Source organism: Zingiber officinale, chromosome 9B (assembly GCF_018446385.1).
Source record: "Zingiber officinale cultivar Zhangliang chromosome 9B, Zo_v1.1, whole genome shotgun sequence".
NCBI lineage: Eukaryota > Viridiplantae > Streptophyta > Magnoliopsida > Zingiberales > Zingiberaceae > Zingiber > Zingiber officinale.
In genome coordinates this window covers 120604341-120673995 of record NC_056003.1, presented here as the reverse complement: position 1 = coordinate 120673995, position 69655 = coordinate 120604341, and the positions used below count along the sequence as shown (strand labels likewise).

General features: G+C 37.0%; 4 protein-coding genes across 7 annotated transcripts in view; 2 read left to right on the top strand and 2 right to left on the bottom strand.

Moving 5' to 3' along the window:
- The window catches only part of LOC122025303 (RING-H2 finger protein ATL74-like), a 10321-nt gene extending 1537 nt beyond the window's left edge, over positions 1–8784 (top strand). The window contains exons 3-4 of one of the 2 annotated variants that reach the window (XR_006123660.1): positions 7639–8398; positions 8614–8784. Coding sequence is in view for 1 of the 2 variants with exons in the window: in XM_042584084.1 (XP_042440018.1) it covers positions 7639–7960 (322 nt within the window). In the remaining variant the exon portion in view is untranslated. Of the gene's footprint in view, positions 1–7638; positions 8399–8613 lie in introns of those variants that run through there. The other variant, XM_042584084.1, reaches the window with a different exon arrangement.
- A 4765-nt stretch (positions 8785–13549) lies between these two features.
- LOC122023353 lies at positions 13550–14597 on the bottom strand. The gene has a single exon (XM_042581404.1). It carries the CDS (start codon positions 14595–14597, stop codon positions 13611–13613), a length of 987 nt encoding a protein of 328 aa, XP_042437338.1. The 3' UTR covers positions 13550–13610.
- A 22889-nt stretch (positions 14598–37486) lies between these two features.
- Positions 37487–38546, top strand: LOC122022288 (uncharacterized protein At4g22758-like). Its single transcript, XM_042580246.1, has 2 exons — positions 37487–38096; positions 38192–38546. Exons 1-2 carry the CDS (start codon positions 37664–37666, stop codon positions 38392–38394), a joined length of 636 nt encoding a protein of 211 aa, XP_042436180.1. The 5' UTR covers positions 37487–37663; the 3' UTR covers positions 38395–38546.
- Positions 38547–49742: 11196 nt separating this feature from the next.
- Positions 49743–56513, bottom strand: LOC122022573 (AT-hook motif nuclear-localized protein 7-like). Of its 3 annotated transcripts, none has more exons than XM_042580603.1 (6): positions 55972–56155; positions 55400–55891; positions 55254–55318; positions 55041–55172; positions 53993–54154; positions 49743–50354 (listed from the first exon to the last, which is right to left on the bottom strand). In XM_042580603.1, exons 1-6 carry the CDS (start codon positions 55997–55999, stop codon positions 50049–50051), a joined length of 1185 nt encoding a protein of 394 aa, XP_042436537.1. In that variant the 5' UTR covers positions 56000–56155; the 3' UTR covers positions 49743–50048. The 3 variants fall into 3 exon arrangements, with proteins under 3 accessions (XP_042436537.1, XP_042436538.1, XP_042436536.1); XM_042580602.1 differs by having other exon boundaries at positions 49744–50354; positions 55254–55321; positions 55972–56153; XM_042580604.1 differs by lacking the exon at positions 55972–56155 and adding an exon at positions 56162–56513 and having other exon boundaries at positions 55254–55891.
- Positions 56514–69655: the final 13142 nt, after the last annotated feature.

Here is a 69655-nt window from a genome sequence, read left to right as displayed (position 1 = left end):
CAAATAGTGCTTATCTTCTGTTGTCGTTCTCATTTTTATGTTCCTATAATTTTTCAGTGAAAGTGATTTTGTCTTTCTGTATGTTATGTCACAGTGTTTTTTCCTTTTTCCCACTAGTTACTTGACCATTAATGAATTAGGATATGTTGAACTCCAATCTCTTTGAAAGCATGAATTGGTTCTTATGCATTATGTCTGATATTGTATGTAAAATATTTCCTCCTATAAATCTTTTCGCTTTTAGTTATAGGTCTTGCATTAAATCTGTATTATCAGTTATGTTATTTACTTTTGTTTTATTATCAAATAATTTAATACCCATATCTATATTTCAATTTTAATATTTGACTTAGTTATGCCTCTTATTTTATGTTCCTTTAATATTTCTTCTGCATTGTTGATTTCAGTATTTGTGCTTACTAGATTTTTTATTTCATAATTAGAAGATACACGTATTTACATATGAATTAATTTGTGCTCCCATCTATTTTGTCCATGTGCCGTCATCTAAAAAATACCTCTGAAGCTTTTGAAAAAACCCTCCATTTGCCCCTTCCTATTTGAAAATTAGTGAGAAATGCGGATGAAGGAATATTGAATTCTAGTTATCATGCGACTGTGAAATCTATTAGGTTTTCAAGGCAATTAAGATACAACCATACACAGGAATCCTTTCAAGAACATGTGGCTACCATTGAAGAATTTTCATTATTGTTATGTGATATTGCACTTGTGACTAGTTTCTAAGAATGTGAATATTCTCTAGCAAAGAAAACTTTTTTGATCCACAATCATCAAAGTCAGTGTTGTAAATGGTGGTAGGCGAGGCGGTCAGTGACTGCTTAAGCAATTGATTTTTTTATTATATATATATAATAGAATAGAATAATTTTAGTAGGCTTAAATATATCAATTAAAAATAAAAAAATTTAATCTAAATTATTTTTTTAAAAAATAAATAAAATATTTTTTAAATATATATAAAAATTAAATTAATAGGATAATTTTATTAGGTTTTAATTAAGTGTATTTAAATTATCCCAATGATAATTAGGAGTTGATTAAAATTATTAATATATTAAACCCTAAGTTAAAAAAGAAAAACCTAACTTTCTTTCTGTTTTGGCTTTGGATGTGTTGCACGATTGGACGTGTTGCTGGGCTCGGGTGACGTGTCTCCGGGCCCGGGCGACGCGGCTGAGCCCGTCGTCGAGCTAGGGCGCGCTGCAGGGTTTGATGTCGTGTTCGGTCGACGTGACCGGGCCGTCGTTGGGCTCATGTGGGGGGGTCTGGATTGGTCGTCGGGCCCATGCAACGCTTTCGTACTCATCGTGGTGCGTCGATCCCTCATTTGTGCAGTGCTGATCTGGGTGAAACGACGAGATTTCTAACCTAATGACGACAGCAATAGCAATAGCCTAGGTTGACTTTTGTCCGCCTAAAATACCGCCAATCCAAGCGGTGCGGTTGATGTCCCCCTCCCGCCTAGGCGGCCGCTTTGACTTCCATTTAGAACACTGATCAAAGTTAATATTTTTCTCATCTTTCTATGTAGTAACTATGAGGTCAATAACTACCCACACGTTTAATTTTATTTAGATATGTCTGTAGCGGCCTATCTTGCATGGATACGGGTATCATATTAGACACGACACGGATACGACGATATGAAATTTTTTGAAAATATAAGATATGATATGGCTAGGAGACGATGATTATTACAATATATAAAAATATTATATATATATATATAGTATTAAAAAAATTAAAAATCCTATAATATAAAATCATATTATATCAATCATAAATATCCATTACAAACAAAAAGTAAACATAACAAAATATAAAATACCAAATCCATCTTAAACAAGTAAAAAAATCAAACATTCATATCTGTCTCATCACCAACATTGTCGTCATCAGTAAATAAGACTGGCTCTAATTCAGGTTCATCAAGAGACAAATTGACAATTTCAAGGATAATAGCACCCTCCATTTCTATGGAATCAAATCCTTCTGCTCCAACATCTCACATCTTACCTTCTCCTTCACTATAACGTGGACTCTTCCTAGATAAAAGATGAAGATTACAGTGAACATACACCAAATCTTCATCTCTTTGTGGTGTTATCTTGTTCCTCTTCAATGAGTGTGAAATTGTAGGTGCTTTAATTTCTCTCACAACAAGGAGATGGTTGTCCTAGTTGCTTTAAAGCTAAACTTTGAAGAGTTGGTGCAGAAGCACATGGATAACCTACCACTTAGTTGGAGACATCAAACCTCGATCACACATTACATCATTATCAGAAAAATCATCAATCACCTTTGAAAAAGAGCCAAACTCTTCATTGACACTTCTTCGTTCGGATGAATTGGAGTAATATCGTTCAATGCACTTTTTCCTTTCCCTTGAAATTTCGTTGTCCCTATGAGAAGGAAGACGATTGGGAGATTCTTGGAGCCACTCATAGCTATAATATCCATATAAAAAGATTGATAGTTTAACATCATTCACGAACTAATATTTCTAATTTGCTAAAACTTGGAAAGTTAATTTTTTTTAGCTTTATCTTGGATTCAAAGAATGTGTCAAACAATGTAGAGGTGTATTGCTTTTATTCCATCGCTTCACTAGAATATTATGAACAACCTCATAAAACTTTGAATCTCCACTATGAGATTCCTTTGAGATAGCAACTCTCATTTTTTGTATCATTTCATCCCACCACTCATAGACTAAATGAAGACAAGGTTGATCTTTGCTTTCCTTAGCATCTCATAAATCAGACTTATGAAAGCAAGTATATAATCAATCTTTTCCCAAAATTGATCATTCAATATCTTGTACTTCATTACTCTGACCTTCACTATATCATCCTCCTTGTACAGATCTCATCTTTCACCAAGCATCATGTTTTCAAGACATTTCTTGATTTGTCTAAACCTTTTAAGTATAATGATCGTGAAAGCAAATTGAGTATCCGCAAGTAATAGCATCTTCAAGTTTGAGTTATGTTGAACATCGATAATCTCATATTGTGATTCATGATAAAATTCTTGATCATTGAAGCATCATTTGCTACTTCTGCTATCCACTTGCATTCATCAAAGGCTTCTTTGTTTTATCGAGAGTTAGTCGGTGCACAAATATTCTTCAAAGTAAGATTCAATGTGTGCACAGCACAAGGAGTCTAAAATATTAGTGGGTACTTTGCCTCAACGAGTAACCCAACACTTTGCAAATAGGTGCGTTATCGGTGATCACTTGGACAACATTAAGATGTCCCACTTTATTTATGACATTAATGAGCAACTTAGAGATGAAAATTTTATACTTGTACTTGCCTTCACAATTTATCGCCTTCAAAAATATAGGACCACTTTCACACACGACCATGATATTAATTAACTGTCTTCTTTGCACATCCGACCACCCATCACTACAAATACTAACCCCTTTTGTTTCCAAGTAGCTTTTGTTGGCTCCAACATCTTTCAATATGAGCTTTTTCTTTTTGAAGAAGTGAAGTTCTCAATAAATTGTATCCAGGTGGAAGATAACCTGGAATCGTTCATTGAGCACAAACATAATGAGGATTCTTAGCAATATTGAATGATAATCCTCCGATGTAAAACAACCTTGCTATTTCAAAGTGGAGCTCATCTCTAACATTCAAGTTAAATGCTTTTTCAAGAGAGCCAAGTGGTCCTTTTCTTTTCTTTGTTGGAGTTGGATCATCATTTTGCAAAGGACCACTAAATGAGGATTTTGAAGCCATGTTTGATGATACAGATGACGAAGGCAACGGAACTTCTTTCAGTTTAGAATTCTTCTTTCTCAATTCCGCATCATCCACAAGCTGTTGCATACGCTTCATTTGATCCATTGTAATAGCGGTACAACCAACAATTCTAGCACCTTTTTGTTTTAACAAGTGTGCTTTCACCCTCGAATATGATCCTTCGTACACTTTAGTACATATATTGCATGACCAAGTAACATTTCCTCCTCCAATTGCCTTTTCCACCTTGGTCACAAATTCTACAAAGGAGAATAATCATCATCCTCCTATCCACTCTCATTTTGAAAACTTTCCATCACACATAGGTTACAAATAACATAAACATATTGATCAATTGACTTTCCATCATCCTCCTGTACAATTTTTTTTTTTTTGCAAAAGAAATTAAAGAAGTGTTATTTCATTGCAAAATTGGCTGAACATTTTAAATTTTCAGCTAAAAAACAACAATTAAGAAGACACAATTCCCAAAAGTAAAAACAAATTCTGAGCAGCGATTTCAGAAGAAAAAATAGAAAAGTAAACTTGCTAGAAACTGGAGGGTGGCGGCGAGTAGCAGCGAGTGGTGTTGTGATGATCGATGATGAAAGAACAAGAGTAGGAAATAATCAGGAGCAAGAAATATCAAAGGACTAATTTATTTTAATTTATTTATTAATTAGTCCTCATAAATTTAATTTTTCAATTTAACTCTTGCAATTTTTAATTTTTTGCAATTGAGCCAAAACGTATCTAGAAACGTGTCCCAGCCCTGTTCTAGCCATATCCGACTGGTCAAACTTTTAAAAAGTTAATGATGCAGCTTTTGCCTTATCCGACACACGTATTTGCGTGGTGTGTCGTGTTCGTGGTCAACACTTCAATTTTTTTATTTTTTTTAGTGTCCATGCTACATTGGTTGGGGCAATGGATATTTGGTCAAGGTCGAGCAAGCTCGAATTGAGTTTTGATGTTTGATGGTTGAGCAGATGTCAAGTAGTCTACGGTTGACTAGACACTTGATAGTGGAGAAGTCCAAGTGACACAGTCGACTAGACACGGGACAGTTGGAAGTCTAACAAGACTTGGCAAGAGAGAATTCCAAGTGAATCACTGTTGATAGGACACTTGGTAGTTAGAAGTCCAATACGAAGTTGCAAGAGAGAATTTCAAGTGGGTCACAATTGACTAAACACTTATAATTGATGTCCAACTGGCGTTGGCGTGGAGGTCATAGCAAGTTAAGGGTGATTTGATTCTGGGCAATGGGTGAAGTCTAGAGATGATGATTCTTTAGGCAAGGGAAGTGTTGAGGTCAACTCGATACTAGATAAGAATGAGATCCTAATAAGTCGAGGTTGACTTATACTGGGCATACGAGGTAGTCCTGGAGATCCCTTGGCATAAGAGAATTTAGTGTGAATAGTGTATTAAGCATGTGAATTTTTTAGCATTGTGAACAGTACAGTCGACTGCATGAACAATATTAGTCAATTGCACTATTAATTGACTACATGAACGCTATCAGTCGATTCAATGATAGTGTTTTCAGCCTGAAAAATCAAACAGAAAGATTTTGAGTCGACTAGACAATAAAATCATCATAGAAAGATTTCGAGTCGATTATTGTAGTCGATTGCTCTACTCAAAATGTTCAGAAGCCGACTTGCGAAGTCGATTCTATATGGCACAGTTGACTGATGGACTACAAATAGTTGATTGATGGTCATTTCGGAAAGTAATAAATGAGGATTTTGAAGATGTGGGCTTGCCATTTCCCATGATATCAGCCATATCAAGCACAACAGCCGACTCATGATGGGCAAACAATTGACTACTGATGTTGAAGATGTTGGCTTCTCATCTCAGATATAGAGAGGCTTTTGGAGATTCGTTCAAGGTGATAGTGAGCTCGAGCCAGCTCGTTTAATATTTGAACCGATGTCGAGCTCACTTAATACTGGCTCGAGGGCTTGTCGAGCCCTATCAAGCTAGGCTATATATAATATATTATTTTTATTTATTTGTGTAAATACTGAACAATTTAGTACCATTAAGTAATTAATGGTAAGTATTAGGTAAAATCTTAAAATTTGAAAGTTTATTTTCAAAAGAATCAAATAGTTATTATTGTTTGATATACAATATAAAAAATTACTGCAAAATTACTTCTATTTTGGTTTTGGCTTGAGCTTGAGCTCGAAAGCTTGAGTTTAATTTGACTAGATGGTTGAGCTGAACTCGAGCTCAAATTCGCAAGCAAGCTCAATCGAGTTCGAGCCGAGCTTTATTTTTTTCAAGCTCGAGCTCGAGCTCGAGCTGATCCCAGCTCGAGTTTGGCTCTATTACATCCCTGTTACCATCAACTACAATTTTTGTCAATTGACAATTTGTTCTCTTCAGATATTCCTGTTAACTAGTAAAATAGTCAAAAGACATAATCGGCTAAGCATATATGCAGATCAATGCTCTAAATCAAACAATTTTGTTGGTTCCCCAAAACCTAGAATTAAATATTCATGTTGAACTATATAATTTCTGATATATATCATTTTAGAGCTGTTTTCTGGAATTTGAAGCTATATTCAGCATACGAGTCTTTTTCTTCATCGATAGTTAATTTAGGTGCAGCTTTTTTCCCTCAATCAGTCCATCTATCTAAGTTTCATTCTAATCTCAAGTATTCCCCCTTTCCCTAAAGTTCTACATCACAATTCCTGTAACTCTTCTTAAATAAATGTTCCATTGCAATAGAATAAGCCAGAAAAGAAAGTTGTATTTCCAAATGTCAATAATTCCATATACTGGTAATAGTTAATCATCATCATCATGTCTATCAAGCAGGTATATCCCAACTATTTCAGGCCAGGCCGGCTAAATCCCAAACTGTGGATCTCCCAACTATTTTAGGTGGGCTATATGCCGTGGGTGTCTTAATTATTTTAGATCAGTTACACGAATCTTACTTATCCCTAGCTCGTCGATGCCCCATTAATTTTAGGTCATCCATATGAATGTTATACCAAGCCATAGATGCCCCAACTATTTAAGGTTGGTTACATGAATCTTATCCCAAGCTGTATATGTCTCAACCATAGGTCACTTGTATGAATCTTATCCTCCATTGAATCTTATTCCTTTAAATGATTGAATTATTATTTTTTTGTCTCTATTTACCCCTTATATTTAAAATTATTAAATTATTTTATGGCATTAACTAATTCCTTTTGGTCTCTTTCTACCATTTTCCCTTGCACTAGTAATATTTAGAAGATTAAATTATTTATTTATTTATTGCATTAACTAATGTTTTTGGGTCTCTACCTAACTCTTATTCCTTCAACTTTAATCAATTTAATTTTTTTAATTGCTGAGTCTGTTAGATGTCTTTGAATATGTTCATACCATATACTTTTTCTTAATTCACACTTGGACATTAGTATTTTTTTTTTTTAAATTATCCTTTTTGGTAACTCTTCACATCATTTTAAACATTTTTATCTTTGTTATATTATTTTTTTTACTTGTTTATTTTTAACTACTCAAAGCTATTATTCACAAAGTATGAAGGAGACATAACAACCTTACAAAATTTTCCACTCGCGCACTCTGACCACAATGCACCATCAAACAGGTAGTTGAAAAAGACAGTGTTTATTCTCCACCGATTTGGTACACACACCCACACTTAGGCCTTTCCTTTTCAATGAACATTTGGTTAATTTTGTTCCCCTTTGTCGCCTTTTGAAATTTTACCTTTATGTTTGTTCAAATGGAATGAGCATATTTTTTTTTGGTGCTAGGGATGAGCATCTTTGGAATCCTTAACTCATTTTTTTTTTCTCGCTTTGGGTAGGTGTACAGTGTGTCTTGCAGAATACCAAGAGAAGGATGTCTTGCGCATTCTACCTTTTTGCGGGCACACTTTCCATGTCATTTGCATAGATATATGGCTGAAACAACATTCAACATGCCCTGTCTGTAGAATTTCCTTGCGAGATTCTCCCGATAGAAAGCGCTCCATGCAGCCTCTCTACTGTCCTCCCGCCAGGCCCTTTTCTCCGTCTGAAACTCTTGGTTCAGATCCGTGCCAGTCCCAGTTCTCAGAGTCCGTTTTTTCTGTAAGAGTCGGAGAAACCCAGAGAACTGTATCTCATCAAGGCGACCAGTTTGTGTAATTATCACGCAGTCAGGCGAGAAATCCTTCTTGAACTTGAAGTTAACTGTTCCACGCCAAGAGAAGAAAATCTGAAGATCCGACCAAATTCTTTGGCTCGCAAATGTTAGGAAACCTGCATGCTTGTGATTGATTTCCATGCATTTAAATAGCATTCAAAATTTCAGAAGCTAACAGCAAAGCTTCTGTTGCTCAAATTCTTCTTTTCATTTGTTCGACGCATGTAAAATAATAGTGAATTTTGGGTAGCTTGATATCTAGTCAGGAATCTGTCCTCCTTGAATCTATCTGGGTGTTTTTAGAATACAGTTTAAGTTGGTCAAGTGAACAACCCTATTGAACCTCAGATGCTTGAAGATAAACAGATTAAACTATGGAGATGTGTTCTCTGGCAAAACCAAGAGTGATCAGATGAGCTAAGTTTCTCCTATCCCTGCAGGTACTGACAATTCCTGAACCTTCATATCCATTATCATCATCCTTACTATTTTTTGATAATTCGAGTATTCAATTATATCCATTATCATTATTGTTTCAAGTGTAAGTTGGTAAATAAGAGCATAACTTGCTCCTCGCAGAATCTTGTATGTTTTGCTTGTTTAATTTTAGAAACAAGAAGGTTGACTTGACATAACTTTGTTTTTGTTGAGCAAGTAAAAAAGTCAAGATGGTGATCTAGTCAACTGCTCACAACAAACACAGATGGATTGGGCATGGGAAGTAGGTTAGTAGTAGTTGCAAATCTCTGTCATCGATGATTGAGCATGAATGAATTGGTCAATATTTCTGTGATTTTTAATTAATAACCTGGTCAATGGATGCTGAGAAGGCTGTTAAAAGCATCCGACAAATATAATTGTTAGTATATATTTTAAAACTTGTACAGGGAACAAATGCAGGGCAGCCCACACAACGATAAAACTCTTTTTTGGATGAGCCCCAACGTTCATTTTCTAATTTATCTTGGAAACTGATAGAAAATTTTTATAGGACTAAATTGATCATTGATTGATGCAGTTGGCTCAGTTAAGGGTGTTATTGTTCATATGTATGGGGTTAATTTTTAGTGGGTATTGAATGTCATGTTGGTTGTTTCAATCATTTTTTGTTGGATGAATTTCATAATTTACTTTCTTTTTTAGACAATGATGGATTATGTTGGAGGGACGGTTGAGAGGACGATTTTATTTTTTACTATCAATATGATATCTTTTCTCAGACTCTGCATTGACAAGAATTTTATGAGGTGGACTGTTCTTTTAGGATGTATTTGATTGGGGGTTATCTTTGATAATCTTGGTTATCCATATAAGGTTATAAATGAAAATCCTGTTTCGTTTAAGTAATTGATGATTCTCGAGTAATGTTCTATGCTTGACACGTCAGTAAAAGGAGCATGCAACTCGGAATCGAAAAATTTCGAAAAATTGAAGTTTTTCTTATTTTCGAGGTTAACGAATTTTTTTTTTATCCAAAATATCTTTGAATAAGAGAAAAATGTGATAAAAAAAGGAAAATGTAAAGCAAAAATAAAAAATAAAAAATGAAAAACTTTTTAAAAAAATTAAAAATTAGAAAAATCATTAAAAAAAGAGAAAAATAGGAAAAAATTTAAAAAACATAAAAAATGTAATTTTTTTATAAAAAATATATAGAAAATGAAATTTTTTAAAAAAATTAAAAATTAAAAATTAAAAAATAGAAAAAAAAAAAACTAAAAAATAAAAAAAAACATAAAAAAAATTTAAAAACCTTTAAAAAATATACATAAAAATAAAGAAAAATGTGAAAAAGAAATTTTTTTTTAAATGTAGAGTTTAAAATAATAATAATAATAATATATGGTTGGTTTTGTAACTAAGGGTAATATAGTAAAATATTAAACTAAGTTATTCATTAAAGCCTTCAAATAAATAAATTTTTATTGCATTACCTAACTTAAATTAAATAACATTTGATTATATTTTATTTTCCATAACCTTAATTATGTGATTGCTTGGTAATCACATAATCAATATTATACATGATAATTTGAACATGCTTTTAAAGGGAATAGGTGAGTGCCTAGTGCATGCTTAAATGTTGATGACATTAAAGGACTATCTTTCACAGGTCTGAGTTGAGTTTGCATTCGATGTTGAGCATGCAACATCATCAGTGTCTTTGTTTAACCGGCCGATATCGTAATCGACCCATTTGTGGTTGGGTCGGTTACGATTTCAACCCCAAAATTAGCCATGAATGAACGATTTAAATTTTGTTTTAATTATATGACTATGATTTAATAGTTGATCGTTTTTTAATTAATGATTATGATTTAATAATTATTATTCTTCAAACTATAAATAGAGCTCATTTTTATTATTTTCACATCATTTTATTTATTTCTATATTTGAATTTTAAAATTTTGATGGTTTTCAATTTTAATTATCTAATCCTGAAAAGAGGTTTTAAAAAAAAATATCGAGCGAGATAATATCAAATTTGAGGCAATTGACTCAGTTCCATTAAAATTTTTTATAGGCCGTGAAGATAAATCAGGAAGTGCTTAGGGTGAATAGTTTAGAAGTCCAACATTCTATGATTACGTATTTCATTTGGAGAAAAAATTACACCGTAGTTGAAAATTAAATCATAAATGTTTGGATGTTATTTTTTCGTTGCATGTTAATTCGATCCTGCCTGTACAGACACTGTCCTAACCTCTCACATTGGGATGATGGAACCCACACTTAAGTAGTAGGTCCCACCATCTCATTGTGAGAGGTTGGGGCAGTGCCTGTATAGACAGGGTGAAATTTACCCATAGCCCAGAGTCTTTAAAAGATAAGAAGATAATTCTTCTAACATGGATCTTGATTATATTTAATTTATTGAACTAGAGCAACTTTATTGATGTCATGTTTTAGTAAATTATATAATAGTTTTTTTTTGTTATGATATTTGGAGTTACCATTTGTAAATTCAATTATATTTATGTGAGTATGATTTGTTATTGTATTGATAATTTTTGGACAATTCAAAAATGTTTATTAGAATATTGAATTGATGAAGTATACATCTTTCACAATATATTTCAATTATTATATTTAATTTTTAAAAAATATGAATTATTTTTTAAAATATTTTTAATATCATTTGATAAAGATAATTCTAATACTATAAATATTGATGAACTAAAATTTATACTCTAGATTGTTATTGATAATTTATTTTCTTTTTCCATATGTATATCATGTTTTCAATTTATCGATCAAGATGTATTAAAAAATTTTAAAAATTAAATTTAATTAATTAAAATTGTTATTTTATTTTTATAGTGACATCCTATTATAGGATAGATTTTATAAAAGTCATAAAATGAAATTTAAAATTGTTCACATGATTTATTAATACCTTGCAATTTAACATATTAATTATTATAAGATATATTTTAATATAAAAAGTTATTGTATTGATTGTTTACATAAAATACTATATTTATTTTTGTATTGGTGAAATATATGGAGTTGTATTTGTAAATTTTAAAAATATTTAATGATATAACTGAATATATTTTTAGTGTTCAATATTATATTTCTAATTTAGTTATGATGAATTGTTATAATATAATTTTAATTATAAATAAATATATTAAGAGTGAATTTTATTGTCAATAATAAAATCCAAATCAAAAAAAAAATACTTTCTCCATGTTTATATAGTTGCATTTGATCTGAACCCTAAATTTAAATAAGATTTTTCTTAATATTAGTTATGTATTATGATCTTTTAATTTCATTTAAAAATTATTCATCTCTTAATCCCATTAATATTATATAAAATATTAAAAATAATTTATATGGAATTTATTAAAATTATAGTTTGAATTATTGATTAGAAATTAATATTTTTGAAACATAATATTTAATAGTAATATTAAATTAACAAAAATATTTTTTATTAATAGAACGCTAAAAGATACACGAACATTTTTAAATTTAAAATTATTTTATGAGTTAGTTTTTTTGTTTGTTGGTAATAGTTATCCAAATTAGATAGATTAGTCCGTTTTCACATAAATTTTTTATCAATCATCGGAATAAATTGGAAGTAGATAATCCATTAATCTAATATTTTTAACCATCTATTAAAAAAAAAAATGTATTCATGAATCCACCTAAGTTAAAAAGATTTTTTCAGAGAAGATTAATAAAATTAAAAAAATTCTGATTTGTCCGATATCAATGGTTATGCTACAACCCCGTTAGATTTTTTAAAATAAATTATATACACATTTATAAATTAATATATATTCATAAATTATATATAAATTTATAATTGATAATCAGTTGATTCCAACCGTTTAATTTTTTATATAAATATATGTTTTTTTAAGTATTTATTTTTTAAATAATAACATTCTTAAACCATTTTGAATCAATAATTTTGAATCCTTAATCGTAATTATCCTGAAAGATTAAAATTAAGGAATGATATGCCAAAACTTACCGAATAAGCGATTTTGAATCATGATTTTAAGAGATCGGATCCTCTAGACCGTAAAGTACAGTCTAGAAGATGGATCATTGCCCTCATAGGTGAAAATTCATAGACCCTACTTGTAATACAAATAGGGTCCATGAGATCATCAACAATCTTTGATGGAGGAACGGATTAGGGATTACGGTCCCGAGGATCCCGATGATAATTTTAAATAATGATGACAAATATATATATATTTTTTCATATTTAATCATTTATACTAATGATCAGTAAGCATTCGTAATTTAATTTTTTTCAGATTGACAAAACAAATAGATTAGTAAGAGTACTGAGGCGAAGGAATTATTTTTTAACATGTGCTTTTAAACCGACGTTGTTATAGGATGAGGTGGACATTTTGTCTTGCTTCGGCTTTCAGTCGGTGGTTATAGTTGCCCAGTCCACGACTCATCTTGTCAAAAATTTTGACATTTATACCAAAAAGAAAAGGCAAAAAAAAATAAAAATTATGGAATGCGTTATATATCTTTAGCCAAAACAACCATAATAAGTGAGAAATTTTCATTTGACAAGTGTGCACACATACATGATGCTGAGTTGTAAGTTACTAAAAAAGTTTAATAATTTAGATTCTATTATATATTGATTAATATAGGCCCTACAGAAGGATCATATCAAATCTATCGTACACAATTTCAGGAGGTTGTTTTTGCGAATCTATCTCGAAGTCAAACGACAGCAAACTTACCAAAACTTACCACACTTTTTGTTGTAGGTTTAAACTGAAGCATCGCAATCGAAATGATTAGTAGAAACTGAAAAAGTCAAACCCCAATCAATAAGATGACAAGTTTATCAAACATTATTCCTTTTAGTCAACTATCACGAAATAATGCACTTCTGCCCGGAGCAATGGTAATGATCTCGCTTTTAGTTTTGGTAAATTAACGGATAAATTTTTTCTAATGAATAATTAATTTATGAATATTAGATTGATGAATTATTTATTATGAGTACTTCCTGATTTATTTAATGGCGGACGAAAACAAAGTGACAATTAATTCGATGCTCAAATCAATTTTAATTTAAAACTTGGATGTACAAGAATCTTATTTTCATTCTTCATAATAAAACAAATGATGTAAAAGAGTTTGTTTTTTTGATATCAAGGGCTCCTGAAGGCTCGGATCAACAGGGAGAAGCCAGAAATCCCCTGCTCGGCGTTCAGTGCCTCGTCCTCTAGCCACAGTCTGCTTTCCGGCGTGCTCCGACGGCGAAACAAAAACACGGCTTGGCCGGAGGAGTCGCCGAACCACCAGTCGTGGACATCCCACATCACGTCCACCGGATATCCGTCGACGAAGACGGTCTGGTTCCCTCTGAAGTTCCACCGGAGGTTCCTCGCGTGCGCCGCCGGCTTCTTGTCGACCGACACCGACAGCTCAGAGTCGTCGGCGTCCCATCCGTACCCCTTGCACCGGATGGTGATTTCGTGATCGGAACCGCCGTCGCAGAACCGCGCTTTGGTGGAGTAGTAGAGGCGGCGACCGAGGACTTGCTCTCTGCGGCAAATCGTCGAGCATCGCGCGAGCGGAAGCGCGTCCCCGAACTCGGCGACGAAGTCCCTGCTCAAATCGCCGAGCGATAGCGCGATCTGCGAGTCCACCACGACGACGACGTAGAAGCCGTCGACGGGCTCGGGGCCCGACTCGTATCGAGCGGCGGAGATGTCCCAGTGAAGGGCGACGGCGCAGGGGCCGGAGAAACAGGAGCGGGTGCCTTTCTTCTCGGTCAGCGGATGGGAAAACTCCAAGGCATTGGGCTCCCGAGGGCGGGCCGAGGTGGAGTCGTCGTCGACGGCGACCGAGAGTAAGGGACCGGCGTTGGCATGGGACCAGGTGACCCGGAGAAGGACCTCCCTTAGGGTGAAGAGCGTAGCGCGATAGAAGCAGGTGACCGCGATGAGGGCGGAGCCAGCGTGGTCGACGACGACGGAGGCGGTGCTGCCGCTGCTGCCAGTGCCGCCGCTGCTGCCAGTGCCGCCGCAGCCGCTGCTGCCAGTGCCGCTGCGGCCGCTGCCAGTGCCGCCGCCGCCGCTGCAGTAGGAGACGGTGACGGCGTGGTTGCCGATGCAGGAAGCGAAGTCCCTCATTGGTGAGGTTTGGTGAGGAGGAGGAGATTGGAGGCAACGTCCTTGTTCAAAAAGGAGAAAAACCTCGAATAATAAAGTTGTGAGGGGTCCAATTGAAAGTGGCCCGATTACATGTTTTAAAATTTTTAATTTAGAATTTGGATAAATTGAGGATAATAATTTTTCCTTTTTTCCATTTAATTATCATCATTCAATTAAAATTAATATCATATTAAAAAAAACATAATTAAAATAAATCAAACTATCTATATAATCACTTTTAACACCAATAAAAATAATTAATAATTAATAAAATATAATCTAGTATTTTGGTTGGATATTAATAGTCCTTCTATATCTTCTGGTTACTTAGGCGGATGAAAATAAAAATGAAAATTTATCGTGTAAATTTTTGTTGAACGGAATATTTATTCTTTTAATTGTTTACTTATTCTAAATAATGGATAGACGAATTTAAAAAAATTCATCCGTGGATTAATTTTTTTTTGATATCATTTTATGTGTTCAGACGAAATGAATTTTCCTTTCTCCTTCGTCTTATATCATGGGGCTTGTGACTGCGAGAGGCAGCTCGCGACAGTGGGTAGCCTCGCACGAGGTCGCCCTGCCCATGGTTGCTGTGTATGGTCGTCGAACAGCCGTGAACTTTGGGCAACCTCACTCGCAGGCTTGACCGAGCTTGCATGCGGCCGTTGATAACTTCACTCGTCGCCACGAGCTTCTCTCGCCTTTGCTCATTTCCTTTTCTCTTTATTTTTTCTCAAATGATTTTTTTTTTCACCTTGAATTTCTTTTCTTTCCCAATCCACACTAATGTAGCTAAGGTAAACACGGTCGGGTCATTGCCCTATCAGGACTTTGTACACCAGCAAAGAAAAACTCGGTCGAGTCCTCGCCCTAACTGACGCAAAACCAACCACAGCGAGGCTGCCTACTTTGAAAGCAACATGAGATTAACGACTAGATAGTACTAGGAATACGTACCAACATCGTGCAGTTGACCGGTGGACGTCGACGGTGTCTCACTTGTGTAGTTGTCAACGTGATCCACTCAGGGCTTGCGTGGTAGTCTACGTGGAACTTCTTCCTCTGTGACTATCTAAGGTTCTGCGAAGATAAACGAAGGTATGCTCTTCTTTTCTCACGCAAAGGCAACTCTCTCAGTCTTCTCGAGCTCTTTCGCTCTCTTGCGCATGCACGCGAGACTCACTTTAGCCTGTCATTGACTTGATCATCTGAGGAGTCATGCCGATAACGTTGCCCTCGATTGATGTGCTTTGATTTGCAAGAGCTTGTCAACAAAGACACTAGAGACCTACGTGTTAGTATTAGCCCTAATACCAATTATGAGATGATTGTAAAGGGCTCATTTTGTATTATATATCATTATTAATAAAAGACAAAGTTGGTTGTTATATTTATTTCAGTTCAGTGCCGATTGAATAAGTATAATAATGTCTTTGGGTAGTAAGTTCTTATCTACAACATATCAATTAGTTGAATTAATAGTGAGATATGTAGATATATATAGAACACTACTCTAAACTATTCCTAGTCAAGCATTAATATACAAGAGTAATATTAATGCATTAAGACTAGCATGTAGGTCAACAGATGACTTAATCTCACAAGTCATGGATATGAGATATCAGGTTGACACATGGGTATATATATTAGAGAATATATACTGAATGACCCGCCATGAGAATGTTTCATGGATCGTCGTATGAGTGTCATAAACATTCTCATGTGACTATTGGTATGAATAGTCCTTAGACTTGAAGTCACTACGGTTCCCTACATAAGTAGTTGTATACTTTGGTATCGTCAAACGCCACCCATAACAGGGTGGACTATAAAGTCGATCACTGGATATACAATGAATTATGCGGAGGGATGTGAGTGATGTAGATGAGATCTATCCCTTCCATATGACAGAAGCGATATCTGTGGGCCTCTTGATTAGTAGGACACAAGAAAGCATGACCATGTGTAAATAAATCAATATGAGATATTGAGCTTATTTGATTAAGCGTGTCAACTTGGAGATCAAGAAACACAAAGATTGATAAGAGGATGACACAGTCTATGCCTCATTGATCAATCTAGATATCAAGGATAGAGGGACCAAGTCATACAAGATAATAGCCACGAATAGGTTAGGTCGGATATCGACTTTCTCGTCACTTGGGTAACAATGATGCCTTACTAGATGTCAATCATTAGTTATGTATCTAAATGTTGATTTGGGTACATTGGTAATGTTACGAGAACCTATTGGGTCACACACAAAGAACAAGTAGATTTGGACATGAGTTCATATGATGAATCATTGGATTAAGTCTAATCCGAATTGGATTTATTGAGTTAGACTCAATTGGATCTAATTATTGGATCAAGTCCAGTTCAAACTGGACTTGAGGAAATCAATTCAAATTAATGAAATAGTGATTCATTGAATTTGAATTGCATGAGAATTAATTGAGTAAGACTCGATTGAATTAGACTTGAGTTAGATTCAAGTGAGTTAGACTCAAGTGAGTTATACCTGAGTTAGACTTAAGTGAGGATAAATGAGAAGACATTCATTGAATTTTCAAAATTCAATGAATCATTATATTCAATTTTAAAAATTGAATGTAAAACGAGGAGCTTCAAAATGGCCTTTAATGGAGAGTGAATATTCATTAAGGCTCATTAATGGAATTAATGACATTAAGTGTTTTCATTGGATGAAAAATACTTAAGCCATTTTACTCTCATTTTTCCTCACTTTTCATTATCCTTCCTCTTCTTCTTCCTCTCTTGGCCGAAATCACTCTTGGTTGCTTGCACAACCATAAGTGTTTTTCTTCTCCATCTTTGTGAGTTTGTGAGACAAACGGAGGAACACTTATTCGTGTGAATATCGAAAGAGACACGAACGCTAGATCGTGCTGAGATCCGAGTCGTCGGGAGATCGTGTGTACGCTACAAAGGTAAAATCTCTCATGCTATGTTAGAAAGCTTAGTATATGTAGAAATTTCTCTTTCCCTTCGCATAGATCTTCTGGAGGAAATATGTTTTTCCGATGCACGTTTGCGTGTTTAGCAATATATTTGCTTACACTACGCCATCACAGCCAAGGATAGAACTACCTTTTTGGTAACCTTAGTTCCAAATATAGTTGTTGGTTGGTTATTTTGGTAAATTACAACTTTTCACCATTAATGTGCACGGCGAAGTAAAATCTTATGTTGACATTACTGATTTCAGGCCCAAAGCAACCAAGAAATAATATAAATGTATACCTAGAGCTGGCCCCTTTTGGAGGATTTGAAAGAGTTGTGCGACATAGGTATGGAGGCTTATGATGTATTTAGCAAGTCAATGTTCAATCTTAAGGCTATTTTGATGTGGATGGTTAATGATTTTTAGCTTATGGAAATCTAGCTAGATGTGTCACAAAAGGAAAAGTTGGTTACCCAATATGTGGTGAAGATATATATTCAACATGGCTTAAGTACAATAGCTAGTTTGCATACTTCTGTCATAGGAGATTTCTTGCTCTTGATCTTCTATTTCATTAGAAAAAGAAGTGGTTTGATGGGAAAAAAGAGAGAAAAGGAAAGCCTAGACCTTTAACTGGGCAAAAAAATTCTTATTACAGTGAAAGACATTGAAAATGATTGAGGTAAAAAAAATGGGACAAACTATCAAAATTGTAATAAATTATCTCTTTGTTATTTGTAAAATTCCCAAGAAAAAAATAGACAACCTAAATTTCTTATTTTATCAAAAGTTATCTTGTGTTTTTTACATAAAGAAATAGAAGAGTGTTCACCTGAATCTTACAACACAATTAACATTCCGGATGATGCAATTAGTCTTGTATTTGATAAGGAAGCTTGAAGTAGAGTGCGTGGAATGAGCTTTGGAATTACACTATCAAAAGTTGGAGCTTCTGTGCAACAAAATAGAATTGTTAAATGACTTGAAAGTACAATGAAATGTGGTTCATGTTTTTTTTTTCAAAATATAAGCCAACAAAATAAGCAAGAATAGATTAGTAAATAAGAGCATAAGATGAAATATGGAAGAGTTTGTCATCATGACATCATTTGTCTTAATTACTTTGAGTTTTTGTGTTCTTGTTAGTAAAATTATCTTATGATGATATTACTTGACACAATTTGTTTGTAAAATTAGGTTGCTAGTGGTGGCAATGGTAGCAGTATCAGAAATGATGTTGGTGGTGGTAGTGATATCAATCGCGGAAAAAAAGTGGTAATGTTGATAATGTTAACCAACTTCTAACTATAACTCAGGTAATTATTTTAAAATTATGTGTGTTCTAAATTATAAATTTGTTATAAAATTAGACATGATAGAATTAATAACTTTGTATTGTTATACAATCAAAAGTGAAAATTGTGAGTCATGGAGATATCGGTGATAATACCAAATGTAAGTTACTTCATTGATGAGTTGATAGAGTTGTTGCAGAAAATCGAATTGCATCCACAAATCCAAAAGTAAAAGTATATCATGTTCTTCTTGATAGATCTTGTTGGAAAGTTTGGGTTGATAAAGTTTTTTTTTTGGAGAAGGTGGACCTAATTCGATCAAATGATGAAATACTTTTTCTCGAGAATGTAATAGGAAGTCGAGTTGCATGGTTTTCTAAGTTTATAGTTTTGTATGATTTATACAGATTCTACTTATTTTAAAGTCATACTCTTTTGTAGAAAAGAAATTATGTTACTAAGTTAATTTTTTGTTACTAGTTTGGATTGTTTTACTTAAGTGTGATGTTTATGGTTAAATGTGATATTATAATTATTTGAGTTTTGATTTTATAATTGTGTGCACGTGGTATTATAATTTGTGTGTGGTATTTGTGTTGGTACAGTTATCACTAATAATCAAACTCAAATTTTAATAAATAACAAAAGGTTAAAGTTAGATATTCTGTGTTATAATTTGTTTACCAAGTATACAAGATTAAAAGACTTGATAGGACCTGACACCAAGCTGAAGTCTAATTAGGTATAGAGGATCTGATAACTAGCAGGAAGCCTAGATATGCTGATATCTGGTAGAAAGTTCAATTGGGTTTGCAGGAGCTGACAATTACCTGAAGTCTAGATGGGACATCTAGCAGGAAGAACTGATAGGTCAAGAGATCAAAGTCAAGTAAGTCTGCAATTAATAAGTGAAGGTAAGCACAGGAGGAGAAAGACCCAGTGACGTATTCCCCATTAAGGGAGCAGTAGGAGTCACTCCGACCTAGGGTTTCAACGAAATCCAAAGTTAGGACTAGACAATCTCGACACTGTCTAAATGTTTAATACTTATATTTTTTATTATGTATATTATGCTAACTCTGTGATGCAGGAAATCAAAGTAGGAGTTAGGGCATTCATGCATTTGGAAGGTATCTAGGCACTGAGAGGTGCCGACGACTAAATAGATATAGGCGCCCAGAATGGCCTAAATCCAACCACGCTATCAGCTGGGTTGGCACACTCTGTTTTGCCGAAGCACGTAAGGTTCCAGGAGCTCGAGAATAGTCAAGTGCTCAGGAAGGGATAGAGGCAACTTGGAAAGAGCTTCGTTGAGGTATAGTCACATTAGCAACCTAGGCTCCCAGAAGGGATCCAAGCGCCCGAAGATGGATAATCTTATCGATGAAGGTGGATTGGATAGGTATCAGTGGAGGCTCCCAGGGGTGGTCCAGACACCTGGATAGGCCTATAAAAGGGGGTTCGACCTGCACTTTAGAATCATCATTCCCTACGACTTTCGTACTCACATGTTGTTCCAAGAAGCTCTCTACGACACTAAAACACTGCTCTAACAACCAACACTCAAGCTACTACTCTACTTTGTTGTCGATATAATTTGTTTATTATCTTGTACTTAAATCTTTGTATTCTTATCGATCTTATAGTGAATTACCAATGAAAACACTCAGCAAGTGCAAACCATAGAGTAGAAGCCATTGAAGGCTTCGATTTAAGTAAAAACAAAGATGTTAGCTTTATTTCTCTTTTTCTTATTTCCATTTTAATTTAACTCTTATTTTATGAAAATGTTAAAAAGCGACTCACGCTATTCACCTCCGTCTCTAGTGCTTTCTTATCCTACAATTGATATCAGAGTAGGGACACTCTTAATTTGTGCAACCACCTTTTCCAGCATTTTTTTTTTCATTTTTTTATTGTCAATTAGAATCAATGCAATCACCCCTTTTGATCTTTTTTTTTTTTTCACTCGTGGTTTTTTCGCTTCTTTAAGTTGGTGCAACACCACTCAAGTTAATTAGGTTTTCACATTATTCTTCTCCCACACTGCTAATTCAAGACCTAGTCTTGTCAATTCTTTGCTTTCGATTTCTTTTGTAAGTGTTGATCTTGTTGGTACCTTGATGTCATGCTAGAGGGGGTGAATAACTGATCACCCACGATATTCGCTTCCTACAACTTGTTAGCTCACAGCGGAATAAAAAATAAAACTAAAAAGTAGAAAGATAAACCCTATAAGATAATAAATAAGAAAATAATCAATACATTGCGCTTAACGTGGTTCAGAGATTTAAATTTTGTTTTAATTATATAACTATTTCCTTTGAATAGCTGATCGTTTTTTAATTAATGATTATGATTTAATAATTATTATTCTTCAAACTATAAATAGAGCTCATTTTTATTATCTTCACATCATTTTATTTATTTCTATATTTGAATTTTAAATTTTTGATGGTTTTCAACTTTAATTATCTAATTCTAATGGAAAGAGGTTTTAAAAAAAATATTGAGCAAGATAATACCAAATTTGGGACAATTGACATAGTTCCATTAAAATTTTTTATGGATAGTGAAGATAAATTAGGATGTACTTAGGACGGGCAGTTAAGAAGTTCAATATTATATGATTATGTATATCGTATAGATATATACGATGTCATGTTTTTAAATCAGAGCAACTTATTGATGTCATGTTTTAGTAAATTATATAATAGTTTTTTTTTTGTGTTATGATATTTGGAGTTACCATTTGTAAATTCAATTTTATATATATATATATATATATATATATATATATATATATATATATATATATATATATATATATATATATATATATGAGTATGATTTATTATTGTATTGATAATTTTTGGACAATTCAAAAATGTTTATTAGAATATTGAATTGATGAAGTATACATCTTTCACAATATATTTCAATTATTATATTTAATTTTAAAAAAATATGAATTATAATTTTTATTAATAGAACGCGAAAAGATTCACAAAATTTTTTAAATTTTAAATATGAATTTAAAAATTATTTTAAGAGTTAATTTTTTTTATTGGTAATAGTTATTCAGTTAGATCGATTAGTTTGTTTTTACATAGATTTTTTATCGGCCATTGAAAAACATTCTCAAGTGATAATCCATTAATCTAATATTTTTAAGTCGACTATTCATTAAAAAAAAATTATTCATGAATCCATCTAAGTTAAAAAGATTTTTTCAGAGAAGATTAATAAAATTAAAAAAATTCTAATTTGTCCGATCTCAACGGTTATGCTACAACCGTTAGATATTTTTTAAATAAATTATATATACATTTGTAAATTAATATATATTCATAAATTATATATAAATTTATAATTGATAACCAGTTGATTCCAACCGTTTAATTTTTTAATATAAATATATGTTTTTTAAAATAATAATATTCTTGAACCATTTTGAATCACTAATTTTGAATCCTGAATCCTAATTATCCCGAAAGATTGAAATTAAGGGATGATATGCTAGAACTTACCTAATAAGCGATTACTAATCATGATTTAAAACAGTGGTGACAAATATGTATATTTTTTTGTTCATCTTTTAACCATTTATACTAATGATTAGTGATCATTCATAATTTACTTTCTCCGTATGGACTGAAATGCAAATGAGTAAGAGTACTTGAGACGAACGAATTATTTTTTACCATGTGATTTAAATAGACGGATTTCAACTTTTCAATGTCATCCTGTCGAACTTGGATTCGGTGGAAGTATACTAGAGTCCAGAGACGGGGACGGGGGGTTGCGAAGAATTGGCCATCGAAAATAAAGGATTCGAGAAGGAGCAACAGACGAATTCGAATAAGGAAAGAGCAGAGAAGCTTACAAAAAATGATCGTCGGAGAAGAAGAAGAGATGAAGCGTCGCAGGAAAGGCTTGAAGATGAAAGCTCAAGGAATGAAGACGACGACGACGCGAAGTAAGGTTTATAAACTTCACGGTCGATCGCCTTGAGCCATTCGATCTAGGGTTCGAAAAATTAGGAGAAGTTCCAGTCGTAGAATTTGAAAAGACGTCTGTCACATCACCAGTAGATATCCACCTGTCAGGTCAAACGTGCGGCAGCAGAAAGTGGGACACGTGACATTCAGCTATCGGAAGATATTAATGAGACTTAATTAAAAGGTATGACTACGTGCTCGGTCATAATGATCAGAGATTTACACGGTATTCAAGAAATTTGGATAATGTCAACTACTATGAAAGGGCGCTCATTCAAGGGAGCACAAGGAAAGGAGAAATTTTGCCAAGTGTTATCGTCTATTGTTCGGATCAACACAAAGAGTGAGTTATCAATGACCAAATAAGTCATGAACATAAAGTAAAGAAAAAAATTAAAATTTCGATAGTAAATAATTATCCTAATGAAGTTTGGAAAAAGAGGGAACCATATAAAAAGAAAATAAGTTATTTTTATGATAGCACAGGGATCTTACTGGAATTGAAAGAATATATTTTTTCATGCCCTATTTTTTCGTTTGTTTTCTCTCTATTTTTGTTTTCCATTTTTTGCTCTCTGTTTTTTTTTTTCCATTTCTTTTTGCTCTCTGGTCTTTTTTTCCTGCTATTTTTCTCTAACAAAACGGAGAATGGAGAATGGAGAATGGAGAATGGAGAATGGAGAATGACAACAAAAACAAAGAAGAGAAAAGAAACAAAAAGATGAATAAAATGAACAAATAGTAGCTCCATGTCTTACTATGATCGATGTTGCTAAACTTACTGTCGGTGATGAAAAAGAGTTGTCGATAAAAGGAGAATAAAAAACTATTATTTCCATCGTCGAAGTTGTGGCACTGTAGATAATGATATCAAATTAATATATAGAAATTTTTGTAGCTATTTGTAATAAAAATTTAGAAGAAGAAAATTTGAAGGAAGAGAAGATGACTCTGATACCATATTAAAATTAATGTTGGATCCTGTGATTGTTTTGATGTGATTAATCAAGTTAGATTAGGTCATGTTTATTATTTGATCCCTGTGTTTAAGTGTGTAGGAGCATAGGAGCGCAGGAAGTCGAGTAGAAGACGCAGCAAGCGAAAAGGACGGGCACGGGAAGGGAGTCGACGGACTCGGTGCGTCCGAAGGACGAAAGAGCTGCGGAAGAGTACGCCGGTGGACGAGAAGAACGTGCATGACGTTCGAGGGATGAGAAGCCCGGTAGAAAGCCTGCTCGAGGAGAAGATCGGAAATTGGATTCGGGTGAGCCCTATTTCGATTGGTCGCAATCACCCAACCAATCGGAACTTTGGAAGCCTTCGTGAAGATGAAGAAAAGCTGAAGAAGTCATTGGAGGCGCCCTCAACAGTGTTGAAGGCGCCCTAAATGTTGAAGGCACCTTCAACACTGATGATGGCGCCTCCAACAATGAAGGCGCCTTCAATGTTGTAGAAGGCGCCTTTAGCTTGGTCAACTCGACCGTTTGCGCGTGGATAAAATTTTTTCCGCTCACCTCGGCTGGAGGCGCGCTCAACCCCGTTGGAGGCACGCCCTCAAGGCTCGAGATAAGTTTTCCAGGCGCTATATAAAGGCCCTTGGAGCCAGGAAATAAATCATTCAACTAAGTATTCAATTCCTAGCAACTTGTAAAAGCTTTTAGTGTGTAAAAGATTTCTCTGTCTTCAGAGAAGGAGATTTATAGTGCACTATTCCACCGCCTTGGATTAACAACCCTCTTGATTGTAACCAAGTCAACTGCTGAGTCTTCCTTCCTGCTTTACTGTTAATTAATTTTATTTTTATTATTGTTGCTATCATTTAAGAGTTGAAAGTTTGAGAATGGTAATTTTCATTTGCAGGCAATTCACCCCTCCCCTCTTGTCGGTCCCGCTACACCAACAAGTGGTATCAAAGCCAGACCGCCTCAGAAGGACTGACCACCGACTGAAGCACAAGGATAAAGATGATGGCCGGAACAAGCATTCATCCCCCGAAGTTCGACGAAGACTTCGCTACATGGAGACGAAGAATGGTGGTATTTTTTAAAATGGATTTTGACATTCTTCTAACTATGAAATTTGGTTTTTCAGCCCCAAAAGATAAAGAAGAGTACCAATGGACGAAAAAGGAGCAAGCCGATTTCGTGGCCAACGGAAAGACAGAATTTCACCTGCTCAACGTTCTGCCGCCCTAGGTGATAAGTCGGATCAGAAGCTATGACTCCACCAAAGACCTCTGGGAAAAATTTCTAGAGCTCCACGAAGGCACATCAGAAGCGAAATTAGCAAGGCGCGACATCCTCCGGACTCAGCTGACTAATCTCCGGATGAACAAAGGCGAAAAGATAGCGCAACTTCAAGCGAGAATTAAGGAGCTGATAACACAATTGAATAAACTCGGAGAATTGGTAACAAATCGAGACTCGATCCGGTACGCGCTCAACTCCTTCCCAAGGTCTCCAGAATGGGCGTCCTTAGTAGATGCATACTACATTTCTAAGGACTTTGAGGTAAGTACTTTAGAAAATCTGTTTTCTACATTCGAACTTCACAAGTCTCGAATTGCAGAGCCTAAACAAGTAGAGAAGCCAAATCTCAATATTGCCCTACAAGTCGAAAAGGATGATCCCGACTCTGAAGCGTCGATCGATGAAACTGAAGCGGCGCTATTGGTAAGGAAGTTAAATAAATTTATTAAAACTAATAAATTTAGATTGCAGTCAAGGAAACAACAATGCAACAAAATGACGGTCCGATACTACAACTGCAACGAAGAAGGGCACATCAAGGACGACTGCCCGAAACTAAAGAAAAGGGACAAGCAGAAGTCTCAAAGGTCGACGTCCTTGAAGCGCAAGAGTTTGAAAGCTATATGGGATGAATCGTCATCCTCGGAATCATAAGTCGAAGCATTCTCGGGATTAGCACTGATGCCCAATCATCTTTTTGAAGAAACCAGCTCGGAGATGAGCGTAGATGAAGAGGGAGGATCATCATCAGAAGAAAGCTGTGATGAAGGGGGAGCATCAGATATAGAGGTAATTGAGGTACCTAATCTGACTCCCAAGCAGTCCTTTCAATTCATAAAAGTTCTCACTAAAGACTTAGTTAAATTAGAAAAGGATAATAATGAGTTGAAGTTAAACTTAGCAAAAGCATGCCCCCTAGAAATGTATGATAATTTAAAATTAGAGAATAAGAAATTGAAAATTTGAAAATTGATTATGCATGCTTAAATAAATTTCCAAAATCAAAATTCAAGTTATATGGAAAATTAAACTTGTACATTAGAAAACATCAGGGACAACTTAGGAAAGTTCCCAAAAGTTATGTACCTCTTAAGTTTTTGATTAATGCAGTATAAAGGAACCTTTACTGGGTTCCAAAATCTTTTCTAAACTAAATTTTTTAAATTAAAGCTTTTAGCGAGAAAATTAAACGTTAAAATTTCTTTATGAGACTTTGTCTAAGGAAGTGGTTGTTACTCCAATAACCAAGAAGGTCTAGTACTTCGCCACGACCTGGAAGCTAAAATATTGAAATAAAATATTTAATTAACTTTCTGGTAAAACATTAAAATTAGAATTAAATAATACTTTAAAAAAAAATTCAAACATTTTTAAAAAATATTTTTATACTTAGAAAAATGTTTCATGCATAAAATTTTTTACTTAGAAAAATTCTCAAATAATATTTTTTCGAAATTAAAATTTCTTCTGAAATTAGAAATTTTTGTTTAAATCTTACCTAAGTTTCACTTAGAAAATTTTCAAAAGAAATTCTCAAAATTGTTTAAAAATTGCCTAAGTTAAAAAATTTCTTCTATTTGGAAAATTTTCAAAAATATTTATATTTGTAAAATCTTTAAAAAAAAATTTGGCAATTATTTTGAAATTGATTAGAAATTATTTTGAAAATAATTTCTTTTAAAACTTGAATTTTTCCTTAGAAAACTTCTACTTGAAAATTATGACCCCATTTTTTTGTTTTTTTTTTGCTGTGATCAAAGGGGGAGTGATAGAAATAAGTTTAGGAAAATTTAAGGAAGAGTTAAAAGTTAAAAATTTCTTTTTCTTAGGATTGCAAATTCTATTATTGTAATCTTTATGCTTAAACTGTTAATTTAGTAATTTTTATGAATTACTGTTTGTCTATTTTTTTATTAACTTGAACTTGGGTTGATGCACATCAAAAAGAGAGAAATAGTTGGACCCCATGGTTGTTTTGATGTGATCAACCAAGTTAGGTTATGTCCCTTTTGTTATTTGATCCCTGTGTCTAAGTGTGCAGGAGCTTAGGAGCGCAGGAAGTCGAGCGGAAGACGCAGCTAGCAAGAAGGACGACATGGGAAGGGAGTCGACGGGCTCGGTGCGTCCGAAGGACGAAAGAGCTGTGGAAGAGTACACCGGTGGACAAGAAGAACGTGTGTAGCGTTCGAGGGACGAGAAGCCGGGTCGGAAGCCTGCTTGAGGAGAAGGTCGGAAATTGGGTTCGGGTGAGCCCTATTTCGGTTGGCCGCAATCACCCAAGCGATTGGAACTTCGGAGACCTTTGTGAAGATGAAGAAAAACTGAATAAGCCATTGGAGGCACCCTCAACAGTGTTAAAGGCGCCCTAAACATTGAAGGCACCTTCAACACTGATGAAGGCGCCTCCAACATTGAAGGCGCCTTCAATGTTGTTGAAGGCGCCTTCAGCCTGGTCAACTCGATCGTTTGCGCGCGGATAAAATTTTATCCGCTCACCTCGACTAGAGGCGCCCTCAACCCCGTTGGAGGCGCGCCCTCAAGACTCGAGATAAGTTTTCCAAGTGCTATGTAAAAGCCCCTGGAGGTAGGAAATAAACCATTCAACTAAGTATTCAATTCCTAGCAACTTGTAAGAGCTTTTAGTGTGTAAAAGACTTCTCCGCCTTCAGAGAAGAAGATTGATAGTGCGCTATTCCACCGCCTTGGATTAACAACTCTCTTGGTTGTAACCAAGGCAACTACTGAGTTTTCCTTCCTGCTTTGCTATTAATTAATTTTATTTTTATTATTGTTGCTATCATTTAAGAGTTGAAAGTTTGAGGAATGTACTTTTCATTTGTAGGTAATTCATCTCTCCCCTCTTGTCGGCCCCGCTATACCAACAACTAATAGATATATTAGAAGAAAACAATATAATAGAAAATAATTCTATTTAATTTTAATTATGATATCAAATATAATAAATCTTAATTAATTAAAATCAATTCAAAATTATTTGACATTATTATCATTATATTTCTCTTCAATCCTAAAGTCCTTTAATATCTAACTAATTAGTAGACCAAATATTGTTTTTTGTTTGTTTGTTATGTCAATAGATATATGAAATCTCCACGGAAGCCTCACTTGGAAGTTGCAAAGGAGATTTTAAAATATATAAATTCAACATTAGGCTTGTGCTTATTTTTCAAAAAGAAGACTAGTAGTTCCGTAATTGATTTCACAGTTGCCAACCTTGGTAGAGATTTAGATGATAGAAAAACTACATCAGCTTTTCTTCCTATATATAGTTAAAAATAAAATAAAATTTTGTGTCATTATCAACTACGCAGAGCACAAAACTGATACACTTGCTGCTCAAGAATGTATCTGACTACAAAAACTTACTGAAAATCTACATGTTTGTATACATAAGCCAATTGTAATTTTTGGAGACCACTAGATCAGTACTATCAAACTTGGAAATAAATATGTTTGTATACATATTTAGCTTGACCATCACTCACAGAAATCAACTTGGAAATATAACAGAAGCAATCTACTTGGAAATATAACTCCATTTTGTCACAGACACAAGCAATCTACTTAAAACTATAAGGATTAAATGATTTAAAAAAAAAAAAATTCATAGTTTCTGGTTGTCTTTTTTTCATTTCAGAATCTTGGGTCATAATCCTTTTGACACTTGGGAATAACAGAAAAAGACCTACCTTTAAAGAAGCTCCAAAACAGAAGCAAAATTCGAACAACACATGTTCAAACTGGTCCAATTTTGGAGGGACGTGATTAATTGTCACCATCAGACAGTTACCCCTTAATTTATCATGATTAAAATTAGTCTAATTTCTCCACCGCATCAAGAAATCTCTTCAACCAGCGCAGCGACAAATGTCCAAATTCAAACCATCAATTTCAGGTGCCATGTCCGCTGCGTTCCCGCGCCGATCACAAATCTCTCGACGCGTGTCGGCCGACTTTCCTACCCCGAAGCTTCCGTGTGCTTTCGCGCCACGAGGTGCCGACGATCAGCTTGGAATCTGCGGCGCCCCACTAGTTTAATTTGTCCGGAGACGTTGATGGCTTCAATCAAATAAAAATAAAATTAATATTTAAAATATTTTTTATTTTAATATTATTGGAATGAGTTACTCTTGTAATTTAAAAAGTTAATTAATTTATTTTAATTAAAAAATAACGGCTATAATAACGATACAATAACAACCCATACTAATCCATCCTTATTCTACTTAAATAGGATCGACTATATAAATTTTTTTATATTATTAAATTTTATTTCTTACTATATAATTATTTAAATTTAAATAAATTTTATCTTATTTATTGGTCATATTTTTTTATATTATTAAATTTTATCCCTTACTATATAATTATTTAAATTTAAATAAATTTTATCTTATTTATTAGTCATCTGAATGCATGTTTGTATCATCTTAAATGTGTCTCGTAGAGTTTTCTTTCAATAGGTACAATCCTGAATTCCTTTATAATATTTTTATTTTTTATCTCGTCCATCCTTGTATGTCCGCACATCCACCTTAACATCCTCATATCTGTAACTCTCATTTTCTACTCATGTGTTCGCGTCATATCTCAACATTCAGCTCCATTTTACATAGCAAGTTTAATCATCGTTTTATAAAATTTTTCTTTAAATCTTAAAAGTATTATATGATCACAAAAAACACCTGACACTCTTTTCTTTTTTTTAATGATCTCTCTTGTATTCTACATAAGATATTTTTCTTAATTCCTCCAGCATTTTACAAAAATGTTCCTAAAAATTTAAAATTTTTAGTTACAGATAATTCGTTATTTCCTATCTTAACAATTATCTCGTTATATTTAATATTACTAAACTTAAATTTTATATATTATATCTTTACTCTATTAAGTTGAAACCCTTTTACTTCTAGTATTTTTCATCAAAATTCAAATTTAACATTTATTCTTTCACATATCTCCTCTACTAACACACCATAATAACTATAATAATGTTGGAATTTAAAAATAACATTATAATAATTATAGAATAATTAGCTCCTACCATTGAAACCAAAAAAGAATATTCTTGAAATATATATTTGATGGGTTATTCTTTAAATTTTTGAATAATTTATATAATTCAAAACCTTCTTTTAATTTTTATAAAAAAAAAGTTAAGATGTGTGTATCTCCAACCCATACCTCTTTAATCATTGTGGTGTTAGGGTCCTTTCAATCGGGCTCCCATGGCTCAATTGGCACCTCCCGCAGGTTCGATCCTACCTTGCTAAGTCGGACTAACGATAGCATGGACCATTTCATTAATTATTGACATAATCGTGTTGTAACAAGTTGAAAAAGAAACTTAAGGTGTTATGGTCGAAACTCAGTGTATTTGAACATATCTTCTCCCATATCTTAGTCATCTATATTAATGATTAGTAGTCACCTGTGATTTATTTTCTCCGTGTTGATCTAAGAATAGATTGATGAGGACATTAAGGGAGAATGAATCTCCTTTTGTCACACAAGATGAAAAAAAAAAAAGCTTCCTAGTTGGCGGCAAACTAAGGCATGATGATCAATAATTGAGTTGGTGATGAGCTTGATGGAAAGGGTGAATATATACTCAATCTGATACTTAACCTAGGCCTGAGAAAGGAAGACCAAGTTGACTTCTTGATGAAAAGGAGGAATACGAGTCGACCTACTTGATGGAAAGGGGGAAAATATACTCAATCTGAGACCTGATCCAAGTCTAGAAGAGGAAGGCCGAGTCGACCCCTTGATTGAAAGGGGAAAAACATATTCAATATGAGACTTGACCTAGATCTAGGAGAGGAAGGTCGAGTTGACTCTTTGATGAAAAGAAGGACTACATACGCACTCAATTCGAGACCTAGCCTGGCCTGGAAGAGAAAAGTTGAGTTGACCCCTTGATGGAAAATGGGGATACATACTCAATTTGAAAGCTGGCTTAAGTCTGGGAGAGGAAGGTCGAGACTCGAGTCGACCTCTTAATGGATGATATGATGTATAATGATAGGGTCCGATAGTTAAAAGTCAAGGAGACGTGGCAATTGGAAGTCAAGGAGACATGGCAGTTATAAGTCAGGGGGATGTGACAGTCAGAAGTCAAGGAGACATGACGGTCAGAAGTCAGGAAGATGTGACAGTCGACGGTTAGAGAAAGAAAAAGGGAGACCGCCTGGCGTCATCAGTCGCATAGTCGCATAATTACCGGTTAGGTGCTTACAGATCAGGATCCCAAATCTAACACATAATATGCAACCGAGGGTATTACCTGACATGATCCGACTGGTCGGGTTTTCCCAACTCGGTCTACATATCCAAGCTTGGTTCTCTCAGTAGGCCAACTCTCGGTCAGCTCTTGAGCGATCTCACCACAGCTCTCCCTGCCCCTTAAGACTTAAGTCAGATGTTATACCTGACAGATCATCCCGAGCTGCCCCTAGTCATACTCAGGCAGGACAGAAGGTGCTAGGCGACAACAAAGTCAGGGAATCATAACTGTCTGTCAAAGAATAACTACCATATGTCAGGGAATATTCCAAGAGTCGGCTATCATCTGCGAGTGGAACCTTCTTCCGTCCCATAGAAGGATGTCACGCGTCCTCCATCACCCTACAAGGCCTGACACCCGACATTCTCTGACATCGGTCAGGCTCCAGAAATACGCACGGTCATATAAAAAGGGAGGTCCTCTCCCTTGAGCAGGTACACACACTTCTGCTTTCATCCTCTACTGTTCTTTTTTCTTCGTGCACCTTTTCTTCTGGGGAAAAAGTACCTGATTTGAGCGTCGGAGGGTTTGCTCTGGGGACTTTTTTCCTAGTTTATGGCCTCTAACGTTCCGTGTGCTTGTTTAAGTGTGCGTAGAGCTCAAGTACAGCCAGCTTAGTCATTGTTGTCCGTCAGCGCCACGTGGGGATCCGTTCTTGTGGGCACATACGATAAGAGTGTCATAGTCGTCTCTCCGTCGACACCAGCGACAACTGATCCGATTTTCGTCTGACTCAGATTCTGAATAGGATCAATGGAAAAGGAGAAATACATACTCAATCCGAGACCTTCCCTAGGTTTGAAAGAGAAAGACCATACTCAAATTGAGGCATGATCTAGGTCTGAGAAAGGAAGGTCAAGTCAACCTCTAAGGAAAGAAGGAATACATACTCAATTTGTGATCTAGCCTATGTTTAGGAAAGGAAGGTTGAGCATACTCAATCCGAAACCTAGCCAAAGTCTAGGAGAGGAAGGCGAGTTAACCCCTTAATGAAAAGGGGGAAGAATAATCAATCCCAAGACCGGTCTAAATCTGCTAGAGATGAGTACCTGAAACTTCTTAAAAGCAATTTATGATAAAGAGATGATTTACCTAAGGTAAGGTGTTCAACTCACAAAGGTCAAAGAGAACCATTATCAAACAAACACATTACGTACATAGATGAAAATTTCATTACCACATATTCTTATATCTTTGTATATAGGACTAATAGATGATGAAGAACCTTCTACATTTCAAGAAACAAAAAGAAACAACGAATGAATGAGAGCTTGTCATGGATGTCGAAATAGATGCTCCTAATACAAATCAAATTTGGAGTCTTTTCCCCCAGTTCTTGCATTAGTTGCATAAGGATTTTCTCAAAAAATTAATAAAGTTTAAAATTATTGACTATTAATTTAATTGTATATATATTAATCCAATTAATAAAAAGTAATTGGATATGGCTGCAAAAATGTACCGAAGATCTATGTATATTCTTATACATGTCAATTGTAATAACAGAAAAGACCTAGAAAAGAAGCAAACTCGAACCACACACGTTAAAACGTTGTCGAATCTTGGATTGGAGGGGTGTGATTAATTTCCAGTCAATCCCAGCATCACTATCACGATTAGAAAAAAAAAATACGTAGCCAATCACTAGCTATAGAGTTATAGCCGAACTGATTTATAAAAATACCCTCTTATATAATATTGATACGGTACATGATGATGAGATCAGACAGCGTACTTGATCGGAAGTCAAGCCCTCGGGACGGTCAGAAGAAGTCAAGCCCACGAGGCAGTCAAAAGTCAAGCCCACGAGGCAGTCAAAAGTCAAGCCTACATGGTGGTCAGGAGTCCGGCTTACGTGGAGGTCAAAAGTCCAGCCTACGTGGCGTTCAAAGGGCCAGGTTACAGGATGGTCTAGGTCGGGCCCAGTTCAGGGCACATGGACCAATGCGTACAGGTCGGAATATGCAAAGCAAGGATCACAAGTTAGGATTTATAGCCTCGCGGCACATGGACCAACGCGTACAGGTCAGAATATGCGAACCAAGGATTACGGAGCAGGATTTACAGACTGGCGGAGCAGGATAATCGGACTGAGGCGTACAGGTCGGGAAACATAGATCAAGGCGTACAAGTCGGGAAACATAGATCAAGGCGTACAGGTCGGGTTAAGTAGAATCAGACTATGGCGTACAGGTCGGGACAGGCGGAATCGGACTGAGGCGTACAGGTCGGGATAGACGGAATCAGGACGCACAGGTCGGGACAGACGGAATCGAACTGAGGCGTACAGGTCGGGTTAAGCGGAATCAGACTATGGCGTACAGGTCGGGACAGACGGAATCGGACTGAGGCGTACAGGTCGGGACAAACGGAATCGGACTGAGACGTACAAGTCAGGATTCAGGATAAACGGAATCAGACTATGGCGTACAGGTTTGGACAGACGAAATCGGACTGAGGCGTACAGGTCGGGACAGACGGAATCGGACTGAGACGTACAGGTCGGGATTTAGGATAAGCAGAACCGGACTAAGGCATACAGGTCACGATACAAGGTAAGACAGGTCAAACACGATATAAGGTAAGGCAGACCAGGAGTTCACAAGATAAGACACGCAAAACAAGGTTGGATGTACAGATCTGGATTTATGAAACAGCTACAAAACAACAAATACAGGTTAGCCACAGGTCTGTGCCCACAGGTCGGGGTCGGCAAGCACGAAGACGCAACCTAGGAATAATGAACTTAAAAAGGTCGTGCACTACACGACAATCAAACAAGGGAATCGTAACCATCCGTCAGAGAATAATCACAGCGTGTCAGGGAATATGCTAACGGTCTAGGGCTTGTTGCCCCCTCGATTCTTCCTTCGACCTATAAGAGGATGCTCCGTGTCAATAACCGCCAGACAAAGCCTGACACCCGACATTCCCTGACATTCATCAGACTCCAGAAACACCCACAGCAGTATAAAAGGGAGGCTTCGTCTTTATGTAGGTACGCTCACTCGTCTTTCACTTTTCGTGCTTTCACTGTGCTTCTGGGGAAAAAGTACTTGACTTGAGCGTCGGACGGCCTGACCTGAGGACTCTTTCCCTGGTTCTTGGTCTCTAACGCAGAGGGGGCTTATCTGAGTGTGCGCAGGGTCCTTACTTCATCATCTCCATCATCACCCCCCGTTATCCACTCGTGTAAGCCCTTCCGGCGGGTGCCAGATCGACCAGGCTTCGCAACGACCTTCCGTCAACCTCGAGGACAGCGCGGCCCGCCTCCATCCTACTCAGCTTCTGAACGGGATCAAATATGACTATGGCATTTGTAAAATATAAATAAGTCAAGCCATTCATGAATTATATATTTGGATCTCGATTAAAAAAAAATGTTCAATTAAGCTAACGAGCCGAAGTCAAGTCTGATTTCAAATTTAAAAATATAATCACATTATTGAGCTAGTTCAAGCTTAACAGTATTTATACTAAGTATAATAATATATTATTAATTATTATAATTAATTATCTTAAATTAGTTCGAACCAAATTCATTTAATTTTTAAATAATTTTTTTTCGAGCTAAGTTTAAACTGAACTCGAACTATATTTAATTTTATTATAAGTCGTATTTAAATTTAAGAACTAAAATTTAAATTGAACTCGAACTAAACTCAAATTAAAAGATAACGAACTGAACTTAAACTTTTTATTATTCGGCTCAATTCAGCTCCGATAGGTGAACCTTTTCCAAAAACGATCACAATTAAAATTAGACTAATTCTCCACCGCATCAACAAATTTCTTCACCCAACCCCGCAACACCATCAATTTCAGGTGCCACATCCGCCGCGTTCCCGCGCCAATCACAAATCTCTCGACGCGCGTCGGCTGACCTCTTACTCCGCCAGCTTCCGTGTCCGTGCGTGCCACGAGGAGATAAGTGCGTCACGTGCCGACGATCAGCTTGGAATCTGCTGCGGTCCCACTATGTCCGGAGACGTGTTAGGCTTCAACCAAATAAAAAAAACACAGAAAAGATAAATACTAAAAGTGATACGATGATGGTGGAAACCTACCGAACACGAAGTTAATTGTCAGGATAAAAATTAGATGATCAAGTGTTAAAGAGTCGAACGAAGAATAATAAAAATGATCAATCGAGTGATCAGATCCTAATCGATAAGAGATGCTTTCAAGTTGATCCTTATTTCGGTTCGGGATGATGTATAAGATAATTGATGCTCGACATGAAGTAATAGGATATTAAAGGAGACCGAGTATCTTGTTTGAACGGGAGGAAGGCAGGTACTACAAAACCATCACATAATGGAGCCACCAAGATCAACCGAACGGTGGGGTCCTGGCTGAGCGGCTATCCTGTTCGGCCAAGCAATGAGACCTGGCCACGGACAGAACGAAATTTTGGCCGAGCGGCTACCTCGCTCGATCCAATAACGAGACCATTATAATATCTCTCGACATCCTTTTAGGAGATAATGTCGTTGATACGAGGCATGAGTGACAGGTAAATCGTACGACTGAAGTTTCTATTGTCGCATCAGGATATGTATGTCTCGTTAAGTTATGATGTCAGAAGTACTTTCCTAACAAGACCTTTTCAGGGGACACATGGGAGAGCATGTCCATACCTCGAGAAGCACGCACACTACTCACCATGATTTTATATAAAGTGGGTACATCATTGATGGAAGTACACATTATTCTTGAGTTTTACTGTTGCTAGTGTTCTCCACTTTTCTTTATATTCCAGTCAATGGCGGAGCCAAGCATTGGCTTACCCGAGCTATTGCCCGGGGGGTCTAATTGATAATTAAGCTAATTTTACTTCTTCACTCCTTGTATTTTGGATTTTCAGAGAAAAAAAAAGGACTTTTAGCCCGGATGATAATTTTAGTCCAAGTGAATTATGATTCCGAGTGATTCCGATAATTGAACTCGATTCTGATTTATTTTATAAAACGAAGTAAAGTCACCCGATGAGTGAAATCGTCATCTCGCAATTTCCCAGCTCCACACATCGGATAGGATCAAAACAGCATCAGATATTTTATATCTAAGATATTCTTTATTTCGTCGTAACATTTTAAACTCGTTTCTAATCACTTGAACTCATTTTAAATTAATTTTAAATCGCTTTAAAATCACTTAATTAAATTCTAAGTCATAAATTTTAAAATCTTAAATTCTGAATATTATTATTATATTAAAATACTTTTTATTAATTTTAATTAAAATTATTTTAAATTTATCAAAATTATTATTATATATATATATTTTTTTAAAAAAAATCCATGGTCCGATAATTATTATATTCTTAAAAAAAAGGTAGATCCGTTACCTTAGCGGCCCCCCTAGTGCCGGCCCCACGGATATGGAGGGAGGTTCATGCAGGTACACAGGCCATAGGCACATGGCGGGGTAAACCCCAGGTCGTCAGTTCCTGAGATTCGACCCCTGGCCATTACGCCAGAGATACCATGCGCCCACCGTCTGCACTACGTCCTGGGGGCAATTATTATTATATTCTTAAAAAATTAATGGAACGTTGTTTTAATTTTTTTTAATAATTTACCTAATTTAAAACGTCTTTTTAATTATATTTTTTAAAAAAAAATCGGGTTCGGAATTCGGATGCGTGTATCTCTGTCCATACCTCTGTAATCATTGTGGCAGTAGGGCCCTTCAATCCGACTCCAACGGCTCAGTTAGCTCCTCCCCTAGGCCCGGTCCGGCCCTGTCGATTCGGACCGGCGACAGCATGGACCGCTTCATTAATGATTGACTGTTGACGTAATCCGACTGTAGCAAGACGAAGGAAGGAAGCTTCCGGGTTGGCGGCGCGGCCTGATGATCGATGATTGAGTGGGTGGTGGGCACGACGGGCACGGGCAGTCCTCGATCGGTCAGTGTAGACTCGAGTCATCCCTCGACTTCTTCCTTTTTGTTGGGTAGGAAAAATAAATAAAAAAAAAAAAAAAATCAAAGAGATAATCCATAGAAATAATAATGGAGAAACGACAGTTTACTTCATCCCAAAGCTTTGGGAGTTGAGTCGAGATGAAGCTCCCCCAGATACGACTCGACTCCCTCCGTTTCTTCTTCTCCATTAAATTCAATGGAAGCCACTTCCTTCCTTTCTCACACTTCTCTTCTCCTCTCTTCTTAGTGCAAAAAACACACGTGCTTTAATTAATTTGAGAGGGCCGGCCGATGACTCCGGCTAAGGCTTCGCCGTCGTCCGCCGCCGCCATCTCGGCCTACTGCTCGCAGCCCAAGAACCCGCGCGGCGGCCAGCCGGAAGGGCCGACGCGCGCTCGTCTTCGCTCGGCCTCGTTCCACCACGCGGCGGCGGCGGCGGCGCATCCGGAGCACCGCCAGATGCGGCGGCCGAAGACGCAGCCCGAGCTGCTATGCCGCGGCGCGGCTACGTCGTCGCCGACGAGGGTGCCGGCGAAGGTGCTGGTGAACGTGGCGGTGCAGCGGAGCCTGGGCCCCGTGCAGGTAGTGGCGTCCACGGAGTGGAGCGTCGGCGAGCTGGTGGCCGCCGCGCTGGCGCGCTACGACAGGGAGGGCAGGCGGCCGACGCTGCCGGCCGCCGAACCCTCGGCCTTCGGGCTCCATTACTCCCAGTTCAGCCTCGAATGTAAGGGAAAAAATTAAAATTAAACCTCGATCGATCGTCAAATTCAGCTCGATCCATTCGTTTCGATTTCTCATTGGATCTAATCGAATTATCAGGTCTGAATCCTGAAGAAAAGCTCATCAATTTAGGATCGAGAAACTTCTTCCTCTGTCTTAAGCCAGAAACAGAGAAATCGAACTCCTCCTCCTCCTCCGGCTCCGGGTCGGCGGCGACGGCGACGGCTTCTTGCTCGAAGCAAGCCGAGGAGGAATCGAAGATGCGCCCCTCGTGGTTAAGTTTCATGGATTGCTTGCTATAATTAGCAAGAAAACGCGAATTGGAGCTGGCGGTAAAGATTTTCAGATGCGTTCATGTATGGAAAGATTCTACTGCTATAATTAATTAATTAATTAATTAATTTGTTGCTGTTCTTGCAATGATGGGAGAATGAATATTAATTTGAGCCTCTCACATGCCTACTTGAATTTCTTAAGTTTGATTTTTTTTTTTAAAAAAGTAAATTTTTTAAAGAAAAATAATTTTACAATCAAATGCATTTTTTTTCAAAAAAAAAAACAAAAAGAATCAACTTGTATTTTCTTTTAATATTTTGATTTTTCTTTGCTTATAACTCTAGGATACGTTAAATAATATTAAATTATTTGAGAAAAACCTTTTTAAAAATAAATATATATATTTTATGTGAAACGAGGGAATCTAATCTTCAAAACTAGAGTTTATCTTGCATTGGTTGCGTAGCACAATGTTTTTTTTATATGATTTTATTCTTTGGAGACAGCTAAAATAAATGTCCATTACGATTTTATTAAAAAATATATAAATTTAATTTTAAAGGGCTAGACATTCTTGCCTGCTTAGTCTAGTGAATATCTTAATCATCTAACTACTTCGTAACCACTTTAACTAATCCAATAATATTGATTCTACATTTCTACTGAATTAGTTCAATTAATTTAACCACCTAATAATTTATTTTTTTCCCCAAGGTACGATGTAGCGGAAGAGTGTGAAATTATCATCTAAACACTCGTGATTTAATCCTCAACTACACTGCTTTTGTAAGAATTTTCTTCCAAATGGAGTATGCAAGCACGGGATGCTAGGCTTCTAAGTTACCCCACTGTGAGCATTTCACGATTTATCTTAGTTGTCAGCGAGAAACTTTTATAAGGCAAGGTTGGTCGCCCTAGGTTCGGTGTTACCTGACTCAACATCTATTTAGCTTTTTTGGCACCATGTGTATAATTTATGCCGACTAATTTTAGTGGTGACTGATCTAACCCCATAAAAGTTTTTCATAGGTCATTAAAATAAATCTGGAAGCACTCGCAGTAAGCGCCCATCGACCAAGAGTTCTTAGGTCAACTACATATTAAGAGAAATTCATTCGTTAATTCGTCGAAGTAAAGACTCAATCCTTAAATGTCTAAAAAAACTAATTAACAAGTCATATACTTAATGTGGTGCGTTAAGAGACAAATAACTAGAGTTCAATCACACAGGGCACACTAACTGTTGGAAGCAACAATATGTTATCGGAGATTTATAGGGTATTAGCTGAATTTAAATTACACTGAATTAAATTCAACTTACAGTCGAGATGACCTGAGCAGATAATCTTAGGCTGCTAGCAGGGGCTGATTTCTGCTATGTGGCAAAGAGCGGCAGATCAGACTAAATTGCCGAACGAGCAGATCGATTGAGATGCAGGCCTGTGTTGCCGAAAGACCGAGCAAGCTCGACCAGACAAAGAGCATACCAGGCGAGTAGGCAGGCTTAGCTATAGGCCGATCGGGAGAACAGACAGGCCGAGTGGTCAGAGAGGCTGGTCGGGCGGTCGAAGAGACCGACCGGGCGAGCTGACCGAGGCCTCAGATCAACGACAGCGTTAATGGCCAATTAATGATCATTACTCGCCGAGCAGTGAAACAACCACCGTTTCACTCTTCAACAGTAAAATGTTGGTTGTTTCACTTAGGCAAATTTTACCCCGGACCGGTTCGACATTCGATGCGCACAGGTCATGTCCGCATACGAGTCAACATTGTTCAGTGTAATCTGAGCCCTGAATTTACACCTCCCCTACGCACCCACACGTGAGAGAAAGCCTCTCCCTGTACATTTATTCACATCCTTAATGCATGTAAATCAATATAAATCAACCAACATACTATGAAATTCTCAATGTGAGACTAAAGTTTCATTCATAATAGATCTTCTATCCTCCTATACCTCTTCTCTATTCACACATATTCAACACTAATTATGATTAATCTATTGGGACACTTCACCATGCATCAAGTCAGGAGTCATCTTCCTTTTTGGAATTTGTTTGGAAAGTGGACGGTCAGATCAGATCGTCCACGTCCAAATTAATAATGGATATCTAGTATTAAAAAATCTATTTAATTTATTGACTACTTAAATTGAGTTAAGTTGGAACTTTTTACTCTTAATTTTTGTGAAATTAATATATATATATATATATTAAAATTTAAACTAAACTATAAATAATATTAAATTATTTGAGAAAAACTTTTTTAAAAATAAATATATATTTTATGTGAAATGAGGGAATCTAATCTTCAAAACTATAGTCCATCTTGCATTGGTTGCGCTAGCACAATTTTTTTATATGATTTTATTCTTTGGAGACAACTAAAATAAATATCCATTACGAATTTATTAAAAAAATATATAAATTTAATTTTAAAGGGATATCTTAATCATCTAACTACTTCGTAACCACTTTAACTCATCCAATAATATTGATCATATATTTCTACTGAATCAGTTCAATTAATTTAACCACCCAATAAATTTTTTTTATTTTTACCCACGGGCTATGATACAGCGCAAGAGTATCAAGTTATCACCTATGTACTGACAATTTAATCCCCAATTATGATACATTTATAAGAATTTTACTTCAAATGGAGTATACAAGCACGGGATGCTAGGCTTTTAAGTCATCCCGCTATGAACATTTCACGATCTATCCTAGTGGCAAATGAGAAACTTTCATAAGGCGAGGTCGGTAGTCCTAGGTTTGGTGTTACTTGACTCAACATCTATTTGGTGTTTTTGGCGCCATGTGTCTAGTTATGCCGACTAATCCTGGTGGTGACCAACCTAATCCCATGAAAATTTTTCATCGGCCACTAAGATAAATCTGGAAGCACTCGCAGCAAGTAGCCATCGACCAAGAGTTCTTAGGTCAACCACATATTAAGAAAAATTTATTTATTAATTCACCGAAGCAAAGACTCAATCCTTAAATACCTGAAAAATTAACAAGTCGTATGTTTAATATGGTGTGGTAAGAGATAAACAACTAGAGTTCAATCACACAGGGCATGCTAACTATGATGGACCTATTGGTGAAGCTGGAGCGTCATGTCAGGAGTCATTGTCCTTTGTTTGGCAAGTGGTAGGTAAGATTAGATCATCTACGTCGAAATTAATCATGGATATCTAGTATAAAAAAAATCTATTTGATTTATTGACTACTAAATTGAGTTAAGTTGGAATTTTTTTCTCTTAACTTTTGTGAAATTATATATATATATATATAGAGAGAAATTTTATGTTGCGGTGTAATTCTTGCAGTTTTGCTGCGGTGCATCATCGTCAGCGAGTCTTTATATCTGCACCTGCGAAGAAATCTAGGCCTGGACCGATCAGGCTCCAACCTGATCGGTCTGGGCCTCTCCTGATCGGTCTGTGGCTGATCGGTCCCCAGACCGATCAACCAAGCAAAATCTGCCGAAAACGCTAGCAGACACAGCGCTGCCGATTCTGGCCGCGATCCGGCCGGAATCCGGTCGCGACCGGATTCCGGCAGGATCGCGACTGGATTCCGGCCGGATCGCGGCCAGAATCGGCAGCGCTGTGTCTGCTAGCGTTTTCGGCAGATTTTGGCCACGAAACGGCCGGATTCCGACCGCGATCCGGCCGACGGTGGCCGGGCGTCCAGTGGAAGGTCGGCAGTCGGTGGTTTGGCGAGGTTGGCGAAGAAGACGAGAAGAGAGATGATGCACCGCAGCAAAACCGCAAGAATTGCACCGCAGCATAAAATTTCTATATATATATATATATAGAAATTTGATATCCTGCGCGCCCGCACAGTGCGCGACTGTGCGCGCGCGCGCAGGATATCACTAATTTTAGTGTTTTTTTTATTTATTTTAAAATTTTGAATTAAAAATAATAATTAAAATATTTTTTAAAAATTTTATTTTTAGGGTTCAGGCTTTGGGTTATAGTATCAAAACTATTTTTTTTTAGATTTTATCTCTAGGATTAAGGCTTTGGGTTATAGTATCAAAGCTATTTAGGGTTCAGACTTTGGGTTATAGTATGAAAGCTATTTTTTTTAGATTTTACCTCTAGGGTTCAGGCTTTGGGTTATAGTATCAATGTTATTTTTTTTTTAAGAGTTTATCCCTAGGGTTTAGACTTCCCAATTGGGTTATAATGTTTAGTAAAAAGAAAAATTAAAAATGAAATAAATTTAAGTATTTATGGAATATTGTAATGTGTTTAGGAGATATATTTATGTATTAGGGATTTATATAAATAATTATTGATTTTTTTAATTAAAATTTTAAAAAAAATTGGAAAAAAAAGTCGGATATGCTGCGCGCGCGCACAGTCGCGCACTGTGCGGCGCGCAGCATATCACGACTGTATATATATATATATATATATATATATATATATATTAAAATTTAAACTAAACTATAAGGCTACGTTTGGTTGGGTGTAATGTAATCTAGCTTGTAATGTAATCAAATTTGTAATGTAATATAATGTAATCTTGATTACATTACTACGTTTGGTAATGTAATGTATGTAATCTTTGATTACAAAGGTGATTACATTCTTTTGTTTGGTGTCCATTATTTTTTTATAAGGAATGTAATTCATATTATTATAAAATGACAAAAATATCCTGTGACCTCTATTGGCGGTCGCCACACCTCTGCCGGAGTTTGCGGCAGCCATCGGCAACCAGCTGCCGCCGCCACCGTCGGTCGCCGCAGCAGGCCACCGTTTTCGCCAATCGGCGGCGATGGGAGACGGCAAGCGGGCGACGACCAGCGGACAACGGTGGCGGAGGCGGACGGCGATCAGCGGCCGACGATCGACGGTCGGCAATTGGCAGCGGTGGTGGTGGCCGATTGCCGGCGGCCGGCGACCGACGGCGGCGACCGGCGGCGGCGGCGGCCGGCGACCGCGCGGCGGCGGATGGGGGCCGGCGACGAAGGTCGGCGACCGGTGGCGGGCGACGGTCGACAATAGACTAAGAGTATATTCGGCATTTAAACTTTGGTGAAACAATGACCTCGTAGTGTAATCGGATTACATAGCATTTGCTTTGTAATCCAGATTACAAATCTTCACTACCTTTTGTAATCCAGATTACATTACATTACAAGTTTTAAATCAAACCAAACAAAATAATCGACTTTGTAATGTAATCTGGATTACATTACAAGGTAGATTACAGGCTACCAAACGCAGCCTAAATTCAAACCAAAATTATAAGGTGGACTAAAATGCTCTAGTTTGGATATAGATTTTGGCTCTATATATTTTATATGGCTTAGACATGCCTTAACTAGTTGGCTAAGCACCCTTATCTCCTTTTGTTGTTTTGAAGTACAAAGTATCCATGTTGACACATCTCAAATTCTTATCTTAGAATGTTAAGGGACTAATAGGTTTACCATGAGATAAGATGGGGTGAATAGTATTTGTCGAAAATTATGAATTAAAATGGGTTACGCAATGAATAATGAAAGTAAAAAAATAATGCTAACACAGATGATTTTACTTGGTTCGGAGTCTATGACGACTCCTACTTTAAGATACACGATCGTCTATCGCTTTCGTTGAGCAATCATTATCAGTTCGAATAATTAGTTACAAATATTGAGTACAAGAACTGAAATTAGTTGTTACCGACAAATAGAAAGGAAATCGGAATCTCTCGTTCTTTGAACTTTGGAGTAGCCTTTCGGTGTCGTCGGAGCTTTTTCGAAGCAGCACGCAAAAATGAAACTTATAGTAGTTGATATGCTGAAGTTGCTGGTTGAATGCTCTTATATAGGTCCATTCCAAGTGCCTGGAATCCCTCCGGGTGCCTGGACCGTTACTGACGTGGTGATCTCTCGTCGAAATTTCATTCGCGAAGTTTATCCAGTTCCGGACGCCTGGACCCCTTCTGAGTGCCTGGACCGTTGACGTGGGTTCGGCCAGTTGTTACGCTCCAACTCAACTTCGAGATAACTTTTCTGGTCCGGGCGCCTCGAATAGCTCTGGGGCACCAGGACTACCCAAGTGCCTATGGCACTCACCCGGACGAGCTGGTTTGGGCCCCCATACCAGCTCCGGGCGCGCGGAGTCCGGGCTCCCTGGCTCCCATTTTTCACACTTTTCCTTTCTGCAAAAAAGAGTTAGTCCAGGCAAATAAAAATATATTTATCTTACAAAATAGAATTAGCACAATATAATAAGTTAGGAGTAGTAATTAAATCTTGTCCCCCCAAAATCAGGATCTAGTCAAGGTCTCAACTTAGGTTTCCCAAATAGACCTAAGTTGGACTGACGTCTACAGTTCTTTCAATCGAGAACGCGTCCTCACTAGATCTTTCCTCCAGTTGCTTACCTCTTACTTACCAACTACAGTCGCTTAACTTACGTTTGACCCATCAGGTCTTCTTGCTAGTTGTCATGTTCGCAGACCCAACTGGACTTTCCGCTAGATATCAGGTCTCATGGATCTATCTAGACTTCCCACTAGCTATCAGGTCTCATGGACCTAGCTGGATTTCAGCCTAGTGTCAGGTCCTTTAGACCCGTCAACTCCTGCACACTTGGTAAAGCATTTAGATCACATAACACTCTAACTTTAATTCACTTGTCATTCATCAAAACCTGAGTTAGATCATTCATGCAAATTACACTAATAATCTCCCTCTTTTTGATACAATGATAACACGGGTTAAAGTTAGAAAAGTAATATTGAAAGACAATATTAAAATACAAACAAATGATCTAAGTTGGTTTTGCATTTATTTTACGTGATCAGATTTGTTTATTGTTTTTCTATATTAACTCTTACCCTCCCCTTTTGGCATTCATCCAAAAAAAATTAAGTAAAGGAAATACAAACATAAGAAAGGTAATGCTAGATAGTAATACAAAAATTAGTTGAAAGTAAATAGTTTATATATTTTAGACTTAGGGAAAGGTTTTGAAAAGAAGTTCAGTCAAATAATTTTTAAAAGTATTTTGTAAGTCAAATTTGGGAAAATTTCTTTACCATTTTTGATTAAATATTTCTAAGTCCACTTTTTCAAAGTAAGTGGGGAAAAAAATTCTTAAGTGAACTTTTTAAAAAATTTAAGGAATATTAAAAAAAATTAAGGAATTTTTAAGAAAGATTTCTAATTGTTTTGAAATTTGATTCTCCCCCTGAATCTAATACCTTTATTGAAAACAATAAACACAAAACAGCCGAAAATGCAAGCATGATTTGATAAATGAACTAAAACATCTAGTAACTAAAGTGAAAATCAAATAGCATCAGGTCAGTATGAACTACTGAAATGGTCAGCATAACGTAATAAGTGAAATAAAACACCTAAAGTGAACACTAAATAACATCAGCCAAAAACTAAACTACTAAGAAGATGAGGAAGAAGGGTCGGAATCTCAAGATCGTAACATATTCATCAACTCAGTATGACGAGTCTGCTCCGCCTCTCTAAGACTGGAAATATCCTGTCGAAGACTCGTCATGGATGTCTCAAGTCCAGTAACTTGGTCATATAAAGTACGAGGGACTAGAGGCGGGGGTTGCCCAAAAAGATCAGCTATGAATGCATGTATCTCGGCCTCCTCTCCTGGAGCTAGGTCAGGATGAGGCTGGGCTACAAAATCAAGAGATGGTTGGGTGGTGTCGCCTTCTTTGCATGTCATGCGACACTTCAAATTATTTATGATTGAGAACACATTAAAACTCAAGAGAAGAGTTGTAGTAAGGAGTCCCAACTTGTATTTTTTTTTTCAGGGATGACTAATTTGTCTGTGTAAATTCTAGATTTAAAACTATTTTTGGATTTTCTTATCAAAATTTAGGAAATTGGTTTTGGTTAAACTAAAAATAGATATATGAAAGTTGTGTAACCAGAGAATGATAACTCATGACAACTCTGAACAAAAATATACTCACAATCAAACAATAACAAGATCTTCTTCAGTTAACTTTAGAGATCAAAGTCAAATCAATTGAGTATTGCAACATAGGTTATGTTCCTATAATTGTTGTAAAACAAATATGACCACTAAAATTCAGAATAGCTCTCATTGAATTACACTAAACAAATTCGGAAACATCTATTCCAACTTGTATCCCTAATTTTAGAATCAACAGCAATTCAAATTGTAACAAATCTAGCTCAGACATCAAATGTTTTTGATCTTAAGAAAAGATTTCAAACAGATTCAGTAGCTAAAATAGGAAATTGAATGCAGAAATTCATAGAAGAACAAAATTGCGAATAAAAGTAATCAGATCATTGGATCTAAACAATTTATATTGAAATCATAGGTAAAAAAAATGTTCGACAACTCAAATCGAGATCAAACTCCTTCTCTCTGTCGTGACACAAAGATGCTCCTGGAGACCTCCCTTCAAGCAATCGTCGGAGAAAAACCGAGCTTCCAGCTCATATAGACGACGCTAACAACTCCTGGGTACCTCCCTTCAAGCTTGCAATAGGCTGACAAACTCAATGCACGACGAATCAGAGTATTGTAACTAGTACTCGCTCATCCAATCAATTGCCTCGATCGATTCAGGAGTCGCGGGTGAAATGGTGGATAGAATGGAATCGGAAACGTCGGGAAAACTCCACCATAGTCGCCGTTGGAGGTTGGAAACCAAAGATAGAGGAAACTCCCTCTGATCCACGGCGAGGCAGGAAAACACAAGAAACAAAATCACGATCAGGGAAACTCCACCTGATGAGCTCTAACCTTCAGGCAATGGTCACTGGTAGCTCGAAGTTTGCCGTAGATGAAGAAATCCAAATCTCAAATCTGGAAGTGAAGCGGGGCTCCGCGATCATGCTCTCAAGAAGAAACTGGCATGGTAAACAGTGGCGTAGCCACTGTTCATCGTGCCAAAGTTTGGATTTTAAGTCTCTGCTCGAACCCGGTTCAATAATAGCTAGCTTTGGTTGAGTTGCAACAATGGCTGGATCAGCGCAAGCTGAGTTCAACTTCCAGGCTACCTGAACTTAAATGAACCCAAGTGTGACAATGCGACCAACTCTTAGCCTACAAAACCAAATTAAAACATACTTAGCACACATCATGAATTAATAGACATGAATTAGATTAACTCAAAATATTCCTTGCTTAACAAGAGACTAACTCACAAATCAATTTCTCATTCAAAATAGTCTCCATAACTAAACAATACCAGCAAAATAAAATACCACCTAAACGCATCATCACTGGGTTGCAGGGTCAAGTGGCGATGGTACTGGGCCTCTCTCCTCTAGGATAGGACATCCTGATCATCTATGTGGATACCAACTAAGGACAGGTTCCTAGCACCTACTATGTCAAACTCATTTAGGACTCTGACATCACTTGTGGTGACATCAATACCTAATAATGCTAAGTAGGCAGTCAAAATATGATAATAAGGCATATGGATCCGCCGGCTAGTGGTAATACTTGTTGAATAAATGATAGTATGAAAGATATGCAAACTGATATCTATATCTAACCTATGACATAATGCATAAAGAAGAAATGAATGAAATGGATGCATCATGACCACATCTCTAGTACTCAGAGGCAGAGTGAATGTGACTAGGACCCTATAGAGGACATAGTCTTGAATCCTAAGGGTGACATATCTAAACTGGGTCACTGTCGGTACATGCTGACCTCCTAAAAAATATGAATATATCATATCGAGTATGATATGCGAATAGGGATCACCAAATGGTGGATCCCTAGAGGGTAGCACTAGAAAGGACATACTAAGGTACGTAAGCCTAAAAAGTCTCTAATGAAAGTAGGAGATAATGTGATATCCGTATCAGTGACCCTAGTGGAGTAGGTAACATCATTAACTCTAACTAAATTTTATAAATTTAGTACAAAGACCTATGTTTATGGAACTACAACAATATACTAAACGTTGCAAACTATAATAGTCAATAACCTCCACATAGAGAATGCATGATCGCATAAAGAAACTCCTATCTAAGTATCTAGAAAGCAATGCAACATATGTAATTGACGAAAATCTAATCCTAAGTTCTTCAGTTGTAAACCTAGGATCAGTACTAGGAGTTGAGAGGCCAACATCAGTATTTTTCCTTTTCCTAAAAAAAAAGTATAAAAATAAAATACTAAATTAAAGAGACAAAAATCAAATTTAAGTTTAAAATATTATTGATGCATTGTGAATATTTATAAAAGAACTAACGACCTTGGTTGAACTCCAGCAACGCGGCTCGAGAATTAGAGGAAGAAAGTTTAAAATTTTAAAGAGTAGAAGAAAATTTTAATTTTTCTACTTGTTTTTAATTTTTCTACGTTAACAAGTTATGTGGAACTCGTTGCAAAAAAGACAATTGAAGAGGGTGAGGAGAAGGGGCGTCCCCATTGCGCCTTATATAGGGTGCTCCGGGTGCCCAGACTGTGTTCGAGTACCTGGAGAGAGCGGTAGAGTGGGGCACCCAAACCCCTATACCGGGGGAGCCTCTACGAAACTAGGGGCTGGTTTCACAGGCTTGTGCTTACCTCCCTTTGACATTCCTACTTTTAGGCTTGTGCTTACCCTTCTTGGATTGTTTGCCTAAATTTTTCTCTACTTTCCTATCCCTAAGTAGTTATATTGTGATTTTTTTTTCTAAAGTTATCATGAAAGCTAATCCTAGTTCTATCATGATATTTAAAATCAAAATTATATATAGGTAATAGAATATAAAAATTACTCCTATGCTTGAATTTAAAATTTGAATTGAAAATCAAATTAGGAGATATCTTCTCTTTCACCTTTGGACCTCCTTCTTGATTCGATCCCTCCAAATTTCTTCGACTCCTTCCTCTCCTTCACTACCTTCTTCTTTAGTTATTTGGTACTATAGTGACTTCTCTCCCGGCATGTGAATCAAATGATATGGTTCTTATTCTTCTTTGCTTCCACAATCCTACAACTCAAGTTAGTAGAAAAATATTTCAAATCACCAAATTGAGGATTTACCTTCCTTGCCTCTTTCTTGCTATGTGAACATCTATTCTTGTAATGCCCTCCCTCATTGCTCCCAAAGCAAATTATAAAGTCTTTATGAATCTACCTCATCTTCTTTTATTGTTGTATTGTTGACCCAGTCCATTGTAGATTCACTTAAGCCATTTTTCTTCGAGCAAGAGTTTTATGTATTCTTTTCTTTTTGTACATATTTTATATATGGATATTTTGAATTCAAATACTCATATATTAGCGGGGAATTCATCAAATCTAACTTATTTACCACTAGACCAAACAACTATTGGTGGATATCACTTCATGTTTGTTAAAGTTGATGTGGTATGAATACTTTGGATTGCTATGTGATGTTTGCAAAGGAGTTACAATGACATAGAATATCACAAGAAGGTGATGTTCAACAGATTGAGATATAGGTAAACATGAAGAAACAACACAAAATTCAAAATAATCAATCAGGAGTACAGCTTACAGCCAAACGAAATCCCCAAACAAATGCGAGTATCCTCAAGCTTCCACATGTAAAACAATCACAATCATTTGGGAGTGACAGCAACCTGCTGAGCTTTCCCTAACCTAGCATCTGAGAAAATAAGTCACTTATCGATCATGTTAGAAGAGTGTGATAGTGCCAAAGTAGCTTAGCCCTATTCTCCATGTAGACGTATGTTAATATCTGGGGAAGGCTTGTGGTCTGGGGATTGCAGACCATGCCAACTGCTGGTCTGATGGAGAATAGTGCTCAGAATGGGATCGCGCACACTGTTCTCGGAGCGGTTTTGTCCATGTAAGGATGAGGTGGGTGTCTCGCAGTCATCATCGGGGTTGGCCTGCGAAATAGGCCTTGCAGCGGTTAAACTTGTAATCACTGGAAAGGTTGCAAGTTCTGCTGGCTGGCTGGGTTTTGCCTGTTGATTCTTGAAAGTGTTTGGTTTGAAGCTTCCAACAATCATCTGGATATAAATCATTAAAGAGATCAGTTTAGACTGCAATTTTTCTTTGGAAAAAAAATCTAGTTACTAGATTAAATAATTCTGTCCGATAACTTACATAATCAAGCAAGCCTAGAATAGGGAAATGGAACGGGTCAAACAAAAACAGAATTTTAGTTGTTCAGCTATTACTATAAGGAAGTTTCTACCACCAAAGTGTAAAGTGCAACATGATATTTCCTCCATAAGTAATCAACTTGTTGTATGAAATGTGTGTGTGTGTTGAACCTGATGTCGTAGATGGGTGTTTGTACAAAATGAAAGAGAGAGTTTCGCATGTAACCTACTGAGAGAACATGTCGCTAAGCCATGATCATGGTGATTATCATATTCTGGTATTTAGATCCTAAGTATTGTAATAGCCTTGAATTTAGAGCATCTAGAAGGCCCTAGCTGAACCCCTAACTTTTAGATTCCTTATGGATATAACTCATTTATCATGATTAAGCATTTTATTTAGCGGTGATATCAAAGCATTATTCGAGGCTCAAATTACTAATGAAACAATAAGATTTGTTATTGAAACATAATTTTGCTATTATCTTATTGTTATCAAGGAAGCAAAGAATTCTTCAGCGTCAATTTTACCTTGTGATGACCACAAGAAGCATGTACACCAACTAGAAAACTTGGTAGTATGTCTATCACAGCTATAACTTGAAATAAGTTAGAGCATGTCAAGAGCCATGCACCGAGAATGGTTAGTTCTCCAAGCTAAGAGCTTACAAAGAGAGAGACTTTAGGGCACTAAGATTAGGTGAGTGGCAATTGAAGTCGTCATACCTAACCGAAGATCATACGACTACTATGAGACCTTGCGACATGAAGCAGTTATAATATCTACCTAACTGAAGGTCATATACACTAGTTATGTTGTGAGTTAGTGATGCTTGGGTGTCACTTAGCTAGAGATCATGCAACTAGAGATATTGTGGTCCATGACGATTGGGTATAGAGATGGTTAATTGTAGATGGAGATCATAGAGCTCTTGTCTACTCGGCAAAGTGATCCTAGTCATTATGGATGGCATACACCCTTTTTATGGCATACCATTAATTTTGTTGTCTATAGGCGTGGACATAGAAGCTTGAGATAAGAGTTTGACACACTTTGAAGATGTATGGACATGAGATGTTGGAATACCTACACTTATCCTTCTCATTTGCTTACATGTTTATTTATTGGGCTTTATTTCTCTAACAGACTCTCCTTCCAATTTTAATGACGATCCTAATTTTATGTTGCCTTCATATAAACCTCAACCTACTAAGCATGTATTAATTAATGACAATCCTAATTCCTCTATGTTTTTTTTTTAAATATAAAATATATTAATTAAAAAATATTTTCATTAGTATTTGATTGCTATAGAAACTTTTTGTAATACTTCATCTCCACCTTCATCCTTAAAGAGATTTTTCCTTAGTTCTTATTTTTTGTTGTTTATTTTGTAAGCGAATGGAGGAGGAAAAGAAATGGATGAAAGAGAGAAAACAATTACTAGAAGAAGAAAAAATTAACTTCCCTAAATCCTAAACTCAACCCTATAAATATCCTAAAATGATAAAATAAAAAACTAAACCTCAAAAAAAAAATTTTAAAAAAAAAACTTACGTTATGTCCAAGCGAGGTCGTCATGTCCTTGCAACTTCGCGGAGGCCTCCATGAGGTAGCAACGATCTCGTGGCCTAGCGAGGACTCTGTAAAGTTGCCGCGAGGTCGTACGGAGGTTGCAGCAACCTCATTGAGGCCCCTATGAGGCCGCTTCCTCCTCGCGGCTTCTTCGGTGTCCATGCAAAAAGGGTATCAATGCTACTGTTCAAGAACGGTAAAACTGCCCGTTTCAAGCGGCACGGATCGACACCCCAATCCTTGTTATGTACTACCAAATGCTACCTTTTGTATTTCCTTTATAATGAATTGTATCTGCAATGATGATCTCTTTCTTACATATTATCGAGTGTGGATGTACTATGAGTGTTCTCTAGCACTTTTTAGCAAAATCCTTGATTTTCACAATGGTTGTGCCCATGAAGCTGCTCTAGTACCAAAGTGGTGAGTCTAAACCATGGGAAGAAGGGCTTACTTGAGGTTACATGTCTCTAGAATGGTAAAATCCCAATCATAATTTGATAGACCCTTAAAGTCTTAATTGTTTAATGTTCCCTATGGGTTATATTTTACAAAAAAACTTCAAAAACTAGATCATTTTTAGCACATTAATATGTATTTCTTTTATTGTGATAACAAAACTATAATATCAATTGCCCAAATGGAAAAAGGGTTGGGAATTTATAGGCTTATAATAGTTGATTGTTTTTCCATTAAGTTAAACTCTAAGTTACCTGGTTCAACCCATTTTACACAAGTTTAATGGCATATGAAGTAATACAACTATTGTTGGAATGGTGATTCAAAATCACCATGAATTGAGTTCTTGCAATTATAGACCCATAAAGACCTACTAAGTAGTTTTACTGCATCAAATGTTAATCCAACATGAATTAAGTCATTTCTTGTCGGAAATGAGGATATATGGAATATGCGAGCTACTTGAATTAAGGGAATTTAGAAGGCCTTCTGGTGTTTTTATGAGCTAAGGAATTCTAATCTTGTAAGAGAAATTCTTGGGAAGAAAAGAAAGAAGAGTGAAGACTACTCTTAGGCATCTCCTCGTGGCTTTCTTAGAACTTTTTGGTCTCCAATCTTGTTGAGTCGGGTGATAACGTTTTGCTTTTCTAGCAAACATTACTATTGGGGAGAACTTATACTAGCTTGTGCTATTTAGGAGTGTTGAATAGTGAAATCTTCTTCCTTTCCCATGGGGCGTAGTTGCATATTATCATGAACCACAGAAACCTCTTTTGTTTGTAGTGGCTTAATCATTGTCCATCTTCTTCTCAGTTTGCAGAAAGTGTTGAGATTTTTTTTCTCATCAGTTGAATCATATTTAGGTTGAGACTCTATCATTTAGCGATGTGATGGATTGGTCAAATGGGCTTCTTTAGTCGAGCACTATTTCTTATAAGTAAATCAATGAGGGATATAAATCTAATAGAGAAGATGTATTCAACAACCCTATTCTTCTTAATGTCATATTTTCTCGGTACATTCCAAATTATACACATGACTATGAGATACTACTAATTCCTGATATAAGCACAAAACTAGCAAAGACTTCACCACTCAAATAAAAATTGTATACTTCAACTAATAAGAACATTATGTGAAATGGCCTCTAAAAGCTCTGCAAGCCTAAAATTGTGTCTGATATTAATTTTGAAGGCTTAAAATTGTGGTCGTTCGTTTTGGCATGAAAATGAAAACAAAGGCTAAGAGTTTTGACATTCTTTAGTCTAGAAAGAAATGTTTGATACATAGTTTTAGAGAAGTGCAATCGATGCAAATGCCAAAGTGTCAAATTTTAAGATGATGGTTGTGTATTAGGAAGCATAACAAGAGTTGTATCTACGACTATAATTTCTTCTTACGCCATATATATAATTTTAGATAGGCCATGCAAGACGTTATAGAGCTCATAAATTACACACATAACTGATAATGCATGTTTAGAAGCAACGAGAGCAATATTCCTTACTTGAATTGGACTAGCAGCGAGCAACAAACCAGCAACTCCTCCGCCAATGACACGGCCATCAGGCCCAGCGAGCGATACACTTATCAAACCAGTCCTATTCCGCACACCCTGAGTAGCAGTGGTTGAGAATGACCCAGACAAAGAAAGGATCTCAAATCGACCCTGCACATTTGTATAATCAAGTTTAGAACAAACACCAAACTCGATTGAAAACAAAATTGAATGACTATTCTTCTACGCCAAATCCCTAAATTGGGCAAGGAGTTTCAGCACAAACAAATTCTAAACCCATCCAATAAGCACCCACAAAACAAGTCAATGTTGGTGAAGAAATTTATAAAATTCTAATACTTGGACTCTTTATCTATCCCAATGGCACTAGGGCACTCGAGAATCTAGTTGATTACATGTAAAGCAATCCCTAACCATAACGAACAGTCGAACCCAAGTCTAAGTAACATATCAATCTACTAAAAGGCTTTAACTTTTCAACGGCCGAAGGACGTTAGTATAACATGGTAACAAGTTGGTCATTCCCCCATTTAATACTTATGTAGATTTCATAACACTTGAGACATATTAGTGAGTACAGTATCAAAGCTTTTGTTGCTCGTGTTGATTCAGTAACGCTTAGACATATTAGTTACTATACAAGCCTGATAGATCTCTTATTCAGCAAAGGTATCGAGGTTTCAAATCCTATATTTGAATTTGAAGGGAATAGCAACATGTGATCCAGTATGATCGGTGACGCATATCTGATTATGATGCATGAGTTATGAACCATATTTGATTAATAAATCAATTAAAGGGCAAATTCTGTGCAGACTTGAGAACTCTCTAACTTAACCAAGAACAAAGCAATCTACCATAACCAAATCACCAGAGGCAAAGTTAAACTTGTTGTTCATAAAATTATGTAAACAAAGCAAGATTGAGTATGAGATTGAGTATGAACCAAGAATGAAGCAAGGTAGACTTTTAAGAACATCACCAGCATGTGTTTATAGAAATGTGTAAATGGATCGAGGAGGACGAAGCAAGGTACCTCATATGTCAAGGTACCGCCGGAAGAACCCGGCTGGTGCAGGGTAGCATTGGAGATAGATCCATTTGCAGAGAGTATACAAACAGCCCGTGGACCCTTTTCCGAGAAGGAACGAATTCTTCCAACAACATCCTGCAAGAACATTTGCTTAACACAAACAGAGAAACAGGGGAAGAACACCATGAAGGTCATGCCGAAATGGGCATGTATTACCTCCCCTGTAGCAATGGTGACGACATGGGGTGTAAAGCCCCCTCCAGCTGAGAAAGTAAAGCATTCTCCTCCAAAAACCAACAAGAAACAAAAATGTGAGAGGAGGAAATCAAGGGAACAAGCAATTGGGGGGGTTTGTTTGTTACCGAGAGCCGCAAGGAGTTGGCGGCTGCCTGTGCCGCGTGGCCGCCCTCTACCCCGTCTTCCGTCAGAGGAACCAGAGCCAGGGGAGAACGGGGAGGCAGACGCAGCTGTGGGAGACGGCACCAAAGCCAAGCTTTCGGGGCCGTACTTTCTGGGTCTTCCCCTCTTCTTCGCCGCCGCGGGGTCTCCCTCGCTGCCTTCGCCGCCGCCACTTCCGCTTCCAACCAGTTCAATAGTAAAGCCAGCCCCTTCCGGTGGCGCCGCCGGCGTGACTTCCCATCCTCCTTGCACAGCATCCTGTGCTCCTCTTCCACTTCCACTTCCTCCCCCTCCCTCGTACTCTGCCACCACAACACCCTCCCTACCTTCCATGCATAAATATACACTGCTACGTATGAAACAGAGTGATCTTCTCGCTCGCAAGCTCGCTCGCTCCTTGCCTCCCTCTGCCTCTCCTATTTCAAAACCTGCTTCCAAAGAGCCAAAGATGGAACCTGCCACAGAGCAGTGAAGAGCCTGAGGAATTTAGCAGAGATATGTTTTCCAAAATTAGGAAGGAAAAGCGATGGGCAACTGGCAGTGGCAGGATAATCTTTACTCATCCATTAAATTCCATTGAATTCGGGAGATTATTAACTGCATGTTTGGGTTAACACAGGAAAAGAAATTATGGCAAGCATAAAACCAGAGAATTAAATAAATGCGCGCAGTGAATGCATCATTGCTCTGTTTCTACAAAGAAAAGAAAAAGGGGATTAATTTACTCCGGTCAAACTTCTGCTTTGCTGCAAAAAGCTAAAGCTCTGGCGTATAAATATATTAGCAGCGTCACCCTTCGGCCTCTGTAGCGGAATTAGGCGGAGAGAGAGACAGAAAGAGAGAGGCGAATCCCGAAGCGCTCGCGATTGAACGCGCGCGATGAGAGAAGGCGGATGGAATCCGCAGCGTCCTTTTGCTGGAGGAAGAGAAAGGGAGAGATCCAAGTGGCGTCGTGTGCGACCTTCGCGCTTGATTGATCACGGCGGCGACGGGGAGGAGCGCGAGTGTTGAGTGCGTAGTTGGGTGGCGTCGGAGTGCTTGCCGGGGAAGGACGAGGAACGATGGGCGTGACGACGGCTGTTTATGAAAATTAGAGAAATTAATTTAATTTAAGGTATTTTAAAAATGATTATATGTAAAGAATCTCAGGAAATGTCTATCCTTAAATATCATTTTTTTAAAAATATAAATAAATAAATAAATTACAAGGATAAAAATATAAATATATATATATAGCCTCGACTTATTTTCCATTTTAAAAATATTTTTGTTATAGTATTATTACAACATTTCCTAATATATTAAAATAAATTATTTTTTTAATGCTACTCAATTAAAAGTACTACCTTTATATTTAACATAATTTTATTTTATATTAAACCCTCAGCCTCTTTAATTGGGAAGATGGAAATAAAAATTATGAAATTTTTTTCTAATTATATTTCTTTATATTATTTACTTAATCAGCAAGAATTGACATTCCATCCACGTATAGTTTGGTAGTATATTTTTCTATCCATCAAAATATGAAAAATCACTTTCTTTCCTAGTCCTTCTCTTGGCAATTGTGAACGCCTCTCCTTCGATATGGCCCAGCGCACGGCCTTCGCGGCTCACAAGTAACAACCCTTGCGTGATGTTACCTACGCACCCTACATACACACGCTAAGTCACCTTGAGTAATAGAGTTGTCAAATGGATCAATTCATGATGGAGTGGGGAGGATCGACCCGTCAACTTGACGGATTGAGAAATTTCCAACCCAACCCCATCTAAGGAGAGTTGTGGATTTGGTGGGCCAACTAGTTGCCCATCATTTAAAAAAAATAAAAAATAAAAAATATATATATTTTCAACGTTTTACTTCGGAAATGTTTCATCAACTAAATATATCCATAAATATGTATTTAAAATTTTTAAAATATAAATGAACACAAACGAGTAGTTATGTGGGATAGATAGTATTATTTTTATTTCAAAATTATAAAAAAATAATAAATTGACAAAAAACTTAGCTTACACATGTTTCTCAACCCGCGGATCAACCCAAGCCCATTGCGGACCGATCTACACGGGTCGTGGGCCTAGGCGGGTCGGCCCATGACGAACTTGGGTTGATAAAATTTTAACCTAGCCCGCTTAAATTGTTTGGCGGGACAGGCCAACCCCGACGATCCCAACATAAATTGACGGCTCTATTGAGTAGGCCCTGCGTGTAGCCATGAGCAATAGTTGTGTGTGCCATCAACGTAAGTTGATTTTTTTTTCCTCTCGGGATGGTCTAGTAGCTAGTGCATGAGGTGTTGTTATCATGAGGTCTGAGGTTCGAATCTAAGCATAGCCAAGGTAAATGTCTCCCTTATGCATCAGTCACTATTCTAAAAGCTAGTAATCACCCGTGACTTACCTCCTCCGTGTTGACCTTATGGGCAATTACAGACACCCCTCATTTGCTACTATGAACACCCCTCATGCGGCTGCGAGCTAACCTCACACGGCTGTTAGCGATGGCCCAGTGCACGGCCTTCGTAGCTCATAGGCAACAACCCTTGTGCGAAGTTACCTGCGCACCCTAAATCCACACGCCAAGTCACCTCAAATAGGCCCTATGTGTAGCCATGAGCGATAATCGTGTGTGCCTTCAACGCAAGTTGATTTTTTTCGTCCCTTTAGAACGGTCTAGTGGGTAGCGCATGAAGTGCTGCCACAATGAAGTCTGGAGTTCGAATTTCAACATAGTCGAGGTAAATGAGGCTAATAATCACCCGCGATTTACCTCCTCCGTATTAGTCTTGGGATGAAGTAACATAAGCACTAGGGATAATCGTCTTTTGTCACCATATTTTTTCCCCTATTTTTGATTTCTTTCTCTTCTATATTTCCAAGTAAACAGAGCATAAATTCTAAAATAATTATTATTTTTATTTTAGATTTTTAGCTTATTGTTGATGTTCCAACTCTATTTTGAATTAATTACAATTTGTGGGCATATTTAGTTAACTAGAGATTATTTTCAATTAAAAGTATTAAGTCTACTAAGAAGTCGATCGTAAATATTTTGTTTGGAAATAAAAAGACTTTATTTTGACTATAGTTGATTGGAGGAAGGACTCAATTAAACAAAGTTATTGAGTTGTCTAGCCAATCAATTATTTCGAAATAGGATACTCTTTATTAATTTAAAAAAAGGTATTTTAAAAATGATTATATGTAAAGAATCTCAGGAAATGTCTATCCTTAAATATCATTTTTTAAAATAAATAAATAAATAAATTATAAGGATAAAAATATAAATATATATATAGCCTCGACTTATTTTCCATTTTTAAAATATTTTTATTCTAGTATTATTACAACATTTCCTAATATATTAAAATAAATTATTTTTTTTAATACTACTCAATTAAAAATACTACCTCTATATTTAACATAATTTTATTTTATATTAAACCCTCAGCCTCTTTAATTGGGAAGATGGAAATAAAAATTATGAAATTTTTTTCTAATTATATTTCTTTATATTATTTACTTAATCAGCAAGAATTGACACTCCATCCACGTATAATTTGGTAGTATATTTTTTTATCCATCAAAATATGGAAAATCACTTTCTTTCCTAGTTCTTCTCTTGGCAATTGTGAAGCCATCAATTTGGGTTAGGCCCGTTGGGTTGGCCCGCCCCATCAAATAATTTAAACGGGTTGGATTGGAATTTTATCAACCTAAGTCCGCCGTGGGCCGACCTGCCTAGGCCCGCGACCCGCGCGGGTCGGCCCGCTCGGGCTTGGGTTGGCCCACGGGTTGAAAAACATATATAAGTTAAGTTTTAGGCCAATTATTATCTTTCTTTGTTATAATTTTGAAATAAAAATAGTACTTTTCATCCAACATAAGTATTCGTTTGTATTCATTTATATTCAAAATATATGTTTATGTATACATTTAATTGTAAAAAAAATTTCGAAGTAAAATGTTGAAGATATGAAATATTTTTTAATTTTTTAAAAAAATTTTGATGGGCCCGCGGGTTGGTCCGCCAAACCAGCAACCCGCCTTAGAATGGGTTGGGTTGGAAATTTCCCAACCCGCCAAGTTGGCGGGTTGGCTCACCCCGCCTCGCCAAATGGTTAGTCCGCCACGGGCCGACCCGCCCCGCCACGGGTTGGCCCGTCTGACAGCTCTAACACCTCTCCTTCGATACGACTCAGTGCACGGCCTTCGCGGCTCACGGGTAACAACTCTTGCGTGAAGTTACCTGCGCACCCTAAATACACATGCCAAGTCACCTTGAGTAATAGAGTTGTCAAACGGACCAATTTATGATGGAGTGGGATGGACCGACCTGTCAACTTGACGGATTGAGAAATTTTCAATCCAACCCCATCTAAGGAGAGTTGTGGGTTTGGCGGGCTAACCCGTGAGCCCATCATTTTTTTAAAAAAAAATTAAAAAATATTTTATATTTTCAACGTTTTACTTCGAAAATGTTTCATCAACCAAATATATCCATAAACATGTATTTAAAATATAAATGAACAAACGAGTAGTTATGTGAGATAGATAGTATTATTTTTATTTCAAAATTATAAAAAAAATAATAAATTAACAAAAAAAACTTAGCTTACACATGTTTCTCAACCCGCGGGTTAACCCAAGCCCATAACAGGCCGATCTGCATGGGTCGTGAGCCTAGGTGGGTCGGCACGTAGCGGGCTTGGGTTGATAAAATTTCAACCCACCCTGCTTAAATTGTTTGTCGGGACAGGTCAACCCGTCGGTCCCAACCTAAATTGACGACTCTATTGAGTAGACATTCCAACCTAAATATAATTTTTTTTCTAATTATATTTCTTTATATTATTTACTTAATCAGCCAGAATTGAGATTCCATCCACGTATAATTTGGTAGTATATTTTTTTATCCATCAAAATATGGAAAATCACTTTCTTTCCTAGTTCTTCTCTTGGCAATTGTGAACACCTCTCCTTCGATACGGCCCAGTGCACGACCTTCGCGGCTCACAAGTAGCAACCCTTGCGTGAAGTTACCTGCGCACCCTAAATACACATGCTAAGTCACCTTGAGTAATAGAGTTGTCAAACGGATCAATTCATGATGGAGTGGAGAGGACCGACTCGTCAACTTGACGGATTGAGAAATTTCCAACCCAACCCCATCTAAGGAGAGTTATGGATTTGGTGGGCCAACCTGTGGCCCATCATTTAAAAAAAAAATATTTTATATTTTCAACGTTTTACTTCGGAAATGTTTCATCAACCAAATATATCCATAAATATGTATTTAAAATTTTTAAAATATAAATGAATACAAACGAGTAGTTATGTGGGATAGATAGTATTATTTTTATTTCAAAATTATAAAAAAAATAATAAATTGATAAAAAAACTTAGCTTACACATGTTTCTCAACCCGCGGATCAACCCAAGCCCATCGCAGACCGATCTACACGGGTCGCGGGCCTAGGCGGGTCGACCCATGGCGGATTTGAGTTGATAAAATTTTAACCCAGCCCGCTTAAATTGTTTGGCGCGACAGGCCAACCCCCGATGATCCCAACCTAAATTGACGGCTCTATTGAGTAGGCCCTGCGTGTAGCCATGAGCAATAGTTGTGTGTGCCATCAACGTAAGTTGATTTTTTTCCTCTCGAGATGGTCTAGTAGCTAGTACATGAGGTGTTGTTATCATGAGGTCTGAGGTTCGAATCTAGGCATAGCCAAGGTAAATGCCTCCCTTATGCATTAGTCACTATTATAAAAGCTAGTAGTCACCCGTGACTTACCTCCTCCGTGTTGACCTTATGGGTAATTGCAGACACCCCTCATTCGCTACTATGAACACCCCTCATGCGGCTGCGAGCTAACCTCACACGGCTATTAGCGATGGCCCAGTGCACGGCCTTTGTAGCTCATAGGCAACAACCCTTGTGCGAAGTTACCTGCGCACCCTAAATCCACACGCCAAGTCACCTCAAATAGGCCCTGTGTGTAGCCATGAGCGATAATCGTGTGTGCCTTCAACGCAAGTTGATTTTTTTCGTCCCTTTAGAATGGTCTAGTGGGTAGCGCATGAGGTGCTGCCACAATGAAGTCTGGAGTTCGAATTTCAACATAGTCGAGGTAAATTAGGCTAATAGTCACCCGTAATTTACCTCCTCCGTATTAGTCTTGGGACGAAGTAACATAAGCACTAGGGATAATCATCTTTTGCCACCATATTTTTTCTCCCATTTTTTATTTCTTTCTCTTCTATATTTCCGAGTAAACAGAGCATAAATTCTAAAATAATTTTTATTTTTATTTTAGATTTTTAGCTTATTGTTGATGTTCCAACTCTATTTTGAATTAATTACAATTTTTGGGCATATTTAGTTAACTAGAGATTGTTTTCAATTAAAAGTATTAAGTCTATAAGAAGTCGATTGTAAATATTTTGTTTGGAAATAAAAAGATTTTATTTTGACTGTAGTTGATTGGAGGAAGGACTCAATTAAACAAAGTTATTGAGTTGTCTAGCTAATCAATTATTTCGAAATAGGATACTCTTTATTGGGCTAATTCGACTGAATAAGTTTTCAATTGAATGACAAACTATCCTTAGGATAAGCTTGATATTCTAACTGAGACGTTTAAATAGTATATTAGAGATGTCTTGGGTTAATTGACAAATTAAACTAGTCATTAGCTAATAAAGCTATTGTCTTTATCATTTGATTCGATTGAATTAATTTAACTTTTTTTTTATAATAGTAGACTAGAATGGAGTTTGAGTTAACTAGCAACTAATCATTAGTTCAGAAGCATTCATATATGCATTTCAATTGACTTAAGATAATTTGAATCAACTACAATCGAGCAAAAAAATAGTCATTTAACCTACCTTATCTACATTTACATATGAGAGGGTTGAGTGAATCATTTTTTGTTTTTTTGCTACATGAATAGCATAAATAGATATATTTTATTTATCTCCTTTACTTGTAAAGGTGATCTTTGTAATGTGTTTTTTTAAAGAGTGATTTCACTATTTTTATTATTTGGTTAATTGTTAAGATCATCATGCATCCAAAAGAGGGGATGAATAGGTGCAACTTGTAAATTCAATTTTTTTTTTTGTTCTTAGACATGCAATACCTTAAAAATAATATGTTAATATATATAAATAAAAAAACTAACAAATCTAAACACAATTCTTACTCCACTATTTTATATGTTTGGAATCCTAAACCCCTGCTTCATGGCCACTTATCTGTGAGTTATTCTTTGAATAAATTAATTGAAATTTTTTTTCTTTTTTAAGATGGAGAAAGCTTGTACAAATATATTATTCTTTTTTTAACAAACAAGAATGGAATGCAAGAGAAACTGTAAGAGAGGTATAACTTGATTGAAAAATTTTGTCTATTTGGAGTGTGGCTTAACAAAATATTAACAAACAGAAACAAAAATGAAGTAGCAGCTAGATGTGATGAAGAGTATGTTAGATATGTATGAATGGAGAAGAGGTGGAAGAGAATAGAAGTTTCATTGTGAATGAGACTTTAGTCCCACATTGAGAGTTTCATGCTATATAAGTTTGTTTATATTGATTCACATGCATTAATGATGTGAACAAATGCATAGGGAGAGACTTTCTCTCATGTGTGGATGTGCAGGGGTGCAAATTCAAGGCCCGGATTACTGACCCATGTTGACTTGTGTGCGATCATGACTTACGCTCGTCGAATGCCCGATCGGTCGAGGTAAAATTTGTCAAGTGGAACAATCAATGTTTGCCACATATATCTTTTTGCTACTTATTTAAGGAGGCTACGATCACAAGCAATATACACACACAAGCAGAAGCTCTTCACCTCCGTTCCTCTCATCTGTCGTGCAACTCTTGCTCGACGGAGTACCCGTGATAACAGTCAAGTACCACTTGTCGTGACCGCCAGTGCTTGGTGGGAATCACGATTAGCTGATGTATCCTGGAAAACAGATGACCCAAGAAAGCCTCGAAGCACAACCGGATGTGGGGCGAATTTGTTTCAAGGAAACTGTGTGCGAGCACGACTTACGCTCGTCGAATGCCCGATCGGTCGAGGTAAAATTTGTCAAGTGGAACAATCAATATTTTGCCATATATATCTTCTTGCTGCTTATTTAAGGAGGCTACGATCACAGGCAACATACACACACAAGCAGAAGCTCTCCACCTCCATTCCTCTCCTCATCTGTCGTGCAACTCTTGCTCGACGGAGTACTCGTGATAACAGTTAGGTACCACTTGCCGTAACCACCAGTGCTTGTTGGGAATCATGGTTAGCTATTGTATCCTGGGAAACAGATGACCCGAGAAAGCCTCGAAGCACAACCGGATGTGAGGCGAATTTGTTTCAATGAAACTGTGTTCATCATATGCCTCGGTTCGCTCAGCCATAAGTCCTCTTGCTCGGCCGCTCGTTTAGTCCGCTCGGCTGAACACTCGCTCGCCCGGAAGGTCTCATGCCCGGACATTCACTTCACCCGCCCGACCAGCCATGCACTTTATCCGTTCGGACTGCTAGCTCGCCCAATTCGCTCGGTCGCACGCCTAGTTCGCTCGGCCGCTCGTTCACTCGCCCAGTCGTTCGACCACTCGGCCTCCAACTCGGTCAGCCTTTTCGTCTGGTTGGTTACATGCCTGTCCGGCCGTTCACTAGCTCAGTCATTCGATCGCTCGGCCCTCTGTTCACTCAGTTGCTTCGCCCGTCCGATTGCAGCTGGCTCGGTATACTCGCCCGGCCGCTCGCTTGGACCGCTCGGCCTCTCTATCTTTAGGCCACCCTGTCGTCCACTGTAAGGCTAATTGCTCGCTTAGTCTAACTGCCCGCTCGACCTGTCTGCCCGATCGACCAATGTACTGCTTGCCCGCCCGACCCTTCAATCCACTCGAATTTTACTGCTCGAACTCGGAGCTTGATCTGCACTCAGCAATTAGTAGAAACCAGCCCCTACTGGAAATCTGAGATTATCAGCTTAAGTATTTTAACAGATAAGTGAATTTAATTCGGTATATTTAAATTCAGCTAGTTCTTTAATATCTCTGGCAGATTGTTCATCCAACAATCTTGAAACAGAGTCGATTATGTTGAGATGGCCATAGAATTGAGTGTTGAGATGCAACAAACTCAACACATAAAGGCTCCCTCCTCCCCGAGTAGAAGTGTGTCAATCAATTACAGGGAAAAGTGAGAGAAGTTCAGTGGACTGAACTTCAAGAGGTGGCAGTAGAAGATGATCTTCTACTTGACCACGCTCAATCTGGCTCGGTTCTTAACCGAGGACCCTCCCAAGTGTGTTGAGGATGCTGATGCACAGACCATTAGTGCAGTGGAGGCATGAACTCATTCTAAGTTCCTTTGCCGTAACTTCATCCTCAACTGCCTTGTCGACTTGTTGTACGTTGTATATAGCATGAAAAGAATGGCTAAGGAGCTGTGAGAGTCCATGGACAAGAAGTACAAGATGGAGGATGCAAGGGCTAAGAAGTTCATCATGGGCCGATTCCGGGAGTACAAGATGGTTGACTCCAAGACGGTGATCATCCAAGTCCAGGAGCTTCAGGTGATCTTGCACAAGATCCACTCAAAAGGGATGGTTCTTAGTGAAACCTTCTAGGTGGCTACTATCATTAAGAAGCTACCTCCCGGATGTAAGGACTTCAAGAACTACCTGAAGCACAAGCGGAAGGAGATGAATGTGGAGGGACTTATTGTTAGACTTCGCATTGAAGAAGACAATAAGAGTTCAGAAAGAAAGTTGTTCAGGGCTACTGTGAAAGCCAATGTGATCAAGCACGGTCACAGTTCGAAATAGAAGAACCCCAAATCTTCCAAGATGGGACCCAGAGGAGGCATCAACGAGAAGAAGTTCTCTGGGAAGTGTTTCAACTGTGACCGAGTGGTCACAAATATTTGGAGTACAGAAAGCCGAAGAAAAAGCAGGAGGTCAACCTGAACGAGAGACCAGAAATGGATGACCTCTACACAGTAGTCTTAGAACTGTACCTGATCGGTTCAAACCCACGACAATGGTGGATCGATATTAGAGCCACCAGACATTTGTGCTGCAACAAGGAGCCACTCCACAACTTCAAAAAAGTCACTAGAGACAAACTGTTCATGGGGAACTTAGCAATCTCGGACATCATGAGCCAAAGAAAAGTGGTACTGAAGATGATCTTAAGCAAGGACCTTACTTTGAATAATGTGTTGTATGTTCCGAAGATTCGAAAGAATCTAGTATCCGGATCACTGTTAAGCAAGCATGACTTTCGCATTATTTTTGAGTCGGACAGAGTTGTATTGTCCAATAATGGAATGTTTGTAGGAAGGGGCTATATATCTGATGGGTTATTCAAGCTCAATGTAATGGCCATTAGGCCTAAGATAAATAAAAATGAAAGCTCTTCCACTTATATGCTCGAGTCTTCATATTTATGGCATGGTAGACTAGGACATGTTAACTATGATGTATTGCGTAGATTAATAAATATGTAAAGCATACCTACATTCCACCTTAACCTGAAACACAAGTGTGAGATTTGCGTTGAATCAAAAATGATAAGGTCATCTTTTCAACATATTGAAAAAAGCAACGAACCACTCGAACTAATTCCCACCGATGTGTGCGACCTCAAAGGTACACCAACACGTGGTGGAAATAAATACTTCATCACTTTTGTCGATAATAACACAAAATACTGTTATGTGTATCTTCTCAAAAGTAAGAATGAAGTTATAGAGAAATTTGCACTCTATAAGAATAAAGTTGAAAACCAGCTTAATAAAAAGATTAAGGTGGTACGAAGTGATCGAGGTGGTGAATATGTATCACTGTTTGCTGAGTTATGTGCTGAACATGGGGTCAAACACAAAATTATAGCTCCTTATTCTCCTCAGCAAAATGGAGTTGCTGAGCGAAAGAATCAAACTCTAAAGAAGATGATAAATGCTCTTCTATTAAGTTTTGGACTGCCAGAGTTCATGTGAGGGGAAGCTGTGTTAACAGCTAATTACCTTTTAAATAAGGTGCCCCAGAACAAAATAAATAAGAGTCTTTATGAGTTGTGGAATGGAAGACAATCATCCTACAAATATTTACGAATATTGGGGTGTCTTGCCAAAGTGTTGGTGTCTGATTCGAAAAGGATTAAGATAGGACTAAAAACTGTTGATTGCATATTTATTGGATATGCACAGAACAACAGTGAGTATCAATTTTTTATGTATAAATCACAAATATCGGAGAAACACAAAAACTCGATAATAGAATCAAGAAATGTCTCATTCTTCAAGCATGTGTTTCCGTATAAGATCCGAGAGAATGCTAGCTCCTCGAAGCAGACATATGAAACACAAGGTGAAGATGATGATGAAGAACTAGTGAAGGTTGAGCTTAGATGGAGCAAAAGAGCTCAGGTAGAAAAAACCTACAAATCAGATTTTATTACTTTTATGTCAGAAAGTGAGCCCCGAAGTTACTCAAAAATTGTAGGTTCTTCTGATGGACCTCACTGAAGAAAGACAATTACATCTGAGATAGATTTTATCTTGCAAAATCACACTTGAAAACTTGTGGATCTTCCTCCAGAAAATAAATCATTAGGTTGCAAGTGGATCTTCAAGAAGAAAATGAAGTCAGATGACACAATTGATAAGTATAAGGTCAGATTGGTAATCAAAGGATGCCGACAATTAGAAGGTCTCGATTACTTTGATACGTATTCTCCGGTGTCGAAAATAACTTCCATTAGAGTATTGTTGGCTATTACCGGTCTATGAAATCTCAAAATACATCAATGGATGTAAAGACTATCTTTCTAAACGGATATTTAGAAGAGGAAATCTACATGAAGTAACCTGAGGGTTTTTTTGTGCTAGGACTGAAAAACAAGGTTTGTAGATTGGTGAAGTCATTATATGGTTTAAAACAAGCACCAAAACAGTGACATGAAAAATTTGATAATGTCTTAAAGGATGTGGATTCAAGATTAATGAATGTGATAAATGTGTCTATATGAAAGCCACAGAGAATGACTATGTCATCTTGTGCCTATATGTAAATGACATACTTATCATTGAGAGTAATGATAAGATAATAAAATTCATTAAAGATATGTTGAACTCAAGATTTGACATAAAAGACATGAGCCTAATTAATGTGATTCTAGGAATCAAAATTCATCTTGTGCCTATATGTAGATGACATACTTATCATTGGGAGTAATGATAAGATAATAAAATTCATTAAAGATATGTTGAACTCAAGATTGACATAAAAGACATGAGCCTAATTAATGTGATTCTAGGAATCAAAATTCTTAGAACAACAGAAGAACTTATTCTTAGTCTGTCTCATTATGTGGATAAGATTCTTGAGAAATTCACTAAGAATAATACTGCGTTGGCATGAATGCCGATAGATATGAGTCAACATTTATCAAAAAATTAAGGTGAAAGTATCTCTCAGATAGAATACTCTCGAGTGATTGGAAGTCTGATGTACTTGATGAGTTGTTCACGATCGAACTTGGCCTACGTAGTAAGTAAACTGAGTAGATACACGAACAATCCCGGTGTTGAGCACTGGAAAGGGATAACAAGAGTACTGAGGTACTTGAGGTATACTCGTGAATATGGACTACACTATACGAGATATCCTATTATGATTGAAGGATAAAGCGATGCGAGTTGGATATCTGTATAAAAGACTCTAAGTCTACGAGTGGATATGTATTCACTCTTGGAGATGCAACTATTTCTTGGAAATCTTCTAAGCAAACAGTAATAACTAGATCCATGATGAAATCTGAGTTTGTAGCTCTTGACAGATGTGGTGAAGAGGTTGAATGACAACGATAATTCTTAGAAGATATTCCAAGATGGTCGAAACATGTGCTGACTTTGCATATATTACGATAGTCAATTAGCAATTGATCGGACACAGAGTCATTTGTATAATGGTAAGTCTAGACATATACATCGTAGACATAATACCATTAGACAACTACTCTCAACAGGAGTTATCGTTGTTGACTATGTGAAGTTAAAGGATAACCTAGCGAATCCACTAACCAAGGGGTTAAACAAAGAGTTAGTTGCAAGTTCATCGCGAGGGATGGGTTTGATGCCGATAAGAAATATTGGTGCAAAAGAAACTCAACTTATGAAGACTGGAGATACCAAGAACTAGGTTTAAAGGGACAACCTAATTGTATTGACAAAGTTGCTCACTGTGGGAGAACGACCCAATGAATTAGTAAAGGATGGAGGTTAAGCACATGATTTTTAATGATCCAAGAAGAGTAATGTAGAATACTCTTAAGAGATCACCTATGTGAGAAAAAAATGGGACCGCTTTGAAGAGAATTGGAGGCATAATTCTTAGAGCTTCTCATAGAACCAGGTGTATAAGTGTATTCATGGTTAAGAACGAACACACTAATGAGAACTGAGTTATATTAGGAAGAGTCTTAGGTGAGACATGTCAATGCTTTCACAGACGACAGAATAGTTCAAGGCGTATCTACTATTAATCAGTAAGCAAACAAATCTTCATAAGGGAAGATTCAAAGGGTAAAACCTACCTGTCCTATACTGGACTCAACTGTTAAATGCTATTACATACCCTATCTCCATTCATATGGGAAATTGTTAGATATGTGTGAATGGAGAAGAGGTGGAAGAGGATAGAAGCTCCATTGCGAATGAGACTTTAGTCCCACATTGGGAGTTTCTTGGTATGCTGGTTTGTTTATATTGATTCACATGCATTGATGATGTGAACAAATGCATGGGGAGAGGCTCTCTTTCTCACGCGTGGGTGAGAAGGGGGTGTAAATCCAGGGCCTAGATTACACTGAACTATGTTGACTCGTGTGCGGGCACGACCTGCGAGCGTCGAATGCTAGATCGATCAGGGCAAAACTTGTCAAGTGGAACAACTAATGTTTTGTCACATATATCTTTTTTCTGCTTATTTAAGTGTGTAACGGATGCATTAAATTGAGGAATAATGCAAGATGTAAACGGCCAAGTGAAACGTAAGCGTTTCATTGCTCGACAAATAATGATAATAATGATCATTAATCAATCATTGACGTTGTCATTGGTTAGACTTCCTATATAAGGAGGCTACGATCACAGGAAACATACACACACAATAAGCTTTCCA

Bases quoted from the DNA above. Each gene is read 5' to 3' on its own strand.
- LOC122022288 (XM_042580246.1), top strand. From the start codon at position 37,664: ATGACTCCGGCTAAGGCTTCGCCGTCGTCCGCCGCCGCCATCTCGGCC. The intron at 38,097-38,191 runs GTAAGGGAAAAA...TCGAATTATCAG, and splicing joins CTCCCAGTTCAGCCTCGAAT to GTCTGAATCCTGAAGAAAAG.
- LOC122022573 (XM_042580602.1), bottom strand. From the start codon at position 55,999: ATGAGTAAAGATTATCCTGCCACTGCCA. The intron at 55,892-55,971 runs GTTGCCCATCGC...GCTCTGTGGCAG, and splicing joins AGATTATCCTGCCACTGCCA to GTTCCATCTTTGGCTCTTTG. The intron at 55,322-55,399 runs GTAACAAACAAA...TGGTTTTTGGAG, and splicing joins CCAACTCCTTGCGGCTCTCG to GAGAATGCTTTACTTTCTCA.
- LOC122023353 (XM_042581404.1), bottom strand. From the start codon at position 14,597: ATGAGGGACTTCGCTTCCTGCATCGGCAACCACGCCGTCACCGTCTCC.